General features: G+C 38.3%; 1 protein-coding gene and 1 pseudogene across 1 annotated transcript; one reads left to right on the top strand and one right to left on the bottom strand.

Annotated features, from left to right (window-relative positions):
* Positions 1–10668: 10668 nt before the first annotated feature.
* Positions 10669–38473, top strand: LOC131825665 (transmembrane emp24 domain-containing protein 2-like; annotated as a pseudogene).
* An 11975-nt stretch (positions 38474–50448) lies between these two features.
* On the bottom strand, positions 50449–50997 carry LOC131825959 (gametocyte-specific factor 1-like). Its single transcript, XM_059165271.1, has one exon. The coding sequence runs from the start codon at positions 50995–50997 to the stop codon at positions 50467–50469; it is 531 nt and encodes a 176-aa protein (XP_059021254.1). The 3' UTR covers positions 50449–50466.
* Between the last annotated feature and the right edge of the window lie 9951 nt (positions 50998–60948).

The raw sequence follows: 60948 nt of genomic DNA, 5'->3' as shown, positions 1-60948 counted from the left end.
TACCTTCAGTGACCACGGGGAGTAAAAGAGCAAAAAGAAAGCCTTTGAGTAATTGACAATACTTGAAAGATATGTTCGTTGTTTATTGTCTGTTGAGTCTGTAAGAGGCATTAGGCAAATAAATGTTTGAGGACGAGTAAGTGGATGGACATGTGAATAGGAAATCACAGGAAGTCACTGGAGAAGAAGGCATATTCCAAAAAGAAGAGCTTGACAGAAACTTTGTTGTGGTTGGCGAGTGCCTGCCAGCTGCCAAGGTCTTGTTGAATGTCACCATTCTAGCAAATTGCCAGACACATGTGCTGGTTTTCTGAAATACGCTTTTAGGCTCTTAGTATGAAGACCCTGTTAACAGTTACCAAATACCTGAGTCCTGCCTCAAGACAATATAGTCTGCTTCTCCAGACGGCATAAATGACGCTGTCAGAGAACATCAGTGGATGACTTTGAGGTTATGAAAATGTAGGACTTCAAAGCACAGATAACATTTTCATTCATAATTTCTTTTTTCCCATGAACATGTGGTACATGAAAAAAAGAAGGAAATATGGGAGGTGAACAGCTGGTTATGCAGATGGTGTTGAATTGAATTTGGATTTCTGTATCATGGCTTAAGTTTCTGGAATGCTAGGCTCTTGGCTAAGGGTAGAATTATTTCTCCAGGGACATGGAAGAATGTGTTTGCATGTAGGCTAACAGTCATGATTAAAGTGTTTCAAATGGAACATAATATTGCAGAAAATGTTTGAAGATTCAAAGCAACAGATCATTCCCCTAGATTCTCTAGGACTCCGTTGAATACTTTTCTAGCTTTCCTGTTTGATCCCCATTAGCACCTTCCAGTCCTTAACTCAGATTTGTCCTCACTTCTCACTTGGTCCTTTTCTTGGTCTTTTCCATAGTTAACTTGTTACGTCTGAACAAATCACTTCCTTTGCTTTCACCTCCTCTGTTTCCCAGAGATGCTATTTCATGTCCCTGTTAAAGCATGGGTTATTAACTTTTTGCTTACTTGTCTGTATCCATCACGAGGATGTGATCTTCCCGAGTAGGACATTTTGTATTATACATCCTGGTATTTTCAGGGATGAGACCAATGCCTGGCCTGTTTCAGGGGTTTCATAAATATTTGTTGAATGATAAATGCAAAATTAAATGAAGCAGTAAGTTTCTTTTTAGCTTAGTCAGGAAGAGTAGGCAGTCACCATTTGACTGTAGGCTATTTAGAAGAACAAAATGTTACAACTTGTTCTGGTTAAAGATCACCGAGCTCTCACAGTACATCAAATTTAATATTAACTGTGTCTTAAACTCTTTTCTAAAAATGTAGTAAAACCAGATTTTAATATTAGATGATGTTAGTCAAGACAGAGTGCTTAAGAATAATTTGCATTTAGAATTCAATTCCAAAAAATTCTTCCACATATATCATTCAAGTATTAAAACACTAACACTCAAAACGCATTGAAGAATGATAAAATGTAGGTCTTTTAAAAACAACTCCCTGGGAAAGGAAATAATTTGAAGGTTAAAAGAAAGAAAAACTATGTCTGCAACAGGCATAGATTCTAAAATCACTGGAACTTGTAAGTTATCAAAGGGTTTTTGTTTGTTTGTTTGTTTGTTTTACTGTCCCGCACATGTTAGTGTTGTGTTACTCTTTAACCCTTGGTAGGAAAGATGCGTACTTGGGAAAGTGTCTGAGAAAAAGGTTTTCAAGATGAGGGTTGTCAAAGTAAATGAAGAAGGAAGGACTTAGAAGGTAGGTTTACTCTTAGAAGAAGACTCTTTAAGTTGAGAGGGGGTATGAGATGAGAGAGAGAGTGACAAAGAGAATTCGAATTTATTAAGAATACACTTTATCTTAATGATCAAGCTAAATGTATTTTCAGAACCACAAGACCTAGAGCACTACCCTGAAGAAACTTTCTTCTGAAACACAAGATACAGTTTCTGTGAAATGACTTACTGATCATAGGGGCCATCTTATTCCAACCATATTTCCCCATAATCTGTACCAAAGAAAGTAACAGTTGACTAATAATTGTAGATTTGAGTATAGGAGCAGTTTTAATGTAAAGAAAAATTTGGAAGACACCATAGGGTTATGATGATGGAAGCCAACCGTGATGGATTCACCCTTACCTCCCTTTCATTTGAACAAGTCAAGGAAATACACAGAATCTAGGATTGAAAATATCTGCAATCTAGGAAAATTACTTATAATCTTCCAAACTTCAGAAGGAAGTTATAATAACCAGACACAAATGGTACATTGAGGCAGATGGTTGAACTGAGAATGGGGGAAGGGAAAAGAGACTGACTCATTGTACTGTGACTCCATTACATTCTCTGGCCAGAAGTGTGTGGTCATTTATCTACTCAGACTCAATACTTTTCTGAGAGCAAGAAAATTTCCACTCTCCACATTCTCCTACATTATTTCCCTTTCTAGCAATCAGTAGCCCAGAAATCCAAGAAAACTATACTATTGGAAACAAATATACACAGCGTATGGTGGTTTTCCACCTGGGGTAGATTGTTTCAGTAATACCACCCAATTTGTTCAAATCTCCCTGTAACCATTCCAGTAGACAGCACTTTCAAATCCTGAATCTGAGCACATGTGTCTTACCTTGGCCACTGGGACAATAGCAAATGCAACCCGACTTGAGACCTGACAAGTACTTTCTTGACTTGGATCCCAGAGACATCATGTTAAAATGCCCAAGCTAATAAATGAAACAAGATGGGATCTGCAGGGAGACAAACCATAAGAGACTCTTAATCTCACAAAACAAACTGAGGATTTCCAGGGGGAGGGGAGAGGGAGAGGTTAGTGGGGTTATGGACATTGGGGAAGGTGTGTGCTATGGTGAGTGCTGTGAAGTGTGTAAACCTGGCGATTCACAGACCTGTACCCCTGGGGCTAATAATACATTATACGTAAATTAAAAAATAAATAAAAATAAAAAATTATATAAAAGGGGAAAAAATAATAAAATGCCCAAGCTAGGCTGCTGGAAGGATGAGACAAGGAATGGAGGAAAATTAAGATACCTCAGCCGAACAACTGCCATCCAGCAGATTGACCACAGACACAGAGATGGGTAGAATTGGTCCAGACCTGAAGAAACATAATACACTCAGAAAATCACGAGCTAAATCCAGTGGTGGTGGTTTTAAGATGCTGTGTTGGGATGGTTTATTAGGCAGCAAAAGTCAAGCAATATGAATTCTGAAACATGAAATAGCATGGATCGTGGCAAGACAAACTATGTGCTGCACCTGGAATGTGTAAATGAGATGTGTCTAGGTAAACAAACATTCATTCCTTCAAACATGCGTTGAATGTATATTGTGTGCCTGACATCTTGCTGGAGACCCAGCCATGAGCAAAAGAAAGCAGGTTTTGAACTCGGTAGGCTTCAAGCAAAGAATCAGTAAGGTAACAAAAGCAATTTCAGAGAGTGATGAGGTGGTGAGAAGAATAACAATGAAAATATATAGGGAAATGAGAGGGATTGAGTTCATTGAAATGGTCAGGGAAAGCTTCCCTGAGAGGGTAGTCTGGGGGCCAAAATGGAACCACCTATTCAAGGATCTAGGGAACAGGATTTCCAGCAGAGGGCATAGCAAATGTAAGGACCCAAGGAACAAAAGTGTGTTGGAAGAATAGGAAAAAAGCCAGTGGAGCTGGGAGTTCATGAATCCGGAGACAGGGTGGCAGGAGTTGAGGTTGATGACATTGGCAGAAGCCCTGTTTTAAAGATCTTCTTGGCCATGGTAATAGTTTGGATTTTATTCTAAATATAACATAAAACCACTAATATCATTCAAGCATAAGAGTAACAGTGTTTGTATTTCATTACTGGAAGGCCACTCCCCTAGGCAGGTAAGTGGGAAAGCAGAGGAACCACTAAAAATGCTGTGTGATCATGGTGGCCAAGTCTATGGTGTTTTTGTCATTGTCGTTTTGGTCTTGTTTGTTTTGCTGGATGTAGTGATTAGACTCAAGTATTTTGAAGGTGGAACTATTAGCAAGCCAATTTATTAAATATGGATGTTGAGGGAGGAAAGGTGCAGCATGACCTCTTCTTAACTAACTACATCTGCCAAAACCCAGTTCTCAAGTAATGTCACATTCTGAGGTTTTGAGTGCATGTGGATTTGGGGAACCGCAGGAGGGGAGACACTATTCAACCCAGTACAAAATCCAAAACTTAGCTCAAAAAAATAGAGGACAAAATAAAACTTTATGAAACGACAAAGAAAATGAAACATTTTTAAGATGATAATATTTAAATCAATGGTTTTCACTTAATCAACAATGCAACAGCCAAGTTACTCTTGTGGAAATCAGAATCAAGGTAAGGAAATCTGTTATCACTGTTAGTAGTTATTTTTACCTGGAAATTTTGCCCAAATAAAATGTGAGATGGAAACATGTGTATATAAAATACATATAAATTTGATGGATAACAAAGAAGGTATATATGATATATAGCTTATAGAAGCATGCTATCTAAGACACTTTAGTAACATATTATATTATGTATTACTACCATCTATAGACACCACCAACTCTGCATCCTCCTTTCTAAAGTTATTAGTAGATGGTAATACTCTATACCAACAAAACACAATAGAATCAGCTATCCTTGTAACAAATAAGAATGCTATAAAGCGATAGGGTATAAAAGAATACAGAAAAATTCATCACTTCTCTATCTTCCTAAGTTTGAAAACACTGGAACTACCATTTTGGAAGAAATATAATTCACATTGGCAATAAAGTATGTATACCTGGTGTGTTATTTCTATGAAACATTGATTTTTTTTTCTGTTTATATACTTATCGATTGCAGAAACATGGAAAAACAAAAAGAAGTGGGATGCAAAAATCATAAATCCTATTCCTACTAGCATTTCCTCTTAATTTCTCTTTCCTCCCCCCACTTCACTAATTCACCCCAAACCTGTATCTATGTATAACAATGTGGATTAAATTTTTTTTAGATCTTTTTGTCAATAACTTAGAAGGGGCTGAGACATTTCCCTACTTGCAAGCTAACAATTTTTTCTGCCACAGTTGAATAGATGCTGGCTGAAGACGTAAGACTTCTGGCTCAGAGGGAAAAAACCCTGTTGGTCTTAGCAATAGCATAGCCAAGCACACAACTCTCACAGGGCAACACAAAGGGGCCCAGTGATGTCTGCACCTTGCACTGCAGACATCAACTACAAGCTTAGGAAACCTCCATCTTTTATTACAGCACTTTACTTGCCTGGACTTTTCCCCAGAGAGGGATGTGCTCTATATTATACTGAACAGTAAGCAAGCTTTTCCTTTGCTCCAGAAGGAGACACTGCTTCTATACTGCAAGGCTGTTTTCTATACAGATGTTCTTGAAAAGACATTCAAACAAGGCAGCCAGTGCTCACATATTGTGCAGAAATGAGACGCCCCCCTGAAAAAACCCCAAATCTAGTTTTTTAAAATCCAATTTTTAAACCAGTTCTTTTTCTCTACATAATTCTACACCTTTAATATGCTATCATATTCTAAGATCATATTTTTTTTTAAGATTTTATTTATTTATTTGACAGACAGAAGTCACAAGTAGGCAGAGAGACAGGCAGAGAGAGAGAGGAGGAAGCAGGTTCCATGCTGAGCAGAGAGCCCAATGTGGGGCTCAATTCCAGGACCCTGGGATCATGACCTGAGACAAAGGCAGAGGCTTAACCCCCTGAGCCACCCAGGTGCCCCTCTAAAATAGTATTAAGAATGATTCCAATTGCTCAATTGAGAAGGGTACTATGAATTTAACTTTATTTAGTACTACTTGAACTAGAAATGACTAAAATAACTAAGAGTTATTACCTTTATATTATTATGAAAAAAAATAATAACCAGGATATTGTGAGGTGACATAAAAACAATGCCAGTCATCACTCCTGGTTGCAGTAGTGGGTGTAGTGTTTATCATCTGCTGTAAAATTGATGGACTGCGAAGAAAGAGATTAGAAGTAACGAATTAAAGGATGCATTTTCAAATGTAGGCAGGGGAAAGTGGGAATGGTTTCTGAGAAAAAAGATCTCAATGGAAATGCCCATGAAGTATATCCCTTCATGGCAAGAACTTCCTGGACATTGGATCACTTAAATCAGGTAGAAGGACTGGTGCTGGGTATACCAGCTGTTCTGAGGATCAAAAATAGACCCAACATGGAACATCTACATTCAAGGCTACTGAGGAAGTGGTAAAGAATCTAGCCCACAGATGTCCCTACATCTGACCCCAAAGAGCCTGAGAATGGGCTTCTTTTTGAAGCATTTTATCAAGATTAAAAATACTCTGCCCACTTCCTCTACATTTTACCAGATTGAGTGTATCTATTTATAACTGTGCGATGAACACACAAACTATGTGTTTGTGCATAAAACGTTGTGATGAATAAATTTATAAGTGGAAAAATGCTGTGCCTCCGTTACTGTCGCTCTTTCTTCCCCGAAATCTCATTTTACAAAATAAGCTGCGGAAGGCTATTGGTTGTCGCTCAGGACTTCGCATCTTAAGCACCTGTGAGTGCATTTCCAGAGAACCAGAATGTCTACGACTCTGACTTTGTGGGAGGGGGACTCCTACAGCAGCTCTGTGGGGCCTTGTGGTTTCAAGTGCAAGCCCAGGAGCCAGGCTTCCAGAGTACAGATCTTGGCTCTGCCACATACCAGCTGGTGATCTGCATCTGACTACTTAAGCTTTCTGCCTCAGTTTCCTCAGCAAGAAATGGTGGCAGTAAACAAGCTTTCTTCACGGGATTGCCATAAGGATTAAGTCATCACAATGTCTAGCACCTAGTAACAGAACACACCTTTGCCTGCACAGCGGCTAGCTACTACCTTTACATACGGTAGAGGCAAGAAGCAAGGCATTGGTCATGGGTCATTGGTGTCAACGACTTTAGAAGTTATGGAGAAGTCATGCCGTGTTCACAGTCTGAGTCAGGGCAAGACTGTGCTATGAAGTCATTAGAAGCTGGTCGTCTGGCTTGACTGTTAGCCAGATGGTCTCAATTCAGAGACTGCCTGAAAATTTTTCTTTTACTAAGACTTTATTATTATTATTAATTTAGAGCCATTTAAGCTTCACAGCAAAAGGGAGGGGAAGTTACAGAAATTTCCTTTGTAGGGATGGCTGACAATACTGACTCCATATTAGGCTCTCCATCGTGTCTATGCCTATGCAATGCCCTTCCTTGGGGCGACATGTGCTAGGTCCCTTGGAGGTTACTGTATATCCTGACCAGAAGGCAGGAAGGCTTGTTCTCATCTTCCCTAAAGCTGTTGATAACTAGTAGAAATAACACAGTTCTTCCGCTCTCTCCCCACTGGTACACAGATTGCATCACTGTAGATAACTAGCAACCCCTCCCTCTATACAATCCAGACTTCCCAGAGAGCAGCTGCCTAGCAAGCACTGGACAGCACCTGACTGCCCAATCCACTCCCTGTTGTTGAGTTACCCTGAACAGAACTGTGTAAATGGTGTGGAGTGGCTTGCTTTGTGTTTTTTGGTCTCAAAGTGACTTCTTGGTGTGGAAGATGCTTTATAGCCCCTCCTCCACCTTCTAGCACATCTGCTCACACACTTGCAAGCCTCTCCTTTACCAACATCCCCCAGCAGAGTGATACATTTGTTAAAATGGATGAATCCGCATTCATATATCATTCTGGTTTGCAGAGTTAACATTCTCGGTGGTGTACATTCTGTGGGTTTGGACAGACTTATCATGACACAGTATCCATCACTACAATATCGGACAAGTATTTTCCCTGCCTTAAAAATCCTCTGGCTCTACTTACTCATCCTTTGCTTCTCTCCGACTTCTTGTCTTTTTTACCTTTCCCATAGTTTTGGTTTTTACAGCTTCCATAGTTTTACTGTTTCCCTAGTTTTGCTTTTGCTTTTTGCTTTTTACCACCCCCCCCCCCCTTTGGTGTGGAATCATACAGTATATAGCACTTTGAGTCTGGATTCTTTAACTTAAAAATATGCATTTAAGATTCCTCCATGTCTTTTCATGGCTTGGTAGCTCATTTCTTTTTAGCACTGAATAATATCCCATTGTCCAGAGATACTATAGTTTACTTCTCCACTCACCTACTGAAGGACATCTTGGATACGTCAAAGTTGTAGCAATTATGAATCAAGCTGTTATAAACACCCATGTGTAGATTTTTGTGTAGACATAAGTTTTCAATTCCTTTGGGTAAATACTAAGGAGCACGATTGCTGGATCATATGGCAAGAGTATGTTTGGTTTTGTTACAGAATTTTTTTTTCTCTGTCGGTGCTGAGAGGGTTGCCATCAGGGTTTTTCTTTTTTTTTTAAAGACTTTATTTATTTATTCGACAGGGAGAGGGTGACAGCTAGAGAGGGAACACGAGCAGGGAGAGTGGGAGAGGGAGGAGAAGCAGGCCTCCCGCTAAAGCAGAGAGCTCAATGTGGGACTTGATCCGAGGACCCGGGGGAGACCATGACCCAAGCCAAAGGCAGATGCCCAACCACTGAGCCACCCAGATGCCCCACCCATCAGAGTTTCTAAGTATAAGGGGTTTCCTGGGCTTGTTGGAGGGCTGTTTTAATCTGGTTAACCCTCCCTGGCTTGTCATCGGATCAGATCAGGTTTTTGTTACTATCTGTCCAAAGGATAGAGGGCTCCTACCAGGATAGTATAAGATCCTTTTAAGGGTGATTTCCTTGGGAGGTAGGAGGGTTGTGGCGTGCTTGTCCCTGCCTGCCTGCCTTCCAGCTATCCTTCCTCGGTTTTTTGTTTTTAAGATTTTATTTATTTATTTATTTGTCAGAGAGAGAGAGAGAGAACATAAGCAGGCAGAGCAGCAAGCAGAAGTAGAGAGAGAAGCAGGCTCCCCGCTGAGCAAGGGGCCTGATGTGGGACTCGATCCCAGGACCCTGGGATCATGACCTGAGCCAAAGCAGTGGCTTAAGCAACTGAGCCACCCAGGCATCCCTCATCAGTTTTTATAAGAAATTGCTCAACTCTCTTCCAGAATGGCTGTGCCATTTTGTACTGCCCCTAACAGTGAATGCGACTTCCCTTTGCTATACCTGCTCACAGGCATTTGGTGTTGCCAGTATTCTGGATTTTGACCATTTTAATAGATAATGTAGTGGAATCTCATTATTATTTTAATTTGCATTTCCGTATGCATTTGATGACATACGATGTTGAGCATATTTTCACATGCTTATTTGCCATCTATATATCTTTTTTGTGGGGTGTCTACTAAGGTCTTTATATTTTTCAGTTGGGCTGTTCATTTTCTTATTGTTGAGTTTTAAGAATTTGTGTATTTGGGGGGTGCCTGGGTGGCTCAGTGGGTTAAAGTCTCTGCCTTTGGCTCAGGTCATGATCCCAGGGTCCCGGGATCGAGCCCCGCATCAGGCTCTCTGCTCAGCAGGGAGCCTGCTTCCTCCTCTCTCTCTGCCTGCCTCTCTGCCTACTTGTGATCTCTGTCTGTCAAATAAACAAATAAAATCTTAAAAAAAAAATACTTTGTGTATTTGGGATAAACTCTTTATCAGATGGGTCTCATAAATATTTTCTCACAGTCTGTGGCTTGGTCTTCTCATTCTCTTAGCATTGCCTTTCAATGAGCAGAAGTTTTTAATTTTAATGAAGTCCAGCTTATCAGTTATTACTTTCATGGATCGTGTCTTTGGTGTTAAAAAGTCATGGTCATGTCAAATGTTATCCAGGTCTTCTGCCTATGTTATTTTGTTAGGTGTTTAATAGCTTTTCACTTTACATTTAGATCTATGATCCCTTTTGAGTTGATTTTTGTAAAGGATAATATGATTGTCTAGATATACTTTTTTTTTTTTTTTTTTTTTTGGTATGTGGCTGTCCAATTGTTTCATTGTTCAACCACTGTTGAAAAGACAATCTTTGCTTCCCTTCATTGTATTGCCTTTGCTGCTTTATCTTAGATCAGTTAACTGTATTTATGTGAATCTGCTTCTGTGTTCTCTATTCTGTCCCAGTGATTCTTCTGCCAATACCACACTGTCTTGATTGCTGTAGCTTTAAAGTAAGTCTCAAAGTCAGGTACTGTCATTCTTCCAACTTTGTTAATCTCATTCAGTATTGTGCTAGCTATTTCTTGAAATATTTCTTTGAGAGTATATCTCTGAAGACTTGCTTTTGCATCTTTAAAATATCTTACAAACACCTACGTGTTCCTCATGCATCGCCTTAAAAGAAGTGGGGTTACTATGTCCCTAATCATCTCAATCGCATCAATAAGCCTTACTCAAGTATGATAGGTATACAGAGTACAAAAATGGAAAAGTTTGAATTCTTAGACTCAAAGAATTTATATTGTATTAGGAAAGCTACTTGTATAAACATATGTTGCAATTCCAAGTGATAACTACAGAAATAATGATGACTCCTAGGTGTGGTGTGAAGGATCAGCTTCAGTGGATGAGGTCAGGCAAGGCTTGACTGATAATAGAGATGACTAAATTCGTTCTTGACGAAGGAGCAGAGGCAGCAGTGGCTGGGGAGGCAGTGGTGGTGGTGGTGGTGGCAGCTCTTGAGGCCCCAGTCTAGGTCCTGGCTTTGGCCCCATTCACACCATGGTTATGCTCCCTGAGCTGCTGGTGCTCCTGGCCACCCTTCTGGCTGCCCTTCTGGTTACAGTCATGGGCTACTTTGCCCGGATCCACAGGCATGAAGAGGAGTGCTTTTTGGGGCAGGTCACTTTGGGCACCACGGTGGGCCTCCTCTTCGAGACAGTGGATGGAGGCTTCCTACTGATATCGATGTGGGGAAGACAGGGCCTGATAATAGAAGAGTTTATAAAGGAGCCGAGAGTCCAATGGGAAATACACATTTGCTGCTGGCATGGATGGAACACATTAGGTTTTGTTTTAGCAACAGGATGTCTACCATGACTCCAAAGACAGTGATGTTTTCCATTGATATTGGGGAGGACCACAAAGGACAAGACATTGAAATAGAAGCTCACCAGGACAAGCTGGAAGAAATGATTAATGAGCAGGCAGGGATGATGGCAGCTGTCGAGCATGAACAGGCGTCCATGGAAGATCAGGAGGGGGTGCGCAGAGCGATCAACAATGACCCAAGCAGTGGAGTGGTCCCTGGGTCCTTCACTGAAGCTTTTGTTCTAGTTGCTGTGAGACTGGGACTGATCTACTACCTGAAGAAACTTTTAAAGTCTGGACAATTGTTTAAAAAGCCTTTTTTGGATGATCTCAAAATCATAATTCACTGTTTACCAAACATCTTGGTCATGCTAATGTCATCTGTTCCTATTTTTTTTTCCAGAACAGTACTTATGTATAGTTATAGATTCACAGCTCATGTTTCTTTGTGATTTGTAGATACTGGGAAAAACACCTTTCTAGGAAAGTTATGGTGAAAATCTGACACTTGATTGGCATATTTTTTTAGTTGAGTTCTGCCTCCGTTATACAGGCCTGTCAGAACTCAAACACTGTAAATGAAATACAGGCATACAATCCCGGTTATAACTTTTTTTCCTTTAGTGTTCACAGTAAAATAAAATGCAGTCTGTTCAGACTAGTACTTTACTGATAGTACTTTAACTAAAATGACTGCATTCTTTGGATCCTTGAACCTACAGTTCGAGTCATTAAAGATTCATTCTGTTGGGTCCTTATGAGAAACAGCAGTCTGAATCTTGTCAATTTCTACCCAGCCTATTGGCAGAGCTCTGACTGGAGCCTATGATCAGGCTGGTCATATGGTCACCTTTATACTTGTCTGTCTTGTGATTTTCTTTAAAGATAAGCCCTAACCCAACAACATTTATCCCCTTAAATTTATATGTTGAACCTTAGGACTCAGTCACCTCCAACCTGAGTTAATGACACAAGCAGCTAATAATCATTTGTAGGTTTCTGCCTAACCTTATAAAAAGTCTCTACTAAAGCCAGTTCTCTGGTGTGCAGTGAATGGTAGCTCTTTCCTTCATACACAGGCCCATCCGCTTTCTCCACTCTTGTCATATAGGAAGTGTGCATTCATGTAATTGAAAAAAAAAACCTAGATATCTGATGCCAAGGATTACAGCCTCCTGAATTGCACTGCCATGATATACAGCCACTATTTTATTTTTGATCAGTGGCATTTTGGCCACTGTTTCATCAGGGTACTGAACATCACTGTCAGTACTAGGATTTCATTTTTGTTTTACTTGGGACTTCCATGTGAATTTTGTGTAAAATGGAATGACTTTCTCTTGGTCTCTGACGATGAGTTTAAAATTAAAGGAGCATCTGGTTGTGGCGTATAATCCAGGATTGTATTGTGACGGATGTATCTTAGTTACTTGAACATTTGTTCGGGATCTTTGCAAGGGGAAAACTAGAAGCAATATGCTTTATATAATTAATTTAAATTTATTACAGGTTTTCATGTTTAAGATAAACAATTTCTCAACCTGAGTGCATATACTTGCAACAGTTTAAAGTGATTGTATTTTACCTTAGGACAACGGTTACAATGTCATTTTTGGGTGTTTTGAGGTTTTGTTTTGTTTCCTTTTCTTTTCTGGTGTGTTTGAAAACACCGCAAAATTTAGTTAAAAGATCTAAACTTAGAATTAGTTGTTATCTAATCTGTCCCATTTCAATAAGTAAATAATTCTTTTTAAAAACAAACAAGCAAAATTGGTTCTTGATGGATAATTAGGGATTAATACATGCGAAGAGAGAGGTATAGAAGAGAATGCATCCTGGTAGACTTGTAGACTATGAGTTAGGAAGGAAGAACAGAAGGGACACAGGCAGGCTTGATGAAGTTTTGTGTATCACAGAAAAGAATTTACTCTAAACAGGAGCTGTTTAAGGTACTCAGGTAAGAACAGGGTATGAGCATACTCATGTTTTCAAAAAGACCTATCTCCTATTCTTTACTGAAGAGGTCTTCTCCAACCCTGATGCTGGGGCGCTGGGCATCCGAGGTCAGATAATAAAAGACATTAGGTAAGCAAGGTGGGCACCTCCAAGACATTGGAGAAATTCAGCCCAGCAATGCATTGACATTTTACCACATCAGCCTGGCAGGAGTGAAAGAAAAGTTTATGCGCTGTAAAGTGTGGTCTTCTAATGCGGCATAATTTTTTCATCCCTTCTAAAGCGTGTTGAGATGCCCGTTCCAGCCCTATCAAACTCTGGTGCAAGACCTGAAGGCGGGCTCAAGTGGAGTGAGGAGCAAAACAGGAGAAACAATTAAGGATTAACCATCATTTGGGTCTTGTTTTAAAAGACATAATACACTTTCGGGGCACCTGGGTGTCTCAGTGGGTTGGACCTCTCTCTGCCTTCGGTTCAGGTCATGATCTCAGGGTCCTGGGATGGAGCCCCACATCAGGCTCTCTGCTCTGAGGGGCGCCTGCTTCCCCCAACTCCGTCTCTCTGCCTACTTGTGATCTCTGTCAAATAAATAAATAAAAATCTTAAAAAAAAAAAAAAGACATAATAGACTTTCTTTTCAGCAATAGCAGGAACATGAGGGAAATGGCCCAATGAGTTGACCTGCGTGGGTAAAGGTAAATCTGGGCAGTTCGTGCTCTTTGAGGGGCTGCCAGTAGACGTGTTTGGCAGATTCAAGCCTGCCAAACTCGCATAGTCTACGTGAGTTAGGTCCCTCCTCTCTAGGTCGGAATTGCATCAGATCTCTGTCATTTATTCTCCAGAATAAGGATATTTTTTATTTGTTCTGTTTTTGTTTGTTGTTGTTGTTGTCATTGTTTAACAGAGATCATGATAGGGGGTTCAATGTTCTTTTTATTTTCTCTTTTTACCTAGGAAAAATCACTGACTCACAACTACGTCTATGTGCTTACGTCCGTGTATGGGGAAGGAGAACGGGTTAGAAGTCTCCCCAATTTTCTCATCGAGGAAATTCAGGTTTTCATGTGAGCATAATTGAATATATAAATTGAATATGTAAGTTGGGCTGTGAATAAAAGTAAAATATCTACTTACATTTATTAATCATACATACCATGTAAGAAATTCAGATTTCTTAGACATTTTTAGAAATTCTCACACTTAGAAATTCTCACATTTCATGAAATAATTTAATCAAGCTCTTCACATACATTTTTTATATCAATGTCTTTTTACCAATTAAATCCCCTTTAGTGTTATCTTACAGGGTTTTCTAGGCCATACTTTTTTCATGTCTGTCTAAGTTGTCTTGAGTTATAGAACTTTTGAAACCTGTATATAATGTGTCACAAGGAATTTCCTATTCCTTGTTTGTTTAGACTCTTGACATAACACAGAATCAAAATGTACTAAAAGGACATATATCCAGACTTCTCTGCCCTAGATCAAAGCTTATTACCAATTTCTTCTTTATCTTACTATAATTAAAATTTTCATTTAAGTAATCATTAAAGTTGTGTTTAATTGCAGTTTTGATGTCACACCATCCAGAATAATCATTGTCTTTGATAAATTACCACACACCAGCCCCCACTTTCCTTTGGTAGCTTGACTCTGATGGGTCTAAAAGTGTCCTAGATTGGGGTAAAGGAGCCAGGACTTTATATACATTGACCCACCTTTGGATATGATCCGTCTTGGAGAAGGGTCTGTGAATGTGGGTGTTTTGAGTCAGCTGTGACATTACTGCAAGGAGTCAGCTGTCCACACACCTGGGAGCTAGGAGAATGGTGCTTTAACCCTGAAGAAGGCATCTGGATGGCAGAGCACAGCCTTGGTAAGGAGAGCGGGGGGATGGATGGTAGTTAGGTCCTTAACTGACCATCTGTCCACACAGCTGCGGCTGGCCTGTCCTTTGTCCATCGCCACATGGCTCACTGAGGCCCACAAGACCAGTGTTGCTTCTTTCTTGTATTTGGAGTGAAAAAATCCCCTCCCAAGTCTCTTGATGGCCCCTTCTGCCTAAACATCATGGTAGTTTTTTGTCTTTTTTTTCCCCCCTGGGATGTTTCCATCTCATGAGATACTTTTAGGAAGTTACTTCCAGGTCTCCTTTGCTGATCAAGGGACCGTCTGTTTTCCCCTCCTCTCAACCACAGAAAGGGAACGTAGAAATGTGAAGAGTAAGTTTTTTCCCCTAATCTGGGGAAAATCTGTCCCCTTTCACATTTATCCAGTGTTTCTAATTCATCCGAATACTTTTCTCCACTCGTTCCATGATTCAGTTCTCCCCAAGGCCTGTTTTTAGAGGTTAAAAGTCAGAAAGAATTGTAAGTTACTGTTCCTTTCCATAAAGTGCTTTCTTTCCATTCCTCTAAATTAGTGAAACCAGTGAAACTTTGCTCTGGGCAAAGACCTGGGCAAGAAGACCTAGAAAAATACTGGCAGAAAAACAAAAACGAAAACAACACAACAACCCAAAATCAACGTCATAAAAACACCACACGGTCACTGTTATACTACAGAGTGGCGATGGAATGAAAAGAAGGAAACAGTGTCAAGAGATAAGAAGGAAATCTACAGACTATTATGAACCCTTACCACACTGCTTTCAAATTGTTTATGGTGTGGTTTCCCCCATTACAACTCAGTTCCTTAAAAGTAGGGATTAAGTATTTTCATTAACATATCTCCAATTTCTAGGGGTGCTTAGTATATAATACAACCCTGTGTGTCTTATTCAAATTTCAAGTGTTTCCAATGTTAGCTGTTCGTAGTCTGTTTCCCTGGGTCTTTAAAGGAAAGCTAAGTACTCTCTCTTCTATACTTCCAGGTGTGGTATACACATATACCTATACTATGGCATTCATGATTTTTCTCCGTGATCGTTTGTTTACATTACCTAGCTCCTGCATTAGACCTAGAGCCCTTCAAAGCCAGAAGGTATGAACTATTCATCTTGGCATTAGTGATGTTTACTGATTAACTGCTTTTCAATCTGGAGGTGACATTTCACATTCATAGTAACATAGATGAGTCATCAAGCTCTATGATGTGTGCCACTGGCACCTCAGTCTGTAGCAAAATCTAATTTTTTAAAAGCAGAGGAGTGGGTCGTATATATCGGAAATGTATATATTAAGTTAGTTAAATAATGAGATGGGCTTAAGTTTCAGCTCCCTGGAACACCTTACCTAATCAGAACAATTCATCATCTAAAATTGTCGTATAAACAATATATTTTTTAAAGAAATTACAAAGGACATTGAAGTTTTATATCTCTTTAATGCTATTATGAATTGGAATTTAGAGGGTGTAAGGTCAAGTTTTACCAGCAAAACATACAACACATTGTCACAAGAGGGCAGCCTTTTAACATGAATTGTTCCTCAACCTGTCCGTGTTCCTTGAGGTTTTAAGACAATTATGTAAAGCCACACAACTGAATAATGAAACAATGCAAAACATTCAAGCAGATACTTTGCTTTATGGTGTTGGCTTTTTTCTTCATTATTGCTAACAAAAAAAATATTTCAAATCTATAAGAAAACAAGGGCTGAATTGTCTCATGCGGAAAGGTGGCTTTACACAGATGATACCTTTTATACATCGAGTCAGTGGTAGGTCAATGGGTGAGTCGAGTGCACCAGAGTTTTGTACGACCAAATGTGTCTAAACGAGCAAGGCAAGCTGGAGGCATCCAGACTGATATATAAGCCACGGGCAAATTAATATCATTGGATTGCTTGTTTCTGATGTGTAAGTTTTTAAGTGTCTAAAGACACAATGCTGCTGTTAGAGTAAATTCCAAGAGGTCTTGGTGTGTGGCTGGACTCGGTATGCAACACAGCTGAATAGAATTCCTTCTCCCAAAGTCATGAGACATTTCCAGGAGTAGCTCAGGGTGTTGTAGCTACCTGACCCCACCTTGCCCCACCTTACTCCGATTTGGGTTTCTCTTCTGACTGAATGGGAAACTCTCCCAGCCAATAGTGGCTTCACAAGCCCTCCAGGTGATTTTAATTGAGGACTCTTAGCAACTACAGGCAGAGAATAACACAGGACCAAATCTCCCTGTAAGGTTTAAAGATTGCATTTAGTTTTTCAGCCTGAATACCTCTCTCTCTTATCCACAGCCTGGCCCTTTAGCTGCCCTCTCCTCCCCTTCTCCTGCTCCTGCCACACCAACATCTATCTATAGGCTAAACTGCCGCCCTGCCTTGAGGACCAGTACTGACCTATGGCAGAAGGGATTGAAAGACCTCATTTTTTGAAGTCGTGTTTATGCATCACTTCTGACAGCTGTGGAGTGTTCCAGTTATAGTCATGAGACACAGGAGTCTCCCAGTGACCCCATCCCACACGCTGCTGTCAAAAAGTGGCGAGGCGCTTAGCCAAACTAGGGCACTCAGCAGGTGGCATGACAAGAGAGCTCCATGATGATCCTGTGGACCAGAGATCAGAAATGTGTGTCCTACAGACCTGGCAGATTTGGAGAGGATTTTTGGTTGTGCTGGGGACAAAGTGGGCACAAGAGTGATCTTCAGGGACTAATGACTGAAGCCGAAAGAGTGAGTCCATCTCGGCGGTTAACATTTGGTGCTGCTTCCAGCCCACCTAGGAAGCTCCTGTCTGGTCCCTGAAATCTAGATGCGGTTCTGGCAAGAGGATGGGGGAGAATCTGAATCGATAATTAAATTTTGCCCCCTAGTGGCTATATACACAACATGTACATTCAGTCATTGTCCTCCATTTAGTGGCAACTTACAGCAGTTCTTAGCCTTGTATCAGGAGGGACTAACTTTCTTAGTAAAAAGTAATACTTTCCTTCATACATTTATAAAATGATGGAAACATCACACACCTGCCCATCCTTATGCAAACTTGGAGCACACTATGATCTTTTCCCCTAAAGATTAACAACTTAAACACAGCTGATCTTCATGTGAGATGGAGTGGAATTTGTTTAAATTAGTGAGATTTTAAAAAATGTTTATTTTATATCCTGATCACAAAAATCATAATAACACATCAGTTTTCAATCTAAAATATAAGTTTTTAATGCATTTGAATTTCATTAAACTTATTTTATCTCAAGGGAGAAGCTCATTAAATTTTTTGGAAGAGGTAAAGCGATAGTTTAAAATATAAATTACTAGGGAGGTTGGATAGTATATCAGCAAAATATGTAAAGTTGTATTGAAAACATTTCATCTCTGCATAATAAGGCACGGAATCTAATCACTGTAGGCCATTTTGGTCTCAAGCTAGAAAAAATCTGATTAAAGCTGATGAGAAGTACTAAAGACAGTATTTAAAAATATATATATGTGTGTATATATATATACAAAAATGTATGATATGAACTTGGTTAACTTTTCACATTATCTCTATAATTCAAAGCGTTATGCCCCATTAATCGGTATTTTATGCATTGAATGTAATTAGATAAATTAATAAATTTGTGGCTTAAGGATTTTAGATGAGCAAACTCCAAAAGGAATACTTGTAAATTAAATATTTTTGAAAGGCATTGATAATGTGTTAACACCAAAAGATTATAAAAGTTAAACCGTTTGTGATGTGGTATAGTCATTTCCAGGGCATTAGCTGGATTGGAGCTAAATGATAAAAGCAGTTGGGAATTCCGTGCAATGATGTAGCTCTACTGTTGAGAGTTGAAATTTATTTTTGATTCTTGACTGAGTGTACTTCTCTTTTTCTCTTTAAATGGAGAGCAAAACTACTTAGGTAATTTTCAGCTATTTTTCTGGATCTGGGATTTAACTAAAAATATAATATTTAATCAATAAGTATTGGTTAAATATATGGACATATTATATTCTCTAAGTAATTAAGTGGTCAAGTTTATAGTCAAAACTTGTTTTTATATAGAGAGGAATAGTAGAGAAATTGAATGAGGTGGATGTTGTTGAACAAGACAGAGGTTTGTAAGTCTAAATCTTCATCATGGTAACATTGGGGACTTTATAACAAGAAAGAAGTTTGAGTATTACCCATTAAGATACTGATTCAGTTCTTATGGATATTTTAAATTTTTCAAGAAAATCTGAGGTTTTAAGTAATGGAAAAAGCAAATTATGTGACAATAAACATTCCAGTTAATTTAGAGAATTTAATTAAATTTTGTGTTTAGAAAGTATACAGTTTAACCAATATTTTTTCCTATTATTCCTTTTGAAAAAAATTATTCATCTATCTTTAAATTTTCTGATATTTTCTTCTACCACGTCCAGTGAGCCCACCTAGTAAATTTTTCATATTCAATATTGTGTTCATTAGTTCTATTTCCTTTTTTCTGTAGCTTTTATTTCTCCCTGGAAATTCCCCATGTATGCATATGATCATCTATTTCTTTAATTCTTTTTTTTTTTTTAAGATTTTTTATTTATTTATTTGACAGAGAGAGATCACAAGTAGGCAGAGAGGCAGGCAGAGAGAGAGAGAGAGAGGAGGAAGCAGGCTCCCTGCTGAGCAGAGAGCCCGATGCGGGACTCAATTCCAGGACCCTGAGATCATGACCTGAGCCAAAAGCAGCAGCTTAACCCACTGAGCCACCCAGGCGCCCTATTTCTTTAATTCTTGATCATACTTTATATTAGCTAATTTAAAGTCCTTGCCTTCTAATCCCCAAATGTAGGCCATCTCAATGTGTCTGCCCATGGTCTACTTTTTTCTGATATATTGTATTTTCCTTGTCTTTTTACATCTAGCTGTTTCTAATTATATACTGGATTTGGGGCTGATACATTGTAGAGACTCTGTGTTCAGTTATTTTTCTTTGAGAAGTCACTCTTCTAGTATTAGTCATCTATCTGTAGCTCAAACACCAAACCTTCAAACCTTTTTAGTGCACAGTAGTTGAAATCTTCTCTGTTCTAGTCCTTTAGCTGTTGCTTTTTGCAGGGGGTCTATGGGGTCTCCTCCACACATGGGCAGTTTTAGGGGTCACCCATAATCTGTATGGAGCTTTTATGAATATTTCAGATCTTCACTAGCTGTGACATTCCCTTCTGTGACTTTCACTTGAATGGGATTCTCTCCCATTCCACTTGTTTCCCAGCTCTTCTGTTTTCTTACCTTGGAACTCTGTACTCTTCCTCCTCACGCTAGACTCAAATTGTTGCTCAGGGTGTAGTCGTCCAGTTCTTCCACCGTGTAAAACCACAGTAATGCACTTAACCAGAGCAGTTATCTGCCTTCGATAGTCAAACACTTGGTCATTGGATGAGTACTCTGATATTTCCACCTACTTTCTGCGCCCCCCCCCCATAACATTAAATGTGTGTGTGTGTTTTTAAAATGTTTTGGTAGATTTGGGCACCTGGGTGGCTCAGTTGGGCAACAGCCTTTGACTCAGATCATGATCCTGGAGTCCTGGGATTGAGTCATGTGTTGGGGCTCCCTGCTTGGCAGGGAGCCTGCTTCTCCTTCAGACTCTCACCACTCTCATGATCTCCCTCTCTCTCTCATTCTCTCTCTTTCAAATAAGTAAATAAAATCTTTAAAAACATTTTTTATAGTGTTTATAATTTTTCCTCGACATTTGGGTTAGTCAAATATGAGCTACTACTGCACATTATAAAGGAAATTGTAAGTAAAGTAAAGTAAATTGTAAAGTAAATTTTTTGCAAAGTGAATTTTTTGTCTATCATCTTTTGAAAAACCACCCTATATTTAAGGGATTTTCCAAGCTGTGAATTCTCTCTAAAGTGAAGCAAGGCTCAAATCCCTCTATGTCCTCGTGAGCAGATGTGCACTTGAAATTTAGGCTGAGCTCATCAGACATACTCACGCATTTGAGAGGAGGAAAAGTGGTAAGAGGCACTGTTTGTTTGTTTTTTTTTCTTTTTTTTTTTTTTAAGATTTTATTTATTTGACAGAGAGAGATCACAAGTGGACAGAGAGGCAAGCAAAGAGAGAGAGAGGAGGAAGCAGGCTCCCCGCAGAGCAGAGAGCCCGATGTGGGACTCGATCCCAGGACCCTGAGATCATGACCTGAGCTGAAGGCAGAGGCTTAACCCACTGAGCCACCCAGGTGCCCCAAGGCACTGTTTTTAGATATCATTTTAATTGATGCAGGCAAGAACAACAATAACTAACTTTTACCAGAGAATTCTGTCTTCAGCGCTTGTTTTCCTGTGGATAAATGGTTAACTTCATGGTATAGAAATAGAATTGCTGTGGTGGTAATGCTTGATTGTGATGATATTTTGGTTTTGTCCTTTTTCTAAATGTTGATTCACTTTTTTTTCTGGCCCTGCTATCTCTACAGTATATAATGTCTCTTATATAATTTGATTCTGGCTTTTTGTTTCCTGGTGTAAACTGGCTTTTAATGGACAACATTCTGACTTTTGAGTGAAATAAAGGGTTTTGGTTGACATAGACTGAAATAACAACAAAGAGGAAAATTAAGAAATCTATCATCTTAATAATATTATATTGACGAAACACTGACAATGCAACAATCCTCTTCCAAAAAATAGAAAGTTTCTAGAATTTCTTTAATTATCTTCAAAACAATATCATTAAATACAATTTCTACCCCACAAAGGATTTCCAGCAATATGCAATACTTAATAGCATGCAGATCATTAGGGGGGAAATAATTAGAAGATTGGAAGAGGTGAGCACTTGGCAGTAATCTAGATGGAACTCAGTATGTGCATAGAGCCTTACTACTTTTTATCATGACATTTATAAAATAAAAGTTAGGTTCCTGTGAACCTGCTAATTAATATGACTGTCATAGACATTTCATTAACCTAAACAGTTTAGGTTTCCTGTAGATAGACCACATGTATTCTCATCTTTAACCTTTCCATAATGTTTCCTAATTATAGATTTCATTGATTCTTAATAGCAATGGGACAACAGTGGTTTAGAAAGTTATGTTTTAATTTCTTATCCCTTTTTTTACACCAATATTTAAAGTGATTTTTGCCTTTCATTTCCCCTCTAGAGCTAATTATGCATTCTAGGTTAACAAAAACTCCCGGTCATGCTACCACTGGCTTAAACTTTACAATGAAACTCATTATTTCCATTTATTACTATCGCGCATTATGGTAGTATGTGGCTAATTAGTTGTCAAGATGTTTTTTGAGAGGTTAAAGAGTTCTTCAAATAAATGTCAACATTAACTTATTTATCTGAATTTTTAAATTTTTTTTCTTTTTTAACCCGAGGGGATACTCACTAAGTTAGGATATGAGTTCTCTCTGGTTAATCAAGTTGCAATAGTTAAATGGATTATTTAACTAACTAAATGGATTATTTCTAACGTTTTCCAAAACAGTGAAAATGATTAATTTTTAAAGGCTGTCTTGTGTCTGTTTTATTCAAAGGGGTCAGCTCCTTCATTTAGTTGTTGTTGAAATTTGAGCAACCTTTCTTTCTTCTATTTAATATAGTTACTGACCAGTCCAGTAATATATGAAATTATAGAAAGAGTAATTAGACAAAATAAAGCAGATGTTTTCTGCAACAACCTTTGGGCTTATATCATAAATCCTGTGCAACTGGTTGTTAATTGCTTCAATTTATGAGTTGAGAAATACAAATGAAAATACTACCTAGTAACAATAGCACATAATTTAAATTATATGAGCCTTTTGTTTTGAGGAAACTCCCTCTAAAAGTGCATATAAAGCCTATAAAGAGTTGTCTGTAGGTGAGGAGGCAAAGACACCTGTGAATAGAACAAATGTTTGACAGAGATGCTTATTTTCTGTGTGTACTATCTTCATGTTGAAGGATTTCCAGAAATATGTAATGCTGCAGGTCACTGATCATGAGGAACAGGCAAGAGGCAAAGGATAGAGTGAAGGTGAGGGTTCGTGGAATTGTTTTTTTAAGAAAATGATCAGATGGGAGGTAAATTCAAAACCTGACTTTACCAAGTAGTATTTTCTAAATGTACCATGTGAGATGATCCATCACCTGTGTGTGTATATTATGCCATGAAACAAGCCATAAGCGCTATGTATTATAATCTCAAAAATCATTGATAGTGGGTGAATTATTTATACTTATGTTAAAAGCAATAATCTTGATTTTTAAGGGGTGTAATGATCTCCTGAAACTATCCCCCAGTGGATTTTTAAGGGGTGTCTCACTGGCAAAATCTCAGCCCCAAATGGCTACCTTCATCAAAAGAATAGGACATTTTCAGCAAGTTTCAGCAAGTGGACGTCCTTATAAGTTTATAAATTGAATTGCTATCAGAATAAAATATTAAATGGTACTATTAATTGAATCCTACAAATGAAAAGCTAGGCCACTACAGTTCTTCCTTCTTAATAATTGAGTTTTAGAAATCTTTTTGTTCATGTCTTTACAGCTGGAGCAACACTCTTAAGACTTTCTTGTGAGACCCATGGCCACCAGTGTAACTGTAATTTAGAACTAATTAGCCCACTTGCAGGGGGCTGGTTAAATTTAACTGAGAGAAATTTCCTAATTGGCATATCCTGGAATTTTAAAAAAAATCTAATAGCATTTATAAGAGAGTATAAGCTTAAAAATATTTTTATTAAATTTTGTGAAACATAAAATATAAATTTTGGTCTTCTGGGTTTTTTTTTAAGATTTTATTTATTTGTTTGATAGAGAGAGAGAGAGAGCACAGGTAGGCAGAGAGGCAGACAGAGAAAGAGAGGGAGGGAAGCAGGCTCCTCACCGAGCAGAGAGCCCAATGCGGGGCTCCATCTCACGACCCTGAGATCATGACCTCAGTGGAAGGCAGAGACATAACCCACTGAGCCACCCAGGTGCCCCTGGTCTCCTGTTTTGAGGTTTGATAGTGTGTATTATGCAGTCAGTGTGCCCCTGGGCAACAGTTGCTTATTAAGCAAGTTGATGCAAAAGCTTTGGGACTGGTCCAGCTCTAGGTAACACTGTAAAGTATTCGATGCTTGTGTTCAGAGTTTCTTTCTTTCAGACATAACCCCCCTATCAAAAGATACATGGGATGTGGGCAGAGCTTCCCCAAATTGCTGGTGGGAAATGTACAATGCATATGTTCCCCTCAGTGGCCTGCATCTCCCGCAAGCCTCTTGGGCAACAGCTGTAACACTGCAGCTCATTCTGTCTCCACCCACTCTTGCACGTGGCAAGACCAGGGAACGTACTTGGCTAAGATGTGTCTAGGTTACAGGATATGTTTATTATTAGCTGGAAGTTAATTTTTCTCACGGTGCAATTCAGTAAATCAATTATTGGTGTAACAATAAGCAAGAAATACAAAAGTCTTAACAACTCCACCTTATTGAGGGAAGTAAGATTTAGGGTAAACCCCAAGTTAGATCACTGGAAAACATGTCTAAAGATAAGAGCACTTAAAGGACCAAGACCAGTTCATAAATACAGTTGACCCTTGAACAGCATGGATTTGAACAGCACAGTTCTTTTGATACACAGATTTTTTACAATATAGACTGTAAATGTCTTTTCCTTATGATTTGCTTAATAACATTTTCTTTTCACTGGTGTCCTTTACAATAAGAAAACAGTATATGATACATATAACTTAAAAAATATACGTTAATTGACTGTTGATGTTACCAGTAAACCTTCCAGTCACCAGTAGGCTGTTAGTCGTTAAGCTCCTGGGGAGTCAGAAGTTAATAAGAGATTTTTTTCAGCTACATGAGGCTGAGATCAATGCCCCTAACCCCTGCTTTGTTTAGGAGTCAGCTGTGTTCAGTAGTATTTCCTAGATATTTAGCAGTCTAAGAGGGGGAAGCCCAGAAGATCAACAGATTTGGGACTGTTGAAGAGACATGAATAGCACTAGCACTCTGGACATATTCAGACTCAGGCTAAGCAGGATGCTGGATGGCCCATTTATCCTGCACCAACATTTCATCATCACCTTTTTATCTTTGGGTTCTCTCTTTTCAATGTTCTCTAGATGGCTGTACATTTGGCCGCTCTTGGCGTGGGTGGAAGATGATGTCACGCAAGATGTAACTGAGTGAGTTCTATTTTTTTTATCATTCAGGATAGCAGTGGTAACATAATAAAAAGTGGTAGTTGGGAAATTAATGTAAGATGCTTCTGGAAAAACAGAGTAAATGATAAGATCAAATGTGAACAATCCGAGAGTCAAGAAAGCTGTTCAGAACATTAATAGTTGCCTTTTAGAAATCTTTTTATTCATGTCCTTATAAGATTTCTTGTGAGACCCATAGCTACCAGTATAACTGTAATTCATAGCTAATTGTTTCTGTTTGTGATGGAGCTATAGTTTCCCAATTCCTATCAAGTTCCCATAGTAATATCTAATAATGAAAAAATTAATAAATGAGTATTCAAATGCCCACTGTGATTTCAACAAATGAAAAATGTGTTTGCTAACTTCTGATCATCTGAGATGGGAATTCCTTCCTGCTTACGTGGCTGTTCTCCTGAAACCATGCAGCCACCCAAGAATATAGACTGATAAATTCTAAAAGACCACCTGGTATCAAATGAGACACATTTGTACATTATAAAAATGGGTAGTTTGGGGGCACCTTGCTGGCTTAGTTGGTAGAACATGAAACTCCTGATCTCAGGGTTGTGAGTTCAACATTGGGTGTGGAGCCTATTTAAAAAAAAAAAAAAAAGATACAAAAATACATGTACTTTCTTGTTAACCTCTAAACAGAGCAGGCATTGATCTGTCTTGGATGTTTCTGCATTTATTATGGACTAAACTTGGGTCATGATTTTCTGACTCTTTATCATAGAAGACAGTATTTAGTTTGGGAAATGCTCTTCTTTTTCATTTGAGTATAGTTGACACGTAATGTCACATTAGTGTCAGGTGTGCAGCTTAGTGATTTGACAAGTTTATGCATTATGTTATGTTCACCGCAAGTATAGCTACCATCTGTCCTGTTCCAGCACTATTATAGTATAATTATACAATACTGTAGTCTGTATGCTACAGTACGCATTCTACTCTACCATTCTACTCTGCCTTTTATTCCTGTGATTTACTCATTCCATAACTGGATGCCTGTATCTCCCTCTCCTCTTCTCCATTTTGCCCAATCACACGCTCCCCTTCCTTTATGGAAACCCTCAATTTCTTCACTGCATGTATAGGTCTGATTCTGCCTTTTGTTCATTTTTTAAAAAGATTGCACTTATGAGTGAAATCGTATCATATTTGTTCTGTTAAGATTTGATGTAGATGGTAATTTCCATTTATGAGTCTACCTTCTAGCCATTTTAATTGTCAATTCTGTGTAGTCAAGAAGCACAGTTAGAGGCCATCACTGAAACCATGGTATAGTTACTGATAAATATATATATATATATATATATATATATATATATATATATATAAAATTAGGAGGGGTTTGACCTTTCTCCTAGATCTCTGGGTGGGAGCTGGGCATAGATATTTCTTTCACAGGTCCTTCCAAATTATCCTTGTGTAGATTTTCATGGGCTTGCATTTGGGAACCATTGATGAAGGAAATCACTAGAACCGCTATCTTCAGACAGATTCTTCCGTTCTTCCACACATGCAATGGTAGCTTTCTCAGTCCAGTGTTTTGCTTTTGAAATCATAAATTTCGAATATTGATTGATAAGTTTGCTTCCATGAAAGAGCAAAGTTTGACACTGATGAGTTGTGTTTTATGCAGACTCTGAATCACTGTCCACTCCCCATGTGGTCTCCTGTTTTCTGAGCTTTAAGATAAGATTAAAGCCATTCCCCTATATTCTAGTCATGAACCAAATGATTAACGTGAACTATCCGTTTACTAGAAACACACACTCTAAACTCAGCATCTAAGAAGTGACAATTTGAAAAGGCACCAATTTAATCTTCATAGCATTTGTAACTACATTTGCACTCATATTATCGGTGCTCACAATATTTAATTAAGTTTTGTGTTTATAGTGATAACAGAAAATAGTGTATATACAATGAGGAACAAACAAGGCACCCTTAGTGAACACACAACTCAGTGGTATTAGCAGAAATGCCTGATTATAGCCACAAGAAACCTGCCAGCCAGAAGGGATGAGCAGTTTTCCAGGCAGAAAAATAATATTAATCGAGGAACTAAGATGAGCATTGGTGTGTTAAAATACCAAGTATTGATGGTAAGTTTTGCTGTGGTTTCTACCAAGAAGGAAATATAATACTGCAAAAATTTTCTCCTTACATCTCTATTCACTATTGTGAACTAAATATTGTTAATATTTTGTAAAAGCTACTAGAAGCCACTGTGTCATCCAAGATCTATGGGTCAGACTCAACATTGGCGTTTCCCCTCTACCTCAATGCACTTTGTCCTACATAGCCTACCTCTTCCAACTCCTTAGCCTCTCTCTAACCCTTTCTTTACAGCTTAACTATTGGTACTTGATTTTTAGAATCTCCTGTTACTGGAAGTTTTGCCTCCCTTCTCAACATCTTGCACACAGTGCAAGATGTGCCATATGATACATCTTGTGATGGTGCTCTATGACACAGTGTAGGCATGTGATGCTTTTATACGAAGTCTCTCGATGTCTTTCTATAAGCCCTAAGCAAGAAGTCCAAGAAGCTTAGCAAGTTATATAGATCCTAGCTATTCCATTGTGATACAGTTTAATCTCCTTCCTTCATGCTTTTCCTTTCATACCATTTTCTCCAACCTTATTGAGCTAATGAAATTCCCTATATATTCTCATGTCTTCTCTCATCTCCAGGCTCCCTTGGCTTGAAGATATGTCCTTTCCCTACCATCATACCCATATCATCCTCTTATTTACTTTTAGTTATTTCTAATTTTTTTCATTCTTCTGGGCACAGTGCATATAACCACTTTTGAAAAGTTTTCTCTGACATTCTCAGTCTGTATAAGGCACACGCAGATGAACTTCTAGACATTTACCATTCTGGATTTTACTTGTTTGTCAGTGGATTAGGCTGGAAACCAGCTCCTTGTAGGCAGGGGTTGGGATGTATTTATCCTTATTCCCATCATGCCTAACAGGGGACCCATGGTCATACATGCATTGTAGGACCATAATTCCTAAGGATAGGCACATATTGTAAGGACCCATAAAGTCTTAGAATAAGTGAAAATGTGAGAAACTGGGGGAGTCAGTAAACTGAAATATCTGTGTAGATGAAAAGAAAGAGTAGAAGAGGTGGCGGGGAGATAGATCTAAAAAAACCGAGGAAGTGTAGTCAGAAAATAAGAAATTGATCCTAGGTGCTTAGAGGTGAAGAGGTTTGGAGAGAAGCACTTGAAGCTGTAGCTCAGGGAATGAAATGGGTAATAAAGCCCAGTAACCACATTCTACCCAGTACTAGCAATACGATTAGGGAACTGCACTGGGGCAGGGTTGTCATCGGATAAACAGAAGTTGGGATTAAATGGAAGACTAAGAAAGAGGCTGAAAGCCAGTGGATGCCAGACTCCAAAGGTATAGAGAAACAACTGGATGCCTCAATCTTCAAAGAAGATATTTTTGCACCGGGAAGAAGGAACAAGTTTGGAATGTGATAAAAGATGAATTGATAATCATTTTGTACAGTGATCTGAGACACACTGCAAGCAGAAGTGTTGATGGCAACCTACGCTTTGCTTACTGGCGATAGATTTTTAATATCTTCAAAACTGCCTTTGAAGACAATTTCACCCAATAGCTGTGAGGGTCTACTCAGCTGTAGACAGAGGTTGCTGATATCTCTGATTGGATGTTATTGGTATTCTCTGAGGCATGGGAAATTGATCTTACATGGCCAAGTGATGGGGCTGGAGTGTGTTAGCTGAGCAATAATGATCTTATAATTGTAATAATTTACATACAGCAGATTTTACACATTACCCTTTAGAAAGCACTTCAAATACATTATTACTTCATGTTGTCTTCCTTTACTGTGTTTGTCTTTCTTGATATTGAGCTATCATACTTGCTGACTTCAGAAGATGTTTTTTCCCAACACTAGTCAATCATCTCCTTCCCTTTGTCAAAACTTTTTGTCTTATGACTTGAGATCTCCAACAGAATATTTCTGACAAGCCTCATCAGTTTCCAGTCACTGATTCACCATTGTGATCTCACCCTTCCCCTTCTCAATTTAACAGAGCTTTCAAATATGCTTTCCAGTCAAATAGAGTTGTATCTATGGTTTAACATTTCTTCCTGGTACGTTTATAACCATTTATTCATGCTGGCATTGATTTCTGTCAGACCATGGACTGCTCAGGCTGAAGAAAATGGTACAAGATGGCTAATACTTGTCAAAAGCCAGGTACTGTTGTAAGTGTCCTACAAGCTTAAACTTGTGTACTAGCAGCTCCTAAGAGAGGCACAAACTGATGCTTATGTAAAACTAAGGCGCAGAGAGGTAAGGGAAATTTCCCATCACCAGACAGCTACTAAAGGGATGAGCTAAGATTTTTATCCAGAGCCTATGCTCCCAACCATCATTTTACTGGTCTCTAAATTAGACTCTACTCTCTGTGACTTCAAATAGCCACTATGTCACTGATTATCTGACTGTCATTACGACTTAGTATCTATAAGACTCAATTTTCTTCTCTGTAAAATTATAAAGGTCAGTACATATCTGATAAATTTATTATAAGGATTGCATGAAAGAATGCATGTGAAGGTCTCAAAGGAATTAGAAGATGGTAAACTCTTATTTTCTCAGTGGTATACCATGTTGATGTATATGGTTGATGTTAAGTGAGTTTTGACTCAATAAATGAATAAATGTTAGTGCTTAGTAGTAGTCAATGTATTATTAATATAACATTAATAAATGTAGTTATTTTGCTATTGACTGGTACTCATTTTTGGCATCTTTGGTCTTTGTCCAAAGACTTTTTAAAATATTCTCAATAGTGTATACATTTCTTAAGTTGATGGAAGGATTTTTATAGGCATTTATTTGATGTTATGCTTTCCTTAGTAAATGCTGAATTTCATCATGCGGGAGAAAGATTTTTTGTTTTTGTTGGTGTATGGTTTAATATGTCCTTGTACTCCCTGTGTGGTGGTTCTGATTTAATTGGTGTTTAGAATAAAGCTCACTACTTATTATATGTTTTCATAATTGAGAATATGTGTTTTAATTTATTCTATAAATGTCCTGTGCTCTTCTTTATTTCCCTAAGTCTTTTACTGTTTCATAATCATGGCATTTGAAATCTCATAAGATGTTATTTGGGGGCCTGCTGGAAAGGTCATTTATGTAGTAATGGCTCAAGTTCGTATCATCTTTAAAGCATAATAAGAGACAGAATTCATAGAAGAGTAATAAACATCTCCCTTTGGGGGTATTTGTGATGGGTATGACTTTGCTCCTAGAAGGTAGTTAGCAAGGCAGCAATGTGATGGTGTGTACAAGAATAAAAATAATAAGTAAAAATGAACCAAAAAAACTCCTTTCAAGTCAACACAGAATTATTATTGCATTTTGTCAGAATCTAAAGTCTGTGAATGCTAGACTCTATGTCTAGCTTAGCAGTGGCATAAACTGATGGGATTTTCAGAACATACCCAGGTGAATAGTCTGAATTCAGTAGAACATTGTTTGGACACCTACCTTTAGAAAGTGCTCTAGTTGGGCGCCTGGGTGGCTCAGTGGGTTAAGCCGCTGCCTTCGGCTCAGGTCATGATCTCAGGGTCCTGGGATCGAGTCCCGCATCAGGCTCTCTGCTCAGCGGGGAGCCTGCTTCCTCCTCTCTCTCTCTGCCTGCCTCTCTGCCTACTTGTGATTTCTCTCTGTCAAATAAATAAATAAAATCTTAAAAAAAAAAAAAAAAAAAAAAAGAAAGTGCTCTAGTTGAACAGTATGGCGCAAAGAATCCTCGTTGGGTATAGGGCTGTCCTCTTCCTCCTGTGGAAATAGGTCTGGATATACACTTAGAAAATTAAGTGGATGTAAATCGCACATGACCCGCAAAGAGAGATAGTTTAAAAGAAAGTGCTAAATGTAATCCAAAGGAATGCCAAACCAAAAAAACAATAAGCTTTCCATATGTTCTTTTCCTCGTGAGTGCTACTCTCAAGATGGCTTACATGTGTTAGAATTCTATGAATAATTACAAAACTCTTCTTTAGTGATACCCAAGCAAGGTAAATGTTCTTGCTCTGTGAGCCCTAGCACAAAAACACATGGTTTCCTCTGGAGATCACAGAGGCAACATTTACCAAGTAATCAGTTGATTTCCCCCATTCTGTTCACATGTCTATATCCTAATTTAGAAGCTGGAACTACTCAGATGAAGTCCACTGGTGTGAAGTCTCTTAAAAACTCAGAACCTGGGTGTTTTAATGTGCCTCCAGTTTGCATGAGAATCAGAACCTTTGCCTAGTTAGGAAAAGAAAAAAAAAAAACCATATTCCCATTTCCAGCATAATCTAATCAGAAAATTGGAGAGATTCAGGCTTCAATATAATAGAATAGAATACAAGTAAAAAATTTCAACTAACTTCATAGAGATGCAAGTAGAAATTATTTCTAAGTCTGAAATTTATAAAAGAACAGATCTCTAGTATTAAAGATACGGACCTCAAAGGTGATCTAAAATGTGTAGCTGTGAGTTTAGGTTGGGGGGGATAGCATTAGATTCTTATTGCTATAAAAGTTCAAGTGTCAGATAAATACACTGAACCAAAAAGTCTTCTAGGAATGACATTGAAAGCAATGTTGGTGAATTTGAGAAAGCCATGGAGAGGGGTTGAGATGCTAGAACCCAGAAGATAGGTAACTATCCAGGTTTTAAAAAGAAGCAGATGGTGAATTCCAAATGTCAGTGAGCTTCTTATTGATCCTGAGCACAATTTCAGGAAGGTCCATTAAATGAGTGTTTTGAGAACACTTAGGATAAAAGGCTGGCAGCTGAAATTCATAAGAATGAGTCACTAAGTGATTCGGTTAAGACCTGACTAATAGAAAAAAGTAAGTTTTAGACTTAGACAATCTGGATATTTTCCAGTGTAGAGTTACTGCGGGGCTGCCACTGACCTTTGCCTCTGCCCACAGCTTTTCCCAGGGAGAATGCCAAAAAAAAAAAAAAAAAAAGATGGTTGCCCTGTGATCTGGAAATTTACATTGGCTGGCAAATACATAAGTAAATAATAAAATAAAACTAAACCTTAAACTATCCTTTAGGCTGGTTTAGGCTCAGTTAATTATTAGATCATATGGATGTGCTTTTAACAGAAAGCATGGAAAGATTAAGAGTCACTTATGGTTTGTCTCCCTCCCAATCCCATCTTGTTTCATTTATTCTTCTCGTACCCACTAAAGCCCCCATGTTGCATCACCACTTCCTCATATCAGGGAGATCATATGATAGTTGTCTTTCTCTGCTTGAGGGTATGTGCTTTGGTGAGTGCTGTGAAGTGTGTAAACCTGGTGATTCACAGACCTGTACCCCTGGGGATAAAAATATATGTTTATAAAAAAAAAAAAAAAAAGAAAGAAAGAAAGCATGGAAAGTCCATACTGCAGACACTATTAAAGAGACAACTTTCTTCCTCTTCTTTTTAATGTCCTTCATAAGACCTGTTACGGTCTCAGTAACTAGACTGCCAACTACTTAAAAACAGGGACTACATATTTTTTTTTGTCTCAAAGAACTTATCAAATGTTTTTCACATTATGCGGGCTGTAGCTTTTTAATTATTCAATTGTTAGTTAATAAGAGAGTGCATAATGTTATAAATCGTAGAAGACACACTTGTTACTTACATGAGACATTCTCAATTTCTCTGGTTAATAGAACTCTCATTTCATACAGGAATTGGACAGGAAGTATGTTTCAATAGGTGCTCCTTGCCCTAGAATGAATAGTGATAAGTCTAAGCCAATGGTTTTCAGCTCTATGTGACCTAATACCTCTATATCATAACACATTTTTGAATGGCCCCTTCACTACACTAAAGTGTTAGTAAAAAACATAATGTACATATCTGAGTCCTTCAGCAATGGATATAGTGCCTCAAGTTATGTAAAGGAGAAATAATTTGAAATACATTTATAATAAAGAATGCACATAGTTGTGCCAAAGTATTTGCATATTAAAATACTGTGGAAGATAATACAATTTTTACGTGTGCACTTGTATCTTGAATCATTGTAAATGCAGAGCTACAATGTGGTAATGCATGTGAGTTTTACTGGACAATTCCGATACTGAAGCTGCCACTCCCATGGCTGACGGGATTGATCCAACTGACAAACGCCAGAGATGTCTTCTGTTTGTCCCCATCCCCAGCTGTACTACACAGTCTACCCTGCTTTTATCCAAGTAGAATAACCTATATTGAATACCTCAGTAGGTTCCTTTGCCCTTTGGGTTCTGTTTATGCTAAAGAGATTAGAAGGAAGGAGTAGGGAGGGGTCAAAGATTATTCCCCAAGCTCCCTCCTTACTAGGTCTCTTTGGCCACTCTTTGTCTCTCGTCAGAAGTTCACGTTTCCCTTCCCCTCTTAAGATGGACAAACTGAGGGTTGTGGAAAGGGAGGTGGGTGGGGAGATGCAGTAAATGGGTGATGGGCATAAGGAGGACCCATGATGTGATGCGCACTGGGTGTTATACGAACTAATGAGTCATTGAACACTACACCTAAAACTAATGATGCTAATTTAATTTAAATTAAAAAAAAAAAAGATGGTTTCTTCCCAATGATTTTCTCTGCTGCTACAAACCCAGAGTTGTAACCATCCCTCAGAACAACGTACTGCTTAAAATATAACCTATGAGAACTTATACTACTTACCAAGCATGCTTAGATATAGCCTTAAGAAAAACATGTAGTGGGCACCTGTGTGGCTCGGTTGGTTGAGTGATTGCCTTCAGCTCAGGTTATGATCTCGGGCTTCCAGGATCGAGTCCCGCATTGGGCTCCCAGCTCCTTGGGGAGTCTGTTTCTCCTTCTGACCTTCTCCTCTCTCATGCTCTTTCTCACTCATTGTCTCTCAAATAAATAAAATCTAAAAAAAAAGAAAGAAAGAAAGAAAGAAAGAAAGAAAGAAAGAAAGAAAGAAAGAAAGAAAGAAAGAAAAGAAGAACATGTACTGGCAATAGACCTCTGGGGGAGAGGATGATAGATGTCCTAGAAACCGAGCAGCTGGGGATGCCTGGCTCACTCCAGAACCCTGCCTGCTTCATTTTTCCATTGTCTCCTCTTCCTCAGAGAGCACCAGCAGTCAGTCAGACATTCCTTTTCCTTTGAACTTGCTCACTATGGGTAATGTATTATGTGACCAGACATATTTTGCCTTTCTTCTTACATATCTACAAGACTCATGGTCAATGTGTAACCTACTCCAGCTTCTTTGTTGGTTGTTACCCAGTTTCTAATAAATATGAGACTGGGGAGTTGTTGGGGCGACAGGCTTTTCTACTGTCGCGTCCCCCAGCCCCCCATTCTCTTGCAGCTCACTCGTTTGTGCCTTGCTCTTCTCCCGCGTGCCCTCAGGAGGCGGCGCAGAGTTCTGGTGCTCCTACATTGGACTCCACTCCCAAACCCCTTACCTTTGTAAGTAGTCTTTTGTGAATAATCCTTTGTTAAATTATCTTAATATGAGATTCTTTTCTTTTTTCTTTCTTTCTCTCTTTGGGACTCATGGGAGTACAGAAATCTCTTGGAGATAATGACTTCATTCAGGATCATATAATCTGAATGGAAACATTTTTCCTTAACCCACAATATTGTTTCTTTTCTTTTATGTGCAAATTTATCCCATGATAATTGTTTTAAAGACCAATTTGAATGTTAGAAAAGCATTTTGTACATCATGCTATAATATCCAATATTAGATTATATTAACTATGTAAATATTGTTTAAGTCTATGATGTTTTCCAGTATTGACAGTGAAACAAAACATATTTATCTGTAATAATAGACTCCTGTTGATTTTTAATTTTGAACAAAACTGTGTATCTTAAACTTCCTTTGAATTTTCAATTTTAGATACTAAGATTATGGAATCTCAAGAAGAAAATGAATCAGTGTCTGATTCTATTCTGGGAATCACGATTCGATCACCCGTCCAACAATGTGTGTTAACTTTCCCTCACATCGTATGCATACATAATGCCAGGCTGACTAGTGTTGGAAAAGGTGCAGCTTCAGTAACATCTTCATGAAATGGTCAGTCTCATTACACCTAAGTATTTTGGGTTTGTTTGTTTTTTGAAGATTTTATTTATTTATTTGAGAGAGAGAATTCAAGAGAGAGAGAGAGAGAGAGATCATGAAGGGGAGAGAGTCAGAAGGAGAAGCAGACTCCCTGCTGATTGGGGAGCCCGATGAGGAACTCAATCCTGGAACTCCAGGATCATGACCTGAGCTGAAGGCAGTCGCTTAACCAAATGAACCACCCAGGCGCTCTTAAGTATTATATTTTTAAACTTTTCTTTCTTTTCTGCTATCAATAGATGCCTTCCAAGAGATGAAGAAACAGGAAAACTTAGAAAAGAACCTCAATCTAATTAACTATAGCCCCTATCTCTTAAGAATTTTTGTTTTCAAATAACTCTCACTGTCTTTCCTCTTCAAGCTTTATTTTTCTTTATCCTTTCCAACACCAGACTTTCCTGTTTGTTTTCTCTACCTTTTTAAAATAGATACCTAGAGTTAAGAAAAAAAAAACCAACTCTGACATTTCCAATGCAGCTACAAATTTTGCATTGCTACAGAAAAGAAAGAATTATCTGCTTATAAAGAAAAAAAAAAACAATAAAAATATGAACCAAGAAAGCACAGAAGGTAGTAACCACATTTAGTTGTTTATCATGGAATCATCTTTATAATCCATCTGTTTCAACTCCACAGAGCAAATTATGAATAATTAGGAAGTTTCTCCTCATTTTATAGATTTGGGCTTGGAAGGCTTTTGGAAGGCAAGTACAACACAAATACTATTTACTTTTTCTCGTATTTGGATTTCAATTTTGGTAAATGGCTACCAGGTGGGTGATGGAGGCTTGTGGGACATACAGATGGTTTTCCTACAGCTTTGATGATGTCAATAGTATATTTTTGCATTCTCTTTTTATAAAAAAAAAAGCACACTTCATTTAAAAAGAGAGCATTATATCAACAAATCATACAATTTAAAAAACACAAAGAACGCTAGGTATTAAAAAAAAAATCCTGTATAAAATTGGTTACCACTGTTGTCTTCAAATATTTTTAGCTCCTTTAAATGTAAGCCTAACTCTATCCTCGGTTTGTGGCCCTGAAGATATAAATTTGAAACTTTAAAAAAAAATGCTACTGGGCATTGCCTACATATCAGCTTTTTTAGATGACACACTCTTTTTTTTTTTTTTTTTTTTAGGAACCATGACAGCAGCAAGTTAGCTAGTCAGAACTTTGGTCTCTGGTTTAGTCTTGATTGGCTCTAGCAGAAGTTGGCTGTGATGAATGCTCCACTAAGGTGTATGATTGGGCTCTTGGGCTTAAGGCTGACTTGCTGGGAGGTTGCCTTGAGACGTAACTCTACAAGGAGAGAGAAGGTCGGTTGCTAAGTTTTCAACTATGGGTTATTATGAGTTGAGTTTCCCACGCCATCAAGCATCCTGACATGAAGAAACAAAGGTGAGGTGAGCTTTTAACTTGTTCAGCTTGGTAATTAGGTTAGGGAATTTGGGGGTAAACAATGTCCCATTCTTTATTCTACCTAACTCAGGGCCAGTTTGTGACATGGGCTCAATGAAAAACAGCACTGAGATCCAGCAGAAATATGCATTTTACCATAGGAGACAGTCATTCTAGTCCTAGTGATGCTTCTTTCCCCTTATCATCTAGAGTGTGACTTCTTACAGCTTGTCCTCTGTGAGTGAATGTTGGGCAGAAGACAAGTTGCTTACACGGGTGGATGGAAAGAAGTTCTAGCAGAGGTACAAAATAAATTGAAAACCACAAAATTGCCTGTGGGTGGACCCAGGGAGAGGGCTAAGGAAGGCAAAGGGAGAGGAGCCAAGAGGCCAAATAACCTCTCCTCACTCTCTACCTTGTGAGAGTGAAATTGTTAGCGATACATATCAATAATTAATTAGAGGCTTTATAAAAAGTAAGACTTCTAATAGATACCTTAATAGCTGTAGTCCCTCTTCAGTACTACACATGACCTGTGGACAGATTTTAGTCATCATGAATTATTCAACAAACAGCTAAGTTCAAGGAACAGTCTTAAACCATGCAGGACTTATATCAAACAAACAGAAGTGAAGGGCACTCTCTCTGCCTCACAGGATACTAAAAACGCTAGCTGTTAAGTGAGAAAAATGACGATAGATTCCATGACCTATACCTGCTCTCAGTTCTCATCGGGACTCTGCTACCGACCGGTTCCCTTGTCCTTGTTCTGGTGACCTGCCTATCATGTGGCATACTCCCGACTCCAGGGAGGGCCAACGCACCTGTGGATGAATCTCCCTCACCATAACTACCTACCTAGATATTTGATTGTTTCTTTTTTAATGTCTGCTTACCTTATAGCTGCAAAAGAATGTGGTTTGATTTTGTTTGTTTGTTTTTTAAATACTTCATTTATTTAATTTGAGATAAGAGAGAGAGAACACCAGTGGAGCAGGGAGCAGGGAGCCCAATCATCAAGGTGGGACTCGTTCCGGAGAGTCTGGGATCATGACCTGGGCGGAAGGCTGATGCGTACTAACTGAACCACCCAGGCGCCCTAGAATGTGGTTTGAAACATGAGACTCTGAGGATCAGTAATGGATGCAACTGTCTGGATTCAAAGATCTTTCAGGGAAGGGATTTAGTAGCCAATTTAAAAAATTTTCTTTGTTCTTCGCACATTTGGGGTGAAGGTATTGTTTAATTTCTACATCAATTTATTTTAACATGATTTACACACATCAGTTCTTGTGTGAGTTTCTTCTCCTCCACTGATAACGAGTAATCAATTCCTTACTTAAACTCACTAAATATAAATTCCATATGGTATGTAAAGCTATCTTTTTGAATTACTGCTGTAGAATATATCCAACTGTGTGGGTTTTAGGACAGTCAATATAATTTTCAGGCATTTAAAAGTTTTCAGGAAAGTGTTCTTTTTGTTTCAGTTTACAGCACTTTAAATCTTGTAAGTTACCACCTACTAGTTAAATCACTAACTTACAGCATCCTGACATTTGTTTTTCTATTTATTAAATCATCTAGGTGTTTTCTCAAAGCTCTTCTATGGTTTTTTGAAAATAAAAGAGAAATAATGATTTAAGAATTGTTTTTAACACCAGAATCATATAGAGTAAGAGGCTGTATATTCTTTTCACCTGCCCAGAATGTATATATTTCTTTTCCTGTGTAACAGTTTGTCATTAAAAATAGTTTCTCAACCCTGCTTTTTATTTAACAGTGTTTTATAAAGTGAGTTTAGGCAGTAAACAGGTGTATGCCATCATCTGCGGGCACCATCCACAGGCATCATCTTTGGACGCCATCCACGGGCATTGTTTATGTGGTGCTTTGGGCCCATAACTGGCTGTGCAATTGTCTAGATTTATTTTTATTTCTTAGTTTCTCTATTTCTATCTTTATTTCTTAGTTTTTCAACACTGATTTTTATTTAACAGGGTTTTATAAAGTGAGTTTAGGCAGTAAATGGGTATATGCCACCATCTGTAGTTTATTAGAAAGTGCCATTCATCAACCTTGAATGTATATCCCCACCCATGTAACATTTCTCCAACTGCCAGGAGTTATTCCAAATTTTGAGAATGAAACAAAGGCTAATTGGGAATGTTTTCATCGTAATGATAAAACAATTTGGAATCTAGAATAGTCCAAGAGAATTGGGTAACTTCTGCTCTCTGAAGAATGTGTATCATTTTCAAGATACTTAAGAGTACACTGTCTTAAATACCAAACTACTTAGTAACAGTCTCCAAGAGGGCCTGCCTATCTTACTGGAAGTTTCTATAGAAGGCAAAATCTCAACCTCTGGATAGTGTATTCTAAGTCAACTCTAAGTAATAATTGGTAAATCTCTGGTTTAAATACCCATGAGATTCTACTTCAGTCTTTACCACTTGCTTCTTTGAGTAAAATTTGGTGGCAGCAATAATGGCCTTCTTTGGACAAATGGGTAATTAGGCTTTTAAGTACCAAAGGTTCTCTTGGTACCAGGTTACCAGGGTAATCTTACCATAGTGCCAATAATTGGCTGTCCAATTGTCTGTTTTTATTTATTTTTTTTTAAGATTTTATTCATTTATTTGACAGACAGAGATCACAAGTAGGCAGAGAGAGAGAAAGGGAAGCAGGCTTCCTGCAGAGCAGAGAGCCCTATGCGGGGCTCAATCCCAGGACCCTGGATCGCGACCTGAGCTGAAGGCAGAGGCTTTAACCCACTGAGTCACCCAGGCGCCCCTTCTTTCTTTTTTTTTTTTTTTTTAAAGACAATTTTAAATATAGGGTTTTATGGCTTATATATAAAATCATATGGCTTATATATAAAATCATGCCTTTGAATGTGTTTTCCTTTGATAACTTATTCAAGGTATTCATGTTTTTTGTCACAAAAATAACCAAATATAGCATTATATCAAGAAATGCCTAAAAAAAATGGAAATGCCTGATATATTTATTCTTATGAACCTTGAATTCTTTCAATCCATGTTTAATTCACCCCTGGGTAATTCTACATAATTACAATGGCTCTTCCCTGCTAGTCAGAAGGATTTGTGGGGTTAACATAGGATAAAGTGTGTTGAAAATGGAAACATGCTTGTTGAGTTGAAATAGTATTCTACAGGTATTTCCCTTTGTAGAACTGATTTTCCAAAAGATTAAAATTCCCAAGCCTCTCTATATCATTCAACTTTGGATCATAGGAACATCTCATTGATGAACCAGGGCCTATTTGATAATTAGTGAGAATAATTTTAACATGAATAACTGCTTAGGACATAGCTAATAATTTGTAGTGGGGTTTTGAAGTGCAAATTACATATTTCTCTTTGAGTAGAGGAAAATATGGACACTATCAATTTACACTCTATATACACAACTAACTTCAATTTGTTCCTAAGAAAGGTTTCATTCTGCAGGTCCAATTCACAAAATAAGGTGCTAATAAGCTACATCTTTATTCTCACTTTTAAGTACTTTCTTTTTAATCTTTCTTTTGTAGAACAACAGTACTACAGTTTGCATGGAAATTAAAACCTATTTCACAGTCAAGTTCTTCAAGGAGATCACTTAACTTCAGTCATCTGTTCAAGATACACATGCTTTTACAATTGGGACAGGAATTCATAAATATTTGTTAAGTTATGCGACCCTCCTTGAAGATGTCTCAAAATCACATTTCCCTTGTTATACAGTTAGTTTTCATGTAGTCACAAATGAGATGCTATGCTTTTGCATTAATAATCATGTATATCTATAAAGTTTAGAATATAAATAGCTTCACTTGGAAAGAACATACTGAATGAATTAGCAAAGCGATTTTATTGGTTCCCAGATTTCCAGAGACGAAATAAAACACGCTTATGAAAATTTCCAAGCACTTAAGTCCATTTAAGGTCTATTTCATATGCCGTAAAGTTCTTCAGATGTTACTGCCAGTAAAAGGAAAGCACCTGATAATAAAACCATTCTCTCACATTCTTCTTGTGCATACACAGAATCCTGTCTCCATCGTGGTAGGAACACTGTCTCTGCCTCCTTAGTCTGTGTGTGAGGAAAAAAATGTTAATTTTGCTTCCTATAAAATAAGCTCTCAAAAATTGAAGGTCCAACAATAAACTTTATTTTTATACTAATATCTTACAATTGCCAACTGGCTTCTATTTAGATGTTGTGACATTCTGACTTAGAATATATATTTTGGTCTTTGTTCATGGCTCCTGGCCTAGAGCTCCTCAAACCCTTGGAAATTCCTGAACAATAGGAGAAATCAAACCATCATTTGTCATATTTGGTGTCTTGTCCTCTCTTCCTGAAATTGCTTCAGCACTATAATGGTCAAATGAGTGTCATATTCATAACTAGTGCCTTTCAAACACACCTGGGTTTGCCAATGAAGTGACTTTTAGAAACCCCCAAGGGAGGGGGCAGAGGAGATGCTGGCAGCTAGGGGAAACCACTATCAATAGTCCCCTCATTTTCAGGGAAGTAGAATCAGCCACCAATGGTCAGTGATTCAATCATGCCTATATAACGAAGCCTCTATCAACCCCAAAATGGATGGGATTCATAGAGCTTCTGGGTTGCTAAACATGTGATGATTTAGGGAGAATAGTGCATTCAGAGCATAGAAACTCCACACATTTTCCCATACCTTGCCCTCTGTATCGATTTCTTCTTTTCACTATTGATTGTATCCTTTATTATCCTTTATAATAAACCTATAATTTAGGGAATAAACGATATCCTGAATTCCGTGAGATATTCTAGCAAATTAATTGAACCTCAGTAGGGGTCATGGGAACCATTGATTCATAGCCTGGTCAGAAGAACAGGTGACTTGAGAGTGGCCTCTGAAGTGAGGGACAATCTTGTGGAAATGGTAGGTAGGCATCCAGGTAGAGAGTTTGAGAAGTGAGTGAAACTATAGGACACTCAGCGGATATAGAGAATTGCTTGATTTTGGGGGGAAAGCCTCACACATGTGGATTGATTGCAGAATCATTAGATGTTGAATTTCATAAAAAAAGAAAGTCAACATTTATAAAAATTAACTATGTCCCAGAAATTATATTGATACCATATCTTCTAATTATCACACTCATGTTTCCAGCTAAGGTAATTGTTTCCATGCTTTGAAAGGGTTCATAACTTGTTGACAATTCACAGCTTATGAGAAGAAACCAGTGAATCTCAGGCGTGTCAGACTCTAAAAGTCACATCCTTTTGTATTTTTATACTAAACAGAGGAGAGAGAAAGCTGAGTCTTCTGTCCCCAGGGAACAAAATTTTTCAATCAGAGAAATGAATTATCTTTATACTTTGCAGGTGAGTAGGTAGCAAAACCTCAAATCAAGACTACATTTAAAAGTAGGTGAGTGCTGTGAAGTGTATAAACCTGGTGATTCACAGACCTGTACCCCTGGGGATAAAAATATATGTTTATAAAAAATAAAAAATTAAAAATAAAATAAAATAAAATAAAATTCAGTAATTAAAAAAAAATAATAAATAAAAGTAGAGTCAAATGGGCGCCTGGGTGGCTCAGTGGGTTAAGCCGCTGTCTTCGGCTCAGGTCATGATCTCAGGGTCTTGGGATCGAGTCCTGCATCGGGCTCTCTGTTCAGCAGGGAGCCTGCTTCCTCCTCTCTCTCTCTCTGCCTGCCTCTCTGCCTACTCGTGATCTCTGTCTGTCAAATAAATAAATAAAATATTAAAAAAAAAAAGTAGAGTCAAGTATCATATGGTTTCACTTATTTGTGGAGCATAACAAATAGCATGGAGGACATGGGGAGTTAGGAGAAGGCAGTTGGGGGAAATTGGAAGTGGAGGTGAACCACAAGAGACTATGGACTCTGAAAAACAATCTGAGGGGTTTGAAGTGGCGGGGGGTGGGAGGTTGGGGGAACCAGGTGGTGGATATTAGGGCCCGGATTGCATGGAGCACTGGGTGTGGTGCAAAAATAATGAATGCTGTTATGCTGAAAAAAAAAAAAAGTAGTGACATGAGTAGCTAGGACATAAAATAAAGCTGCTATGAAATCTAACAATTTCCCTCATGATTCCCAAATCATATGCACAGCTACATTTAATAAGAATTACATGTATGAGTACCAGGTTCTGAAAACTGAATTAGCAAAGGAAAACTAAGATTTTTCAACAGCAAAGATCTTGTCTAGTAAGAAAATTATATTAAACAGAGTATTGTATTCACCAGGCAGTTCTGATTCACAATTCAGTTTGCTCAATGTTTATAAAATATGACAACAAACAATTATAAAATTTTTCTAACTTTGTATATAATATTGTTGCCTATAGTTCCAATTAAAAAGGGCAGATTTTCCTGCTAAAGCTTCTTGCTATTGTTTTCCAATTTCCATTTCTAAAGAGATCTGAAATGGGCATGACTTAAAGTAGTAATTTTTCAGTTTGTTTGTTTGTTTATGTATATATGTATGTATGTATATATGTGTTTTTATTTAAATTCCAGTTAGTAAATATTCAGTGCACTATTAGTTCCAGGTGTAAAATATAGTGACTCAACATTTCCATACAATACCTGGTGCTCATCACAAGGGCCCTCCTTAATCCCCATCACCTATTTAACCCATCCACCCCACCTCATCTGGTAACCATCAGTTTCTTCTCTATAGTTAAGAGTCTGTTTCTTGGTTTGCCCGTCATTTTTCCCCCTTTGCTTCTTCGGTTTTTTTTTTTTTTTTTTGAATTTCACATATGAATGAAATCATATGGTATTAGTCTTTCGTTGACTGACTTACTTTGCTTAGCATAATAGTCCCTAGCTCCATCCACATCATTGTAAATTTCATTCTTTTTTTATAGCTGAGTAATATTCCTCTGTGTGTGTGTGTGTGTGTGTGTGTGAGTGTGTGTGTAATCACCTCTTCTTTATCCATTCATCAGTTGATGGACCGTTGGGTTGTTTCCATAATTTGACTATTGTAAATAATACTACTCTAAATATCAGGGTACATGTAGCCCTTTGAACTAGTATTTTGTTATTCTTTGGGTAAATAGTAGTGTAATTGCTAGATAGTAGGGTAATTCTGTTTTTAGCTTTTTGAAGATTCTCAAAAAGATGCAACCAGCAGTTGCACCAGTTTGCAGCACCAGTTTGCATTCCCAACAACAGTGCAAGAGGATTCCTTTTTCTCCAGTTCTTACCCATACCTGTTGTTTCTTGTGTTGTTGATTTTAGCCATTCTGACAGATGTGAGGTGATATCTCATTGTAGTTTTGAATTGCATTTTCTTGATGATGAGTGATGTTGAACATCTTTTCCTGTGTCTGTTGGCCATCTGTATGTCTTCTTTGAAAAAAAAAATCTGTTCATGTGTTCTGCCTGTTTTTGAGTTGGAATATTAGTCTTTTGGGGTGTTGAGTTTTATAAGTTCTTTTTATATTGTGGATACTTACCCTTTATCAGGTATGTCATTTGCAAACATTTTCTCCCATTCCACAGGTTGCCTTTTTATTTTGTTGATTGCTTCCTTTGCTGTGCAGAAGCTTTTATTTTGATGTAATCCCAGTAATTTATTTTTGCGTTTTTTCCTTTCCCTCTGAAGACATGTCTGGAAAAAACTTCCTATGGCCAATGTGCACCCGGAACATTTTCCAGAGTGGATCCCATATTAGGTCACAAAACAAGCCTCAACAAATGCAAAAAAAAAAAAAAAAAAAAAAAAAAAAAATTGAAGTCCTACCATGTACCTTTTCTGACCACAACGCTATGAAACCAGAAATCAACCACAAAAAAAAGTCTGGAAAGACCACAAATACATGCAGGTTAAGCAACATGCTACTAAACAATGAACGGATCTCCAGGAAATCAAATAAATTAAAACAAACAAACAAACATGGGAACAAATGAAAAAGAAAACACAATGCTCCAAGACCTTTGGGATGCAGCAAAAGCTGTCCTGAGAGGCAGTTTTACACATTTTATAAAGAAATGATGAATTTACAAAATAGGGATAATAGATGTTTGGGAGCTTTATTTTTTTTTTTTATTTTTTTTAAAGATTTTGTTTATTTATTTGACAGAGAGAGATTACAAGTAGGCAGAGAGGCAGGCAGAGAGAGAGGAGGAAGCAGGCTCCCTGCTGAGCAGAGAGCCTGATGCGGGACTTGGTCCCAGGACCCTGAGATCATGACCTGAGCCAAAGGCAGCGGCTTAACCCACTGAGCCACCCAGGCACCCGGGAGTTTTAATTAGTAAGGAATTCTATGTGGAATTTGAGCTGAAGTAGTAGTTTACTAAAAAAGTAAGGTTTATCTCTCTAGCCTTTGTGACTTTGAAGTCAGTACCTTTGGTGCAAAGGATGTCTTTTTACTTAGTCCATGTAGCAGGGTATTTTTCCCACTCCTAAAACCATTTATACCTCCTTTACTACATCTGCATTTATAGTCTGCCCCCTCTCTATGAACTGTCACCGATCTATATTCATTCTCTGATGATGCTAACTTCATAAATGAAGAAACTGAGAATGGATTAAACTTAGTTTCTTATTATAACATAGCTTAGATCCAAACCCAGGGTCTGTTTCCCAAGCTAGGGCTCAAAAATGTGTGTGTTTGGAATGGGGGATCCCAGTAGAAAATCAAAGCTGGAGAGTTCCTGGATGAAACTACTGATTGAGAAAATAGACACTTACTACTATGAACACCTTGAAATATAGACCTTCAGCATTCTCATCTGGACCCAAATCAGTCAGTCTGGAGAAATGACTAGTGTTTGAGATTTTGAGGGTCATTGGACAAAGATCCTCACCCAGCAATTAGATATGAAAAGCTTAACTGGCACATTATTTTGAAAGCATTTCATTTATAATATATCATTGGTCAAATGCAACTTTGGAAATGATCATATAGGAGACAATTACAAATCTGCATGATATGAAGGGTGGAGAGAGCCCAGAGTTTTCCCAGATGCCTGAGATTAGGGAAAGTCTTATATCCCAGAAGGGAAAGGTCTCAGAAAGGGAAGCTTGAGAACATAGAAAATGAACTTGAAAATTTTTATTATTTGATAAAATGTCAATTCTGTGAACGAAAAACTAATGAGCATGTGACATGACTTTGTCATTCACATCTGTTGTTGTGTTCAGCAATATTTTATAATATATAAATTCTTTAACAGTAGTTTGTTAATAAAGACCTCTATTTCCGAGGAATTTATTCATCAAAATCTCTAAAAAAATTCTAAAAATGTTAATATTTTCAATTTAAATATCATATGACTCTACATAAAATAACTTTATACCAAGGTACACGCCCTGTTTAAACAACTCCACTATAGTTATTGGCTAGTGATTTTGGTTGCATTTCATTTTATAAACACAAATCTAGTTAAAACTCGGATTCTGAACTGAATTTCAGAATAAATATCTCAAAAAGAGCAATTATATATGCAGTCCAATCTTTAAAAAAAAAATCTTCCCTGGTTGTTTCTTAAGATACTCCACAAGCTCTGACTTTGGATAGACTCTGGAAAAATATCTAGATTTATGTGTAGCCATTGCAACGTGGGAGCTCTGAATGTCTATTCTGTTTTTGGTAGCTCTTAGTCTAATTGCTATAAAATATTTAATAGATTAGTTGACAAATGGAAAATTTGAACTTCATGCACTAAAATTTTACTTTGTCTCTTCTATTTGCCCCTATTTTTCAAGAACTGATAATACATTTACTTTACTACATCATAATATATTTCAGGCTTTTTATCTTCAGCTACAGAAATCCTGCATCTTTTTAATTATGTTAACAGCCCTTAGTCACCCAGCATAGCCTATCCACCTCCACTAATTCGTGGCTCTGTTATATTTCTCCAGGGGATGTATTTCCATAGTTAAGCCTTCTCATAAGGTTTATTTTTTTTCTTTCCAGTTTTTTTTTTTTTTTTCCCTTTGACTGCCATCCAAACTTTTTTGGCTTTATCAGGGATTTTTACTTTGTTACTTCCTTTTTTTTTCCCCCAAAGCTTTTCATAATTTACTGGGGTTATATCTTCCTAGGCTTTTAGTTCTCTTACAGATTTGTTTTTAAGACTTCAAACTTTTTCATTTTATTTTTAGCTCATGATACTTGCAAAAGTCTGTACCCTTTTGATTTTCACTTGCTTCATTGACACATTCTTGTGTTTTGTTTTCATTTTAAAATACCAGAAAGTAAAATGTCTCAGCAGCTTGGTGGAGTGGAATATTTATAATTCCAAAAAAATTTTACTTTTTTGGAGCTATTTGCTTGTAGGTTAAAATTTTGTGTATAAATTCCTGGAAAAAAATCTTAACTTTCCAGGAAGTTGACTAACCTTCTTTTATCATTAAATGCAATCATTCTATGATATCATTCTATATCTGGTACGGTATTTATATTCCTCCACTGAGAGGAAATAATTAACAAAGATTTGTTATTAATGACATGTGAATGTTAATGTATTCAATTAGATATTGCTAAAATGCTATTAGGCAAGTGGACAGAGAAAAGTATAAAAACAAAGATGTATATAATTTACCTTTATTCATAACAGACCTCTTTTTTTTAATCTTCTGAAAACAGAGAACAACCTGGTGTTGTATAAGCATACTGACTAGGGGGAGAAGAGTGGGGAAAGGAGAAAAACCCTGATTTCTAGCATTTTCCCATTTCTGTGGTGTGAATATTATCACCATGGCCAATTTCAAGCTACCAGCAGTTTAACAACTAGTCCACAGAATTGCTGAAAGCTTATAAGCTGGCATAGGCTAAACACAGTTCTAGCACAAAATTTACAATGTTTATTAATTTTCAGTAGGTCACAGATATCTTTGCACATATGTTAATCTCATTGACCCTCCTTAAACAAACACAAAGCTTGTATATAGATTTTTGACAAAACTTTGCCTTTCTACCCATGGATCCCTGTGTAAGAATCCCCTTTCTACATGTACTTGTGATTTAAGGGGTTCAGAATTTATGATTCAGAGATGATAAATTTACCTTTTATTAAAAAAATTTTTTTGAAGATTTTATTTATTTATTTGACAGAGAGAGAGAGAGAGAGATCACAAGCAGGCAGAGAGGCAGGCAGAGAGAGAGAGGAGGAAGCAGGCTCCCCGCTGAGCAGAAAGCCCGATGTGGGGTTTGATCTCAGGACCCTGAGATCATGACCTGAGCCGAAGGCAGAGGCTTAACCCACTGAGCCACCCAGGTGCCTCATTTTCAATATTTTTTAAATTTTTTAAAGGTTTTTATTTAAATTCCAGTTGGTTAACATAGAGTGTAATATTAGTTTCAGGGCTACAATATAGGGATTCAGCACTTCCATACAACACCCAGTGCTCATCACAGGTGTCCTCCTTAATCCCCATTACCTAGTTCACTGATCCCCCCCACCCATTAACCATCAGTCTGTTCTCTATGATTAAGATTCTGCTTTTTGGTTTGCCTCCTCTCTCTTTTTCCCTCCCTATATTCATTGTTTTTTTTTTTTCTTAAACTCCACTTATTGAGTGACAAATATGAAAGACGATGAATGTCTTTCTCTGTTTCCCCTTAGCATAATATGCTCTAGCTTCATCCACATTGTTGCAAATGGCAATATTTCATTATTTTTTATGGCTGAGTGATATTCCATTTTGTGTGTCTGTGTGTGTAATATATCATATTTTCTTTATCCATTCATCAGTTGACGGACACTGATTCCATAATTTGGCTATTATAGATAACGCTCCTATGAACTTTGGGGTGCATGTATCCCTTTGAATTACTATTTCTTTATTCTCTGGGTGACAATTTATCTTTTAATCTCCACACTTTGGCTTTCATAATTTGAGAGTCAGGTGTTTAATTGCAGCATTAAAAACTGCGTTTCCTCAGTGAAACTTAAGAACTGTCAGAAAACATTGCCTGGGTCTCCAAAGAGCATGCTTCTCTTCCTGAATCATACCATCTAGAAAGATACTTTTGTTTCAGAGATTATATATGATTTGTACACTTCCAGTTACTAGTTATCTACTTTGGGATTCTTTGTTTCTATATTTCTATCAGAAAATGTGAATAAAGAACAACTTTTATTTGTTGGTATATTAAAATAATAAATTTTTCTTTTCATATTTTGGTGATTTTTGTCAAAATATAAAATCATAAGTTAAATTTAGTGAATATCCGAATTTCTGATCTATTGTTACAAAAAATCTAGATGTTGCTTTGTTTAAAAAAAGTGAAAAGAATTTATTCTTTGATTCTCAATTGCCACTTCAGTGATTTGTGGCTTTTTTTATAGTTTATCTAATTAAAAGGCAGAACTCTCAATTTCAAGTTTTATATGCATCAACTCTCTTATTGTAAAGTAAATTCTCTAACCCATATAATCTGGAGTCAAGAAACTTGTAAAACAAAACAAAAAAAATCACTTTAATTTCATTGCTGACAAGTTTCCGAATTTAAATCTCAACTTCCTGTGATGAATTTATTTACTTTGTGCTGACAAGACAGTATCTTGGGGCTTTGTTTTCCAAGTCAGTTCTAAATCTGCAGTGTATCAAAATCTCCTCATTATGCTTTGGATGTTATGGTAGATAAATGGTATCTTCACAAAGATACATTCATTCTGGTATTGAAAATGCCTACTTAACATTCTGTATGAATAGTTTTATTGAAAAAATATGTAGACAAGCCATTAATTATACACAAAGACTTGGAACAAATTCTTATAAGAAGCATAGCATGCCTTCCATTAAATGTACACATTTTATACAAAGTTACTGAAAGTCTTCCTGAGGTTAAACAATAAATCTTCGAAATTTAATCACTCTGCTCCCCAAAAGGTAATTTTTTTTTCTCCATGACACCCATAGGGTATACACTCAGATCTTAGCCTAGTTTAAATAACCAGACAGTATTTCCAGTGCATTTTTCTGTTTCTTAAAAATCTAGTTGCTGAGAATAAGTTGTCCAATTATCTTCCTCAATTTCTTTTTGTTTTGTTTTGTAATTATTATTCTATTTTGGTCCTCCTTCAGAATTGTGAAATATCTTGAATCAGAAAATGCAGAGAATGAGAAACAATGCCTCCCTATCATGAAACCGAATCTGGAAAAAGTATTTTGTTGTAGATGGTACCTTGAATTCAAAGCACAATTTTATTGAGAGCATTTTCTAGCTCCTGTGTTTCACAGCAGTATAGGATTTATTGTATTTTTATTTGGAAAGAGATTCAGCAGATAAATGATCACTTTATTTCTTACACTTTTAACTTTGATATTCTAAGTTTCTCACATTATAAGGATTAGTGAAGTCTTTACAAGTAAAATTCACAACTCTTTTTTTTTCCAGTTAAAAAGTGCTAGCAGATCATAAATACACATACATAAATAAGTTTTTAAAAAAACCCAACCAAACAAAAAAACCAAACTTAAATACAATTAACTGGCCAAAAGAGAAGCCCATAAATATGCCTTACTATCCTGAGAACCAAAATGGATTGAAAACAAACATTTCTCGGGAAAAAAAGACTAAAACGCTAAAATATATGGCAAGGAAATTCCTTATTGCTATCCAGTATGTGACTAGCCTGGCATTTCAATAAGTGCTAAATTTTTTTCTGAAAATGTAGAAATTGAACTGACTGGTGGTAGAACTTCAAAAGCTTTCCCTCTACAAATGCCATTCCTGTGACTGGTAAAGAGAATTGTCCTGTTAACTTATTAGCAGACTCAAATTAAGAGATTCCTTAAATTCTTCTTTTTTTTTGAAAGTCACAGACAGTTTATCTTTCTATAATCAGATTAGGAGGGCAGACCACGAAGAACGCACTGGTAGCAGGAAGAAGCAAGAGTCTTCTAGGGTCTGGCATTTGATGAGATGTTCAGTTCCTGTGCATTTCCATTGTTTTTCCATGGCAGAACATACGGCAGAGGCTTGGGAACACGCATGCCTGAAGCCAGGTTACTCTTATGTTCCATAACCATGTTGCTTACAGGGCTGTTGCCACAGTAGTTGGCTGTGCCCCAGACAAATGGGGTGCTGTTCTGTTCCCACAGATCTTTATCCCAGTCTTCATCGCAAGGAGGGCACGGCCACGTGCTCTCAGCCAGAGTCTTTTGTCCAACATTCCTGGTTTGGTTGACAACATCCTGCTCAATACAACTTCTATCATCACAGCTGGAGATAGGATGACTGATTTCGGCTAGGGGAACCTGGTGACACGCATGGAAGGGACAAGTAGCCAATTTGTTTGCGACATCAGGATGATTCTTTCTGAACTTGATAAGATGATAAGGAAACCTGCAGGCCCTAATCTGGTGGTTTTTATCATAGGGGCATTGTATTAGCTTTTCAGGGTCCAGGGAATTGATGTAAGTTTCTCCCATGTAGGAGATAAAGAAGCTGTATCCAAGTGCTCGGTTGAGACACGTTCTCCCCACCAAGAAATCCCTTAAATTCTTTTTTTTTTTTTTTAAGATTTTATTTATTTATTTGACACAGAGAGAGAGATCACAAGTAGGCAGAGAGGCAGGTAGAGAGGCGAAGCAGGCTCCCCACTGAGCAGAGAGCCTGATTCGATCTGAGGACCCTGGGATCATGACCTAAGCCCAAGGCAGAGGCTTTAACCCACTGAACCTCTGAGCCACCCAGGCACCCTCCCTTAAATTCTTACCAAGAACCCTCAGAGAAGCCTGTTGAGCCATGGTGCATATTCAAAATTCTGATGAGAGGGGTGCCTGGGTGGCTCAGTCATTAAGCAGCTGCCTTCAGCTCAGGTTCTGATCCCAGAGTCCTGAAATCAAGCCCTGCCTAGGGCTCCCTGCTAGGTGGGAAGCCTGCTTTTCCCTTTCTTACTCCCCCTGCTTTGTGTTCTCTCTCTGTCAAATAAATAAAATCTAATCTCTGATTAGGAAATTCTCTTTACACTCTCTTCCACGTGACAAATGCACAGGGACTCTGCAATCCAGGCAAGTAGCTCTGACTTACCATCACTTCAGATACTCAAGGGGAGGACTGCATTACTGACTAGCGGAAATTCTTCATGAAGTTTCCCAAGCCAAAAGAATGAATGTAACATCCATAGCTCATTGTGTTGGCACTTTGGAGCTCTTCTTATTGGCCATTTTATTCTGCCCATAAAAAGTTATAGAGCTGTGTTGGTCCCTCACTGTAAGTTGGATATTGTGGTCTATGTTGAGTGAGTAGGGATAGAAATACGAATAACCCACAGCCAGGGACCTCAGTTTGCTTTAGTGGATCATACGTACACTATATTTAAATTCCTGGTAATGCCCCCAGACAGCCCCAAGTAACTGAATATTGTCCCTCCCAAGATGCCTTGCTCTTATCTCAAAATGTTTGCCTAACTTGCTTCATAAATACATAGATACATAAGTACATAGAGCTCTATGTATTTACAACCTTGAATTTCTGTGTTTTGTTTTGTTTTATTAAGTAGATAAATGAGTGTTGGCCACTCATTTAAATTCTCTCATTTTTTAGCTACCGTGACGCCATTTTGCTTGGCTTTTTATGCCTCTAAAGTCACACATAAGTTTTCTTTCTAGCCTTTTCTAATGTCATCTACTCTTAAGTTCGGATCGTCCTCTCCTCACCTCCCCAGCCCCCAGAAGCGGGTCCTCCATTCTCTAGTCTCATATACTCTCTTTGAGCGATTTTATTTACAACCACATCAGAAACACCTGTAATTTCATGGCTCTTGGATCTGTACCCATATTTTCAACATCTCTTTTAGCTAGAGACCCATGTGGGACTCCCTTCTAATGCTCTCAGTTGCCATTAATGAACATTTCCTCTTCTCTTCTTGTCCCATTCTCACACCCTCTGCGCCAGTCTGCACCTCTTCCTGCTTTCCATATGCTGCTTATTTCCATATTTCCACACGCCTGGTCACCAGAGGCAGATATTCCAGCCTCATGCTCGCCTCCTATCCATCCCTCTTACCTTCTGCCCTAGTTATATCCAGTGAGTCACCATACCTCTGGAATCGGTCGTCCCTGTCTATCATCATTTCTCTAGCCATTGGTACTTCTCTCATTCTCTCTCACCTGGACCATATTATATACTAGACTTCTTTCTTTCTCCGGTTTACTCTTCTATGATCTATCTCATTTGCATGACTATGTCTTTCATATCTTCAAAATAAAACTTACGTTCTTCTCTGAAACGCAGGCTCTTTAGGATTTAGAGATCATAGCTATCAGCCTCGGCTTTTCATTCAAGACACCGAGGATATTTTGTCCCCAAAGCACTCTCCCTGAAATTGATTTAATGCATCTGGGGTATGATCTATGCCAAAGTATTTCTAAAAACCCAATGGATCTAAATAGAAAGATCAGAGTCTCTGATTCTGTTTTTTTACCCTTTCTCATCTGCCCTCCTTAGGGGCCTGAATGCTCTTCCTCCACTTGCTTAGGACCCTATACCTTTGCACATCAGATCCTTGGCCAGCACACCCTTTTGTCTGTTTTCCTTCCCATCTTTCGTGCCTCTTTCTCAGTAATCTGCTTAAACTGTATTCAGAACAACTGGAAACTGGATTCCACAAACGCACCCTCAAATGAAGTGACAGATTACCCTCAAATTTTATTATTGAAGGAGGTACACTTATTGTAATTGTTACATTTGTTCACCTCTGCTGAGCTGTGAGGTCCTTTAAGAAGGGAATGCATTGTTCTGAAGTTCTCAATCTATCCCAAGGGCTGGGACACAGTAAGTACACATTAAAAGATTTTAAAATTGACTTGAAGGTATTCTACATGATTGGATTCTGTGTCTAATATTATCAAGGGTTGGATGATATCAAAATAATTCACAAGTCCAGCCCACTTCTCACCACCTTCCCAGCCTGCAGTTGAGGCTATCATAGACCTTAACTGGTCTGTTCGCCCTTGCATCTCAAAGCCTTTGTACTGGCTCTTTCTGAGAGCTAATCGGTACAATTTCAATATATTTGAATGGCTCATTCATTCACATTATTTACATCTCTGTTCAAATGTAATCTCAAAGAGGCCTTCTCTAGTTAACCTTATGGAAATAGCCCCTCAGCCCAGCTCCTTCCACTTTCTTTATCCCTGCTGTATTTCCTCTATGAAATTTCTTGCTGTATTAAATTACCTTATTTATATTGCTTGCTCATTCATTCATTCACTTCTACTCCAGAATGTAGACTTGAAAACAACGCTAACCCTAAAATTGGTTGCTCAAGATATTTTTCTTTTCTTTTCTTTTCTTTTTCTTTAAAGATTTTATTTATCTATTTGAGAGAGACAGAAAGCACGAGAGAGAGAGAGAGAGAGAGAGAGAGAGAGAGAGAAAACAAGGAGGGGGGAGGGGCAGAGGGAGAAGCAGGCTTCCTGCTGAGCAAGGAGTCCAATTAAGGGCTGGGGCTTGTAGGGCTCCATCCCAGGACCTCAAAACCATCACTTGAGCTGAAGGCAGATGCTTAAGAAGGTGCCCCGCTCAGGAAAATTTTCAATATTCTTTTTAAAAAAATGAATAAAAGTGACTTTTATTACTGAAATTTCAGAAGCTCAGTTCTCTTATAATCATGGAAGTTCTTACTCATTTTTACTTGTCCTATATCCATCATATGGTATTTTACTCATTGGAAATATTTGTATGTTAATATTTTGATTTAAAGTAAATATTCATTAAATACTAATTGTATAGCTGTAATTTTTCAAAATCTTTCTGTGAATTTCATTACACTTCACAGGGATTTAAATGCCTTTAAACTTCTAGACTATGTCCTTGAGAGGTCAGCATTAACTTCTTCTGTAGATTAGAAAAAAAATTAGGCAGGTAGAAATAAAATGATTTATGTCATCTGCTTAGTATGCCTTACTATTCCCTTCTTTGAGAAATCCTTAACCTCTGCTTTCTCAGCATTGCATTTTCCTTATTCCATTACTTGGTACCATGCTTTTTTTTTTTTTTTTTTTGACTGAACTCTGAGCCAGTCAGAGCCAGTCAGTTTTGTTACCACTACAGATGCTATTAACTTGCATTTACTGTCATCATTTTATAAATTCTGGTCTTGGCTTCCTGATAAATTCTATGTCACTCACTTCCCAGGCACTATCAACGATACCTCGTGAGTGACTGACTTCTCCAACTTCATCTTTAGACGTCTCTAGCCAATCTCCAGGCAATCTCTGTATTTACCTTAATGCCCTTGAACACATGAGCCTTAAAATGGTGAATACTGAGCAGGGAGCTTATATCCATTTTAACACATTAGTGGCACTACCTGTGTTTTGATTTTTTTTTTTTTTCTCATCTTGGTTGGTTGGTTTTTGTGTGCTTTTAGTCTATTGTTTCTAACTTTTTTCTTTTATTTATTTTTTTTAAATTTTTTTTTAAAGATTTTATTTATTTATTTGACAGAGAGAGATCACAGTAGACAGAGAGGCAGGCAGAGAGAGAGAGAGGGAAGCAGGCTCCCTGCTGAGCAGAGAGCCTGATGCGGGACTCGATCCCAGGACCCTGAGATCATGACCTGAGCCGAAGGCAGCGGCTTAATCCACTGAGCCTCCCAGGCACCCCACTTTTTTCTCTTTTAAACCTTCATTTTTGGGGCGCCTGGGTGGCTTAGTGGGTTAAGCCTCTGCCTTTGGCTGAGGTCATGATCTCAGGGTCCTGGGATTGAGCCCCACATCAGGCTCTCTGCTCAGTGGGGAGCCTGCTTCCCCCTCTCTCTCTGCCTGCCTCTCTCCCTACTTGTAATCTCTCTCTCTCTCTGCGTCAAATAAATAAATAAAATCTTCAAAAATAAAACCTTAAACCTTCATTTTCAATCATTTTTCTGTTTTTCTTGACACAGAGTGTCTATTCTGGTCTGTCTTTGCATTTTCTACTATCACTGTTCACATCTTGGTCACCTATTTCCTGAAGCACTACAATAATGTAATAAGGACAGCTAATACTTTGAGTGCTTATTTTGTGCCATGCAGTATCCTAAGCATTTTGCATGTCATTTTAGACCCTAGAAAAGCTTTATACTTTTCTGAATAACTCAATCATTCATGTTGGTGAGGGGTAGAACAATGCACATTCCCATTTACTGTTGGTAGGGGTGGGGGAAAAGAAAGCTTTATAGTTTTCTCACCATCTTAACCGAATGAAATGTATCAACCTTTATTTGGCCTTTAGAAGATACTAACTAAAATTAGTCAACTGTAATATGAAGCTATTAAAAAGAAGTCAAAACTGATAGTTGAAATCATAATGATTTTGAGATGGAATCTTCTACCTCAGCTACTAGGCATGTAGTCTGCTTATACATATAGTATGATACTTTTCAACCTTCTTAGCCCAGTGCTATGTTCAAGACATTCAGGCAAGAAATGGTTGCCGCTGCTTACTTCTCTACTTTCAGTCTTCCTTCCTGTTAGTCCTGCCCATTTATAGTTAATAGAATACTTTTACTGTTTTACCATTTACAACTCACCACTATACCATTTAAAAAAATTATAGCATTCCTGGGGTGCCTGGGTGGTTCATTCAGTTGAGTAGTCAACTCTTGGTTTTGGCTCAGGTTATGATCTGAGGGTCATGGGACTGACCCATTGGGCTCTGTGCTCAGTATGGAGTTGCTTCAGATTCTCTCTCTCTCTCCCCTCAGCTCCTCTTCCCACCTAGGCATGTGCACTCTCTCCCTTTTTCAAATAAATAAATAAAATCTTTTTAAAAAAGTAACATTCCGGGGGTGCCTGGGTGGCTCAGTGGGTTAAGTCTCTGCCTTCAGCTCAGGTCATGCTCTCAGGGTCCTGGGATCGAGTCCCGCATTGGGCTCTCTGCTCAGCGGGGAGCCTGCTTCCCTCTCTCTCTCTCTGCCTGCCTCTCTGTCTACTGTGATCTCTCTCTGTCAAATAAATAAAATAAAATAAAAAAATTAACATTTCCAAGTTTGTTAGTCTGTCTGTGTAAGGTCCTGTATCTCTGACCTCACATCATTATTTGGAAGCTTATGACACTATTTTTACCCATGACTTTCCTTTACATTAAAAAAGTTCCAAGCTTTTAAGCTATGTTCTTCTATTTACTATACCTATTTACTATACCCATGTCAGCCACCCCTTGTGTATTCATATCACAGTAGGAGTACCAAAATTAACTGTAAGGTAAAGAAGAAATTTGTTAGGATTTTATATAATTTTTCAGACCATGAAATCACATAACTTTGAGTATGGAATTGTGAAGCTCTTTAGAGGTCATTCAGTAGAAAACAGACCTCTTCTGACACTCGGGTTTGGTGGCCTGCTTGAATCTTATTAAACAAAAGTACACACTTCATGAAGTAGACAAAATGCTTTTTTTTTTCTTCAGGTAATTGGCTTTCAGAAATTTGTAGACTGCTGGAAAAAACAGAATTTTTAACTTTGGATAGCTTGCAAATATATAAGGAAAAATTTCTTAATTTTTTCTTTGAATTAAACATGGGATAACCTAAAGTTATCTAAATTTTTCATGAATTTTAAAGCACTCCTCATATTTTGAAGTATCTTCTTGATACTCTGCATTATATTAATGTATCTTTTGAAATGAGAGTTTCAGAAAATAGTATTTGGCTTGTAGTGTAACAATTTACTAGTTACTCTTTTATGGTGTAATAACTTTGTAATAGCTCTTACTACAGTTTTACTTTATTTTTTCTTCAGTTTTAACCTAAGTTTAGCAGAAATTTAGCTTATGGTGAACTAATTCATTCTGATCTTTGCAAAATAAAATACTTTTATGTTTTTCTTCCTGTATTCATTTATTTGTAATCCATTTAACATTTATTATTGAGAAAATCCCAGGTAATAAGTACCACTACAGTTGCAAAAGATACTAAAAAGCAAATGCAAATCTAAGGGGCACCTAGGTGGCTCAGTGGGTTAAGCATCTGCCTTTGGCTCAGGTCATGAATTCAGGTTCCTGGGATCAAGCCCCGAATTGGGCTCTCTGCTCAGAAACGGGCTCTCTGCTCAGTCGGGAGTCTGCTTCCCGCCCCTCCCCGCCTCTGCCTGCCTCTCTGCCTACTTGTGATCTCTCCCTCTCTATCAAATAAATAAAATCTTTAAAAAAAATACAGATCTTATACTTGCTATAAATAGGAGACCAAGACAAACGAACCGAAACTTACAGGAAGCTGTGTCACGTGTTTCAAGTTTGGGTTTCTCAAAAAAATACACTTCATAAACCTAAATATACAACTTGATACTTGTCTCTATTAAATTTGATTAAGATGCTTAGTTCTTAGGCATCTTATTTTTGAATCTTCAGTTGAACAATCCAATATATGTTTACAGCCCATATCTTTATCCATGCCATTGATAAAAATAATGAATAGGCAAGGTCTAAAGAAGAGTGGCACCCTAAGATGTTGTTACTAGAAACTTCTTTCCAAGGTGAAAAAGGAAGACGAACAAGCGTATGTGAGACATGTATCACCATTAAAACAGGTGTATTAGAGTTCTCCTGAAAAACAGGACCAATTAGAACATTTAAAATAAGATCTATTAAGAGATTTATTGAGGAATCGGCTCCTGTGATTATGAAGACTGAGAAATCCCACCATCTGTTGTCGGCAAACTGGAGATCCAGGAAAACCAGTGTTGGAAGGCCTGAGAACCAGGCAAGTGGGTGGTATAAATTCCAGTCAGAGGGCAGCAGACTCAGTCAGCTCAGTCAGACAGGCTGGGAGGGAATGGATCCTCCCTTTCTCTGCTTTTTGCTTCACTCAGGCCATCAGCAGATTGGGTGGTGCTCACCCCCTCGGGGAGGGCATTCTGAGGCCACTGATTCAAACATTAATCTCAGGCAGCAACACCCTCACAGTCATGGCCAGCAATCATGTTTAATCTGGGCACCCCAAGTGCCAGCCACGTTGACATATGCAATTAATAATCACAGCAGTAAAATCACTCTGAGCTCAAAACCCTTTTTTTTTCCTATGCAGTCTGTGTACCTTATTGTACTGTACAGATAAAACCAAAATATTCCTTTTAGAAATAGTATTTACTGAATTTCCCTTTATTATGTCTGTTGTGATAACATTATACTATCTCTCTGCAATCCTGCCTGTTATTCTAGGATATGTGGTGTAGTGATCGAAAGCGTAGGCCCTGTTTGGGGGGCCCAACTTGATGGTTGCCAGACCGAATTCTCAGGACACAAAATGAGACAAATAAGAAGGCAATAGTTGTCCCTAAAAGAGAAAGCATCCACTATCAGTGGTACCCAAAGGCAGATTCACAAATCACAATTCAAAGATCTAATTCCTACAAAGGTTTTTTTGCCTGCCAATCTGAATTAAGAAAGGCAGGGACAACATAAAATTTTACCTTCCTCTCTCTTTTTTTTCAAGTTAGATTTCTTTTTTCCTTATGAGAGAGAGAGAGAGAGGAGCAGGGAGCCTGATTCAGGGCTTATTATGGGGCTCGAACCCAGGACCACAGGATGATGACCTGAGCAGCCACCCAGGCCCCCTAGACAGAGAAAGAATTCCAAGCAAGCTTCGCACCTAGCTTGGACCCTGAGATAACGACCTGAGCCGAAATCAAGAGTGGGAGGCCTAACGGACTGAGCCACCCACTTTTCTTTTAACCAGGAGGCCTACGTGGCTCAGTGGAATAACCCTCTGCTTTTGGTTCAGGTCATGATCTCGGGGTCCTAGGATTGAGACCCGCTTCGGGCTGTCTGCTCAGCAGGGAGCCTGCTTCCCTCTCTCTCTTTGCCAACTTGGGATCTCTCTTTCTCTGTCAAATAAACAAAATCTTAAAAAAAGAAAAAAGAAAAACAAACAAACCAGGAGGCACAGACAGAGATGGGGAGAGCTGACTTAGGCAAGCATTCCCACTCTTGTCGGCCTTCTGACAGTCTCCCCAGCATCCTGTCTGCAGACTAAGGAGCGAAGTGGAAGTCCCAGCCAGTCTCAATCTGGTCACCAGAAACTGTAGAGGAGGAAAAGTAGTTTTCCTTTTTCTTTTTCTTGGGTGCTTGGCCGAGCCCCATTTTCTCCAGGGCACCTCATAAATGAGCGTTTTTCTAGGTGAAAAGTTCTCCACTGTGGCCACTGTAACTCAAGATTGTCTTTGGTAAGATGAGCCTGCTTGCTGAGCTTTACCATTTTATCCCCCTGAAGCCTCACAGTGGCCCTCGTCTAAGGTGAACCCAGTCCAACCACGGATTCAGTCTGGTTTCTTTCTTTCTTTCTTTCTTTTTTTGTAGATTTTATTTTTTTATTATTTATTTGACAGACAGAGATCACGAGTAGGCAGAGAGGCAGGCAGAGAGAGAGGAGGAAGCAGGCTCCCTGCTGAGCAGAGAGCCCAATGTGGGACTCAATCCCATGACCCTGGGATCATGACCTGAACTGAAGGCAGAGGCCTTAACCCACTGAGCCACCCAGGCGCCCCTCAGTCTGGTTTCTAAGTCGGACTCAGTCTGACACCCCGACTCTGTCCCATTTCTTAAAGATTTTATTTATTTGAGAGAGAGAGAAAGAGCATGAGAGTGGGAAGGGTCAGAGGGAGAAGCAGGGATCCCCATGTGGGACTCAGAGATCATGACATGACCTGAAAGCAACCGCTTAACCAACTGAGCACCTCAGGCGCCCCTCAATCCCATTTCTAAGTGGAACCTGGTCTGACCTTCCCACGCTCCCGCCCACCGGGTCCAGTTACTGGGTCGGACCAGTCTGACACTGTCAACTCCTCCACTCCCCGCAGCTGGTCCAGTTTCCAAGTCAGACCTGGTGTTTCCAGCTGACTTCCCTACCTGGGCAGGGGAAGAAATGTTTACAAGTCAGAAAGCTCAAAACATAGAAGGCCGTGGAGTAGAGTGAGAGGGACTTTTACCCACCACCCTCCAGAGGCAGCAGGAGAGCAGTGAGCTCCAGGGACTCAACAGGTACCTACCCACTGAACACTCACTCATGGCTCCTGCAGGCTTTCGGGCTTCTCCCTCTGGTGCTTTTGATACAGAACCGTTAGGGGGCGCCTGGGTGGCTCAGGAGGTTAAAGCCTCTGCCTTCGGCTCAGGTCATGGTCCCAGGGTTTTGGGATCGAGCCTCACATAGGGCTCTCTTACTCTGCCTGCTGCTCTGCTTCCCTCTCTCTCTCTGCCTGCTCTGCCTACTTGTGATCGCTGTCCAATAAATAAATTAAGTCCTAAAAAAAAAAAAAAAAGTTAAAAGTGAAATGAAACCATATTAAGTATTTTGAAGAGTTAATTTGTGTGGAAATCAGTTGGAATCAGGTAGCATCCAATCTAGCAGATAGAAAGAAGCCCCAAGGGGTTGTGCAAAATGAAGGACTTTTGTAAGCAGA

Source organism: Mustela lutreola, chromosome 2 (genome assembly GCF_030435805.1).
Source record: "Mustela lutreola isolate mMusLut2 chromosome 2, mMusLut2.pri, whole genome shotgun sequence".
NCBI lineage: Eukaryota > Metazoa > Chordata > Mammalia > Carnivora > Mustelidae > Mustela > Mustela lutreola.
This window is presented reverse-complemented; position numbering and strand designations above follow the sequence as displayed.

Excerpts from the sequence above, each read along its gene's own strand:
- LOC131825959 (XM_059165271.1), bottom strand. The coding sequence starts at position 50,997 with ATGGGAGAAACTTACATCAATTCCCTGGACCCTGAAAAGCTAATACAA.